The sequence below is a fragment of the Arachis stenosperma genome, chromosome 1, assembly GCF_014773155.1.
Source record: "Arachis stenosperma cultivar V10309 chromosome 1, arast.V10309.gnm1.PFL2, whole genome shotgun sequence".
In the NCBI taxonomy this organism is placed as follows: Eukaryota; Viridiplantae; Streptophyta; class Magnoliopsida; order Fabales; family Fabaceae; genus Arachis; species Arachis stenosperma.
Genome location: NC_080377.1, coordinates 5,924,075 through 5,996,163, shown reverse-complemented (window position 1 = coordinate 5,996,163; position 72,089 = coordinate 5,924,075). Strand labels below are relative to the sequence as shown.

The following is a 72,089-nucleotide window of genomic DNA, read 5'->3' as shown; positions in this document are numbered from 1 at the left end:
GCTGATACAAACACAAAATACAACCATACATAGTAATCATCAGATGGCACCATCGTTTTTGTGAAACTAAACACATTCAAAAGGTAGACAGACACACAGCAGCAAGAACAGGTTAATAGCTTCACACATTCTGTGATTCAAAGTTTCTCAAGAAAGCATGCATAAATTCATCCCTGGAAGGAGTTGGTGCAGCGGTTAAAGAATTTGATCTTGAGAACGAAGTGTGGATGAACTCAATGCAGTCTTCAACTGCAGCTGCCCTATAATAATCAACAGATGATGCCGCCGTCAGCTTCGATTTTCCTACAGACGTCGACAACCCTTTGTTCAGGGGTCGTCGTCTACTGACAGAACCACAGCACATAGCCCTTGTCAATCTTTCAGCAACACCCTTAAGAAACTCAATGGGAGAGAACTCCGAACACCAACAAATCCCAAAGATGCATCTCGGCTCGCGCCGAATTCTAGCCGGTTTAGTCCTCCTAGAGTTGTTCCTCAAGGACAAGCTTTTGTTCTCAAAGTAGTAGCCTGTGTGATTCATTGTGTTTCATATAACTTTAATTTTGGGTACTAATCATCAAGATTTTTATATATGTGAGGTGATTTTGAAAGGAATACAGGTAAGACCCAGAGAAGCACAGTTGTTGAAAAAGGTTTGAACTGTGAAAATGAGAGAAGGTCTTGAAGTGTGCTTGAGTGAGGAATGAAACAAGTTCATACATTTGTGTTTATCATGTGAGTATCTTTGGTTACTATAGAGCTTGTTTGTAAGGATACAAGGGCATGTGCCAAAAGGGTGGGTTAAGGAGGTTAGAAAAAGTGGCATTTTTTTTCAAGTAATGTGTGAAAAGTAAAAGCTAATATGAGTAGATACTGTTGCTTTTCTTGCTGGGTTTGCTTCCTGTTTCTGATGCACTGTCACTCATTGACTAAATGACTATGTTGGTAATTGTTCACAACACTTTCATAATCCAAGCATAGAAACACCTATGTGGGTCCCACAATTGGTAATAACACATTTTTGAGAAGTCGAGTGTATAATGTAAGATAGTTGTTAGTTTTATGGATAATTGGAATTCACCACTTTGATTTTTACACCATGTGCACTTCTGAAAAATTCGAAAACTGTGCAAATCAACTACCTAAACTTTCCCAAATCTGCAAATCAAGTATATTGATATGATAATCTTTTCCGTTCATTGTTAACAATAAAAAGACATTTTTAACAGAACATGGTGTATCAAAGTTGTACAATTTAGGAAATTTTAGAGGCAATTCACACAAAAAACAAAGTTCAACAAGGCATAATACATTTGTTTTAGTTAAAACACATGTTTATAAAAGTTTAAATGACTGATTTGCACATTTTCGAATTCCAAGGAATAAAATACAATGTAAAGTTCTTTAGAAGTAAATTCGCACACAGATCCAAGTCCCAGCCCAATCACATCCGCGATCCCATAATCCTAGTCCCAAATCTTTGGGAATCCAACCTCCGATCCTGACCCAATATTGCAATTTCATCCTCAAACTGCACCTTCAATTAATCAATTCCTTAATCCTAATACAATACCAAATCTTCAGGAGACCCCTAGAGTGACACCTTGATGGAGGCCTTTTGAGTCCTATAAACAGGTAGAGCTAAGACAGCAAGGGAATTAACCCTACCACCCTCAGGCAGCGTTTGAAAAAGAGACAAAGACCGAAAGGCTGAAACTGAGAGACAAAGACTGAAATAAATCTCAGTATTGTTTGGTGTAAAGTGGGAGACAGACTGAAATAAGAATGAAACTCTAATTTAATTTACACAAAAGGTAAAGTTGAAATTAATTAATTGAAATGAAAGTATTTTATGTATAAAATGTTATTAAAGTTTCAATCTCCGTTCCCAAAAATTTCAGTCCCCTTTGTCACCACTGTTTAGAGATACTAAAATACTGAAATTTGGGTGACAAAGACTAAAATTTTAGTATTAGTCTCTGAGCCAACAAACATGATACTGAGTCTTAGTCTCCCAGTCTCCGTCCCAATACCTCAAAATAAACGCTACTTGTAATACCACCATGAGATGTATGTAACCCTGCAGTCTATATTACCACACTCCAATACCCTTAGAAATCGATATGACCCCATTCCAATACTAAACTTTTATTTTTCACCTCTTAAATCTTGATGATGTCAAATGTACACCAACTTTGGATGCCCAAAAAATTCATTCTATTCTAAAATACATTAGCAGGAAGAGTAAAGGCTATATGCTATATTTTCTTATCTTAGCTCTATATTAACAAACTAATAACTTCAGATCTTTGTATTATATTTTCCAGTTTAAAAAGTTTTAAACCCTTAGAAATTAACATGGCCAACAAACTGAATCTGCTTACCAGGATTGGCTTAAGTCCAAACCATTGTATATAAGGCACACTCCCTGCAGAAGCATACAAAAAAAGAAAGAGAAAAATGCACGCTCCCTACGCAGGCATCACCCTGATCAGGTTCAAAGGGACTATCTCAGCCTGATCTGCTAGCATCCTAGCTTTAATAATAGCCAGTGCTCATGCAGATTCAGGCACCCCTGGTGCATCTTGGGTATTAATAAAGTTTCCCAGAAAGATAAAAAGATGATACCAAACAAAATACTAGTACACAATTTATTCCTGACAATTGGATAATTCACAACAAAAGTAAAGTTGAAGATAGGAGTTCTAAGATGTTATCAACAAACTGAACTTTGTATTATTCTCCTACAGCCAGCTTGAAAATGTTTCACACTATCCTTATAGATAAGGCCGGTTGTGTAGCCAATTCTACCATTGATCTGCTTCATTTACATAGTCCTGTAATATATGATAAAAGTAAAATAAGTACATCTTGAGAAAAATGAGGCACTGCACAAGCCACAAAGCAAATCGATGCATGAGGCTCCCACTTGATGAGGCCTCAAAATAGCTATATGTAATAATAAATTTATGTTTGGATACTTCAGCAGATAAGTTGATACTTCAGCAGATAAGTTGTTTTAAGATAATCTGTTGTATTTGGGATGTATGAAAAAAAGCTGCTTTTATATGATAACATTATTAAAAAGGGTATAAGATGATTAATATAAATATAAAATATTTTATAGTTAGGTCAATCTGGTTAAAAACTCAAATAGTGTGTATTGCACAGAAAGCCTTTTTCACATAATGCTCAAACATAAGCTTATTAATTGGAACTTAAGTGATGAAAATGTTCGGGGATAAATTCACCTCTCTTTGGAATTTAGGTATGTTGCTGGCAAGTAAATCTCTCCACCAGCTTCACCATGCTGCTCCCCACTGATAGTTTTCTTGGCAGCTAAAAATTCAGCACTCATAGCATCCATCCCACGCTTCAAAGCCTCCTCGGCATCGCCATAGCCATGTTGCTCAGCATACTTTCTGACATCCTCGGTTATCTTCATAGAGCAGAATTTGGGGCCACACATAGAGCAGAAATGGGCTACCTTTGCGCCTTCAGATGGCAATGTTTCATCATGGAAGGACATGGCCGTCATTGGATCCAAAGACAAAGCAAACTGATCCATCCATCGGAATTCAAATCTTGCCTTGCTCAGTGCATCATCCCATGCTTGAGCATGTGGATGACTCTTTGCTAAGTCAGCAGCATGAGCAGCTATCTTGTAAGATATAACTCCGGTCTTCACATCATCACGATTTGGTAGACCGAGATGTTCTTTTGGAGTTACATAGCAGAGAAGAGCTGTACCAAGTGCCCCAATATTGGCAGCACCAATAGCAGAGGTAATGTGATCATAACCAGGGGCAATATCAGTTGTTAGTGGACCAAGAGTATAGAAGGGTGCTTCATTACACCATTCTAGCTGCTTCTGCATGTTTTCAGGAATCTTGTGCATTGGAATATGTCCAGGTCCTTCATTCATCACCTGTAAAGTAATTCAATGCACTGGTTTCTTAAGATCATATGAAATAGATAAGGTCGCCATCTAGCCCAAATAATATTTAGAGTCAATACAAAATTGAAGCTAAGGAGTAAGTTACTTCAAAGGCTATTAATTTATCAGAACATTAGTACGTGCATATCAAGAAAGTTTTATGATTTTATCACCTGAACATCCTTTTCCCATGCTCTACGTGTCAGTTCTCCTTGCGTCAAGAGCTCAGCAAATTGAGCGGTGTCATTCGCATCATATATGGATCCAGGTCTTAGCCCATCACCAATGGATAGTGCTATATCATACTGATTGCAGATGTCAAGTATTTCGTCCCAGTGCTCATAAGCAAAATTCTCTTTGTGATAAGCAAGGCACCACTTTGCATGAATGGATCCTCCTCTGGAAACTATTCCTGTCATGCGTTTCGCTGTTAAGGGAATGTACCTAAGTAGAACACCAGCATGGATAGTGAAGTAATCAACACCCTGCTCGGCTTGTTCAATCAGTGTATCCCTGAAAACCTCCCAGCTAAGGTTTTCAGCAATGCCGTTAACTTTTTCAAGTGCTTGATAAATAGGTACGGTCCCAACTGGCACGGGGGAGTTGCGCAAGATCCACTCACGAGTTTCATGGATATGGCGACCTGTTGAGAGGTCCATGACTGTGTCGGCTCCCCACATAGTTGCCCACTGAACCTTGTAAACTTCCTCTTCGATAGAGCTAGCAACTGCAGAATTTCCAATGTTTGCATTTACCTTCACCAAGAAATTTCTTCCAACTATCATAGGCTCCAACTCCAAGTGCTTCTTGTTGGACGGGATGATAGCTCGTCCACGAGCAACTTCTGACCTCACAAACTCCGGGTCAAGCTTCTCACGAGTGGCACAATAAAGCATCTCCTCAGTAATGATCCCTTGCTTAGCATAGTACATTTGAGTGAATCTTGGTGTACCAAGTTTCTCTCTCCTATCAACCCACTGTGCGCGCAACTTGGGGAGTCCTAATTTATCCATGAAAGGAAATGAAGGAAATGAAGTAAATGAATGTATTTTCTAATGGCTTAGTGTAAGCGTATAGACAATCAAAAATTAGATTCTTCAATGACAATAATAAGTTAAATAAATATATACAAAAAAATGCTAATCTGGCTAGGTGTAATGTATAACCTCAGATTTCAAAAACACAGCATAACCAAGATACATATTAGTGCAGAATTTGCAATTCTTTGAAACTTAGCCTTAATTAGTCGATCACATATCGATAATAGTAACAAATTGGAGAATGCGAAGATAAGCGTAAACTGACGTTAAAACAATAATTTATAAAAGGACAAGTAAAAACATCTTGGAACGAGATTATATATCATATACATGACCTGTTAATGAAATTCAATCAAAATAAGTTTCAAAGAGGAAGATGTAGTTCAAGTAATCTCAGTTAAGCACCTATAAAAGCTAGCAGAAAAGAAGTGATCGAAGAAAAGACAGGACTAATTGTACTTATGATTTTCCTCAAAGCTGGTGATGACATCAATGATTATATCATAGAACATGTGCATGAAAGGAATTATAGTCCTTGTTATCCCAACATTATGCATAAAAAAAAAATGTGCTGGTTTCCATTGGCAAAGAAAAATGACAACATGCTTGATTGCCATACCAATACTTGGGCTTATATTTTGGGGACCACTTGTATCATAGTTATCAAAGTGTCCTTCATCCCCAGAGAGGTGAACTCGTCGAAATGGAACTCTGAGCACATGACTAGTTCCTTCATGAATGACTTCCCTGTAAACATTGGTAATAGAATGAGCTATCCAAGAATATGCTGTGTGCTTATTCAGATTATCAACAATGGGTTGGAAAGCCATATATTATCTGAAAGCGAATCACATTGGTTGCATAACTTTCTAAAGGAGAAAACAAGTCAGACCTGTACTCTTTCGTGCTCTTAGGAAAGCACTGTTCGAAGGAAGGAAGAGGCTGAAAATCGGGGGAAGCAGGGTCAACGGTGTGCTTCTTTTGTTTGGTTTTGTCCGAATTGGTTGTTTGAGAATCAAATGTTAATGTTGCTCTAGGTACCGAAGCCACGTAAGAAGGGACAAGTTCCTTCTTCCAAGCACTTGAAATGCATCCAGCTACATCAAACCCAGGCAAAAATGTAGTACTTGGGAACTTCGGTTGAGAAGCATTGTTGCCACTTTTGCAAACAACTGATGTCACATTGGCATGCAAGGATGCCATCTCACTGCAGAAATATAAAATTTCAATGTTTGAAAGGTTAATTTTCAGTTAAACAGCAAGCAGCATGCATGTATAATGTCAGAATATATCTGTATACTCATATATGGAGAGATTCCCTGTTAAAAGAATCAAATTATGTAAAATTTTGACATTCACAAATTGCTTATCTAATTAACTACATATTCATGAACTTCAGAACCTCCAAGTTAGCTATGTGAAACATGAATCTGAGCCCAAAAAATTTAATATCAAATGTCACAAAAGTTAAAACTTATCCAACTATTCAAAATTTTTATCCATCTGTTTAAAATTAAAATTATTTTTCCTTAAAATAAAAGCTTAAACAAACAGATATGAGTCAGGCACAGAAGTTTATTAGTTAACCAAATACCAAAATCTCATGTTTTCCAAAGAGGTTTACATAAAAATAAATAAACAATAACAAAAGTTCCATTCCGGAACAATTTCAAGCACATCGTGCTCAATGGAAACATTCTTTTGTACATGCAAAGATATTTATGACAACCACAGAAGCCATCATGAGAGATATCAAAAAATCTCATAACCAGAAAGAATCATTTAAAAAAAATAAAAGAAATTATTAAGGGTTCAGTAAATAATAAAGGACACACAGTATATTCTCTCAATTAAAAAAATCCTCTTCGAACATGACAAGCTTAGATTTTTACGATTCATTTTTAAATTTGGACCACAATGGGTCCTACAATGATGAAAATGGATTTTTTTATGTGAAGTGAGAAAAATCCATTCCCATACAACACACCATATTATCTGAGGTGATAATTTTACACGATCCAATCATGCACAAACCTTAAGCACAAAAGGTTCGTCTTTAATTCACCTTTTTTAAAACCTAACAACAATCAATTACAAAAATTAATCTATTTACAATCGAACTATGTCAAAAAAGAATGAAAATGTATTGCGCGGAGAGAGAGAGAGAGAGAACCTTGAAGGAAAAGCTGGGTGGATTGGGGAGGGTAGGGTTGAGTGTTATCTGGAACGGAATAGAGAAAAGTGAGAGTGAGTGAATGTGATGAAGGATAGAGGGTTTATATAGAGAGTGAAATAATAGATACTTTTAAGATACTGACGCAAACCACACCACAAAATTCCGCATTCATTGTAGCATATAGATATTTCGAGAAAAAAAATCGCTTCTTTAGACTTTACTCTTTACATTACATTTGCATCTTACCAAATGTGGGGACTAACTTAGGTTTACAAAAATGTATATTAAGATTCATAAATGTTAAATATAATTTCAGAAAAGCTCATAATCTATGTAAAAAATATATGGATGTTATTCAAGTAAGTTTCTCCACATGCGTATTTTTTCTGCTCATAATCGTTTGTTATACACGTTTCTCATATAACGTATATAACGTAAATCTTTTCTGCATGATAAACCTTTTTCAAGGTAAACATTTTTTTCTTTTTGCGTTTTCGTTCTTCTTCTTTTTCAACCTAATAAAATTCCTTGTTCTCTACATTATGGATCTAGATTAACTTCGACGTAATTAGCTTCGTCGTTCTTCTTCTTCGTTTTCTTCTTCGATCTGGACTTCTGAATTGAAACAATGAATGAATCAACTTCAAATCAGTTGAATGAGTGTGATTTCGATTATTCTTCCGAAACCCATCAATTTAACGAGGTTTGGATTATTGAATTTTGAATCGAATTCAATCGAATCCAATTGTTAATTTTTTTTTAATTAAATTGAATGAACGGAGGTGATCTGAATCTGAATTTAATTGAATTGATAATATCTAAATTGTAAATAGAGTTGTTTCGAATTTGGTTTTATATAATGGATTATCTTTCATTTACTGTGAGTAACCTTTCAGTTCGGTAAGTATTATAGAATTGTTCATCATGAGCATGTGTTTGATTCGGTATACAGAAAGGAGTCTGTAAATAAATTAGAGGAATATATTCTGTTTTGTTCACTGAGCTCTACATAATTGTTTGACCATAATAAAGCTTTCGGTTCACCATGCAGACCAGCTATATTGTAGATAAAAAATTTGTCCCAAAGGTGGGAATGATTTTCAAGACACTAGAAGAAGTTGGAAAGTTCTACAAACATTATTCCAAACTTGCCGGTTTTTCTACGAAAATAAGGAACACGACTCGGGACGGAGACAAGATTAAGAATCAACTAATCGTATGAACTAGAGAGAGGAGGTGGAAATCCAATATATCTCCAAGTTTGAAGACAAACCCTTTAGCTGGGTTAAATTGTCCGGCCAGGATTTACATACACATAATGAAAGATGTTGGTCTTTGGACAATTTTCAAAGTTGTTTTGAATCACTCACATCCTTGCTGTCCAAACCGGGCAGAGATGCTTAAACAACACAGAGAGCTTAACATGTTCGTGCGTTGCACTATTGAAACCTACGAGGAAGCCGAAATCAGACCGAGTAAAACTTACCAATCATTTGTGGCAGCAACTGGCAACCACCGTGAATTAAGTTTTATAGAAAAATACATGAGGAATTACATCACAAGTGAAGTACGAAATATTTCTGAACAAGACGATGCCAAAGAATTTGGGAAGTACCTACTAAGAATCAAAGAGAAGAACCAAAATTTCTTCTTTGAACTCAACCTCGAAGGCGATCATTGCATTAAACATGCATTTTGGGCCAACGCAAGAAGCAGGGCCGCATGTGAGTATTTCGGAGACGTGGTTTCATTCGACACTACCTACAACTCAAACAAGTATTCCGTTCAGTTGCAAATAGTTTTATGTTCGTTGAATGTACAACTTTTGGTTCACCACGGTCTGGGTGTGTATTTATGCAGGTACAATCTAGTTTTAGGTTTTTTTGTGGGTGTGAATCACCACGGTCAGTTGACCCTTCTCGGATGCGTGCTAATGAAAAATGAGGAAATTCAATCATTCAAAAGGCTATTCGAGTGTTGGCTCCGTTGCATGGGAGGGAAGGCACCAACAGGCATTCTTATCGACCAATGGCATCGATTCAAAGGGCCATTGAGGTCTGCATGCCAACAACAATTTACCGGTGGTGCATCTGGCACATCATGAAGAAGATCCCAAACAAACTAAACGGTTACAAGCGACACGACGAAATTAATCAAGATATGAACCATGTTGTTGGAACTCGTACACAAAAGACGAATTTGATAGAAACTAGAACGATTTCATCACAAAATACGGCCTCGAAGGCAACAAGTGGCTGTCAGGTAACCGAGATTTCAATTTGAATTATTTTCATGTCCATACCTTTTTTTTTCAAAACATGAACTGGTTTCGGTTCACCACACCTTATTGGTTCGATTTATTATGCAGAGCTGTATGAGGATCGGTATATATGGATTACAGTTTATTTGGATCACCATTTCTGAGCCAGAATGAGAAGTACACAAAGGAGCGAGAGCATGCATTCATTTTTCAACAAGTTCATTACACGCAATATCTCCTTGAGACAATTTGTGAAGCAATACGACAATTGCCTAGCAAGTAGAGAACAAGCAGAAAGAGAATTTGATGCTGCAGATTTTTACATTGTGATACCGTGCGCAACAAAATCAGCAATAGAGGCACAGTTTCAGCATGTGTATACCCATGAAAAATTTAGAGAAGTTCAAGCTCAATTCAGAGATAAAGTGAACTGTATCACAAGATCAATGCATTCCACTCTAGGTTTTACAACATACGAAGTCGTAGAGCAGGTTTCCTACTCCACATTCAACAAGTTTGTTGTCACCTACGATGCAATATCAAGAGCGGTAAAGTGCTAGTGCTTGCTGTTCGAGTCAAGGGGCATATTGTGCCGTCGTTCCCTAAGTGTACTAAGCTTTGAGCAAGTGGATAACGTGACACCGAAATACATACTGGAACACTAGAGCAAGAATATAAAGAGGAGGCACACACACATCAAGAGCAGTCAAGATGAGCCTCTATTGGAGCCGAGAAGTAAGAGATTCGACGCATTGGTGTTTCGATCGCACAATATATGCAAAGTTGCATCTGAGTCCGAGAAGTTGACTGGAATTTTGCATCGGACGTTTGACAAGGTCATGGCTGAGATGCAAGAATATCAAGAGAGAAGCAAAGGAAAAACTTTGTTATCCCACGAAGAAGCAACGTTGAGCGATGTGAACGACCTTCAAAGCCCGCCATGCGTCAAAACAATAGGCCGACCCAAAAACAGACTTGGATCAAACTTGGAAAAAGATCTCAAATTCCATGAAGAGAAAGAAAAAGACAGCTCCAAGTAAGGTAAATTTGACTTACTTTTAATTAGGTAAAAATTTAGTTGTGCATTTTGCTGATATACAATTAATTATGTCTTTTTGTAGTTGAACCTTTTAGACGCCAGATCATCGATTCAGTCAAGTTCTAGTCTTTACAATGCACCATATATGAATTATCCAAGAGAGGATTATACTAGTTTTAGTTTTTATTAATAGATATGTCTGTTCACCCATGAGCATATGTCGATTCGATTGGTGTATCAATTTCGGTTCACCAAGTTTATAGGTGCGTTAATTTCTTACTATTGTTAGTCTTTAATGAATATCACTATTTTGTGAAATTCTTTTTTCCAAAAGTCAACTTTTTTTTATTGTGCTATGTCATAAAGTTTAGGTGTTTCTGTAACTGAATATTGATAGAAATAGTTTTTTATAATTAGTTCTCGAATTTCTGTACAGTGTATTTTCTACCTTCGATTCGGCTGGTGTATTAATTTCGGTTCACTGTATTTTTTGGTGTTCTTAATGTATTGGTAAATACACTGTTTTCAATCACTGGTACAAAATAGCAACCAAACAGTTCCAACGGACAGGAAAAGAAGTAATCCATCTTGAATCATATATAAATATTAACATTTGATACATACATTGATATTAAGAATAGATATATACATTAACATTTACATTAATATTGACATATATACATTTGAAAGAAGCATTGTTTACTTTTTTAAACAAGTTAAACTAAATATTGTTAATTACAACCAATTAATCATAGTATGTCCTATTTACTATCTAAATCCCTAGATGAGAATTTACAATAAGGGCTTGAGAGGGCAGCAGATGGCTTTGGGAGTCCTATTGCTTCAGATTCCCGAATCACTTGGTTTTTAATTTTGTTCATTTCGTGCAACAGAATGTGTAGATCATATTTGTACCTGAAGCCATCAATCTCGTCCTACATTCCAATTGAAATGAATTAGTTACATAAGAAATGAACCAAACTGAAATAAGAAAAGAAAGAACTTTATTAATTTAGAAAGTACTTACTTGTGTCCAAACTTTATATTTATATCTCTTCCCGTTTTTGATCTTTTGTGGTTCAATTATTTCGAGCCATTTCATGACGTATATTCCACAATCATAGCTAAGCAAGAATTGAGTATAATACCATGAATAGTATACAAAATAAAATACATTAAATATAGCACTATAGAAATGAAAGATTCTTACTCTGTACGTTGACCGTTCAGTTGGATATACTCTGCTTCTTCTCCCAGTCAGTCCTCTATTAAGGGTTCCGCCCCAGCGTAAACCCTCATTTGGGATATTATTAATCCCTGAAAGGGACAGAAAAGGAGAATAAAGAGAAGCAACGTCAGTGAACCGAACTCGTTTAATGTACTAAATAATTTGAATAATTTACAACAAAATAACTTACAACAAATTTGTTCAGTTTCTTCCTCAAAGAAGGAATTTCTTCTTTCTTTTTATTGACAGGATCAAGCACATAAAATTTCTTATTCTTGACATCGGCAATCCACAACCACCAATGCGCTCCATTGCAAATTGGCAACAATAGCTGAAGTTTGGAAAAATGATAGAATATTTTAGTCGAAACAATAGCAAACGAGAGAATTATCGAAGAATTTTTAGAAATTACAACTTAGATATGGATGCGATGTAAGTTTTCTTTTGTCAAGAAATTGGCGGTGGTGGGCATACTGCTCAATATCGAACTGGTAGGCCTTGTTTGTCCTTTTATCAGTGTATTTCTCGCCATGGATTCCCACCGTAAAATTTTGCAAAACGAACATCAGTTAAATAAAAAAGGACATCGAACCGAACACAATTCTCTTTGTTTCAATTTTTATTCCTTTTTTCTTTAATTTTTCAGATTTAAAGGATTCTATTGTTGTTGTTGTTGTTGATGCTTCTGGTTGCTTCTGTTTATTCCTTTTATTCCATTGTTGTTGTTAATGTTTTGGTTGCTTCTGCTTCTGTTTCTGCCTGTTTCTGTTTTGCTTCTGGTTCTGGTTCTATTTTTGTTGTCACTTTGATTTCATTATTCATTGTTATTGTTGTTGTTGTTCTGCTGATTGTTGTTGTTTGATTATTGTTATTCTGCTTCTGGTTTTTGCTTTTGTCTACTTCTGTTTCTGCGTTTGCGCTTCTACTTTTGCTTCTGGTTAATGTTGAGGAAGAAGAGGGGAGGGAGGGGTATTTTCGTCCAAAGGACGATTTAATTTTAAAACTAAGGTAAACTTTTGGGACCATTTTATAGCAAAAAAAGAATGGATACAAAATAAATTTTCGACCTCTACATTAGAGAATAAAATTGTACTTAACTCTAATTTAAATTAGGCTAATTAGATTTACTACGGGACGTTGAGATGGGCATAAATCAAATTAGTCAAATTCGATTTATGCATGCAATAGGTAAATCGAATTAGAGTGATCAAATTTTTGCATAGTTAGAATTTTTTCAAATAATCAAAGTACCCTAATTCGATTTACCTTATAGAAACCTACATGTATAAATCGAATTAGGTTAGACACATTTATACCCTTATCTTATCCATTTTCCATTTTCTGTAACTTTTTTAAATAAATTAAATAATATATATTTATACATAAATATATAATCATTAATTTTTAATATAATTTTTATTTTTAATATATATTTTATATTATAATATATATTTTATATAAAATATTAATTTAATAACTAATTTTTTATTACATATAGTATAATTATTCGTGTATAAAAATTATATATTATTTTACACATATTTTAAATAATCTATATTTTAATATACAGTTTGTATTCGTGATAAATTTTTAATGTACATACAATATAGTTAGTAAAAAATGAGAATTATTCAAATAAAAAATAAATAAGATATTAATTACCTAATATTTATAATTTTTTTATATTTGCATGTTTAATTAATAATAAAAATTTATGTGTAATTATTTTTATAAAAAATTAATAATTAAAAATTATTAAATAATATATAATTTAATTTGTATAAAAATAATTGAACGTAAATTATTACTTTTAAAATAATTTTTTAATTTCATGATTTTCTAAAACACATTCCCTATTTTCTTCTTCACTACTTGTGTTTGGGGTGGTAAGATAGTCTAGAATATTCTATTTACATGCGCATGAAATGTCGGTATTTTTTATTTTACCTTGCCTTTAAATCATAATCAACTGGTAACCTGTATAAACTAGACTTGCTCTATGTGCAGGGTAAAAGACGTGTACTAGCAATCGACGAATGGTTGCGAGTAAAAGGATGTGAAGATGTGTATGCTGTTGGTGATTGTTGTTCAATGGTAAAAATTAAGGTAAAGTTGACTTTACGTGAAATTGGTATTTGAGAGTCGTTAAATAAAAATTTAGTTAAATCAATCAAATTATCTAACCGTTTTCAAATATCAATTTTATGTGAAATCGACTGTATCTGAATTTTCAGCTTGTATAATAGATCAACAAAAGATCACGGTATCGTTTCGATCCGAAGTGTATTCAATAACATACAATAGTTTGAGCCTTAGTTTATTAAAATTTGTAAAGAAGTCATGTTTTGTAGTTGATAAATAAATAATTTTATATATTTGTATTTATAATTTGTAAAAATTAAAAATTATTTTAATTTTAAAAATTGTTGATAAAATTAAAATTAATTTTTTTTAAATCATGTTTTGCTACTCAAATCTTAGTTTTTGAAAAAAATTACCACTAATAAAAATAATTATAAAACAAAAAAAAAATCGTTTTCAAATTTCAACTCCACTTGCACCCATTCCAAACCTCCAACGGCACCTATTTTCAACCTCAAACCTGTAACTAACTACCATTTTACAGATCAAGAACGACAATGAAAAAGCATATTCTGATGATAAATTTTGTTAGTAGCAGCTAGAAAAACTGAGGTTCAATAAAAATTAATCTAATAGTAGAAGTATTAAAAATATTTTTTTACAATTTATACAATTAAATAGGTCATTTTAAATATATTTAAAGCAGCAAATATAATAGTAGATCAGAAATTAAAAAATTAAATGTCGAAATTTTTATGATAGAAAAACTCCTAAAAGAGAGACAAAAAAACCTATGGAACTTAATCCACTAAAATTTTTCATTATCAAAATAATAGATTACAATCAGTCTTTCTATTAGTACTAGGATACAATCAACAAATTAAAATACTTTATTAAAATTGATAAATCAACATAAGCCCTCCATAAAATCAGGTATCTCAAATCAGACGAAAAAAAAAATAATACAAATAATAAATTATATTTTAATGTTCATCTCTATACAAAAAATAATATACTAAAATTTCATAAAAAATAAAACAAATTTACTAAATCAATAAAATCAAAATAACACCACCATTTTTCTCTTTTCTTCTTCCCTTCTCGTCCACAAACCCTCTCTCTCACTCTTGGTGTTCTTTTCTTTCCTTTTCAAATGAAAGATTCAAATCTCTCTCCCTCTTAATGTGGCTTAAAGGCCACTTTATTTTATTTATTTATTTATTTATTTATTTATTTATTTATTTATTTATCTTTTGTTTTAAGATTGTGTAAGTCTTACTTGAAATTTGGAATCCATCAACAATAACAACAGTTTGACGGCAAAAAGGTCCGTTAGCAGCCTTCTCCCCTTCTTTGCTACACCAGTATGTGTTTATATTTATTAAAAGAGAAAATAAAAAAATTTAATATAACTTGATATATTAATAAATATTTAAATTTTTTTATATTTATATTTTTTGTACTTTTAATTTTTTTAAATTATTTTATTAAATATAACTATTATTGTTTATATTTGTTGAAAATTATTTTTAATTTGATTCATTAAATATAAATATTATTGTTTTTAGTAAAAACTATTTTTCAAAAATCATTTTTAATAAATTATTTTTAAAATGTATGTAAAGATTTTAAGCTACTTTTAAAATATAAAAACTTTTCCAAACTGATATTATTCTTATTTTACTATCCTTAATGTATATATCGAAGACGGAAAAATGAAACGCTAATGAAAAGGAAGAAACAGAGGAATAATTTATTTCTTTAATTCATTTTATTTTTTGTGTATTTTTAATGAAGATTTAAAATAGATTATGAAATTTGATAAATTTAAATTTTTTTAAAATTGTTTAAAATTTTTAATGTAATAATTCAATTATATTTAAAATTTATGTGATCTTTTTAACGTTTTATATATTTTATTTTTATAGATCATAAATTATATTCAGATAGAAAAGATATCATTAAAAAAAAAAGGAAAGCATCACGTTCAAGGCTATGGGAGACCAATATGAAAAATATAAGATATTCATTGATATGTCTTTGGAGCGATAAATAAAATATGAACAGTTGTTAATATAAGATATTTGCATTATCAATTTATGAGTAGCGTTAGGAATCAACATATTTTATAATTTATAATTATTAATTAATTATGTTACGGCCTGGCCCAAAGGAAACTCGGCCCAACCCGACTCACTTACCACCCGACCTGAACGGTCGGAGGATGCGCCCATATCCGACTCGAACACGCGTCCGGGATAGCTGGCCACCACAGCTGTACAAGAAAACTTCGAAGAAGGCGGATTCTACTCTCGTGGGATCCACATCTCACATAGTATATAAGGGGAGGGTCTTACCCCTCCCCCAAGGTACGTCACATATTCCACCTAACCAATTTTTCACCTGCACACTAACTGACTAGAGCGTCGGAGTGTCTTTGTAGGTGACGCCCCCTCCTTCCTTCCACAACGAGAGCTCGGCTACCCAGCAGACCCGATCCCAGCACAACCGCGATTGAAGCGTTCCCACCTCCTCAAATATCCACCCGAACCGTCCGATAACCGTTCAACCGAACATTGGCGCCGTCTGTGGGGACGCCTAAATGGAAGTTGTGCCGGACTTTGGAGACTAAGGCCGAACAGCCGGCGCAGAGGGGGCAGCCTCTGTCGCCTCACCGGGAGGGCGACGAAGGTCCCCCCGACAACGAACCGAACCGCGCACAAGGACGCGAGAGACGCGACCCTTCGGAGGAACTGGCGGTGATAGCGCCAGAATAATGCAGGAGTTACGCCATAGGGTCAAGAACCTGGAACGACAACTAGCCGATCAGGAGCACGATCGACGAACCACCGATCCTAGCTACTCGCCATCCCCTAAAAGCCGAGAGAGGGATTCCCACCGGAGTCGCCCCCGGCACGCCTCCGCTTCCAGAACGGAAGCGGAAAGCACCCGAGAAGATTCGCCCATCCCGAGAAGACGGAACGACACAATCATCTACTCTCGAGGCAAGGAAACGCGCCACACGGGACGAGATCGTGAAGACGGAGAAGGGAGGCCTGTGAGGACACGGCGACCCGTGATAATGGGCACCACCCCGTTCCATCGGTCCATCCTTGAGGTCCGGTTGCCGAAGCACTTCGACAAACCAACGGACATGAGGTACGATGGAACCCAAGACCCTCTGGAACACCTCACGGCCTTCGAGGCTAGAATGAATCTGGAAGGAGTAGGAGACGAGGTGAGGTGCCGGGCCTTCCCGGTCACCCTGGCTGGACCTGCGATCCGATGGTTTAACAGCCTCCCGCAGGGATCCATCTATGGGTTTTCGGACATCAGCCGTGCCTTCTTAGCTCAATTCACAACACGAATAGCAAAGGCAAAGCACCCGATCAACCTGCTCGGGATAACCCAAAGGCCCGGGAAGTCGACCAGAAAATACCTGGACCGCTTCAATGACGAATGCTTGGAAATTGACGGCCTAACCGACTCGGTGGCCAGCCTCTGCCTGACGAATGGCCTCCTCAACGAGGACTTCCGAAAATACCTCACCACGAAACCGGTTTGGACGATGCACGAGATCCAAACGGTAGCTAAGGAGTACATAAATGACGAGGAGGTCAGCCAGGTCGTGGCTGCCAATAAGCGAGACTCCGGCTACAATCAACCTAGGCAACAAGGTAATGGGGAGAGACAGAAAGAACAAACCAAAGAGGGAGGGCCGAGCAAGGCACCCAGACTGTTTCCCCGGATCGGGAAATTCACCAACTACACTCCACTCACTCTCCCCATCATGGAAGTTTACCAGCAAATAGCCGAGAAATGAATCCTGTCGAAGCCCCGGCCACTCAAGGACCGTACGGGGGGAAACAAGAGCCTCTACTGTGACTACCACAAGGGCTATGGGCACCAAACACAGGACTGCTTTGACCTGAAGGATGCACTAGAGCAAGCGATAAGGGACGGTAAACTAACAGAATTCTCCCATCTTATAAGGGAGCCGAGGAGGCGACATCGCGACCAAGACGAGGAAGTCAAGACCCGGTCGGCAAAGCGACGACAAGAGCCAGAAGATAAAGACCACGGTCTCACCGTAATAAACCTAGTAACCGCCAAAAACACCGCACCAAGGTCGAGGTCGGCGCACAAGAAAGACGCCAAGGTCCTGGCGGTCTCCTCCTCGCCGATGCGAAGCTCTAAGAAGCACCTATCTATCTCTTTCGGACCGGAAGATTAGTGGTTCGACGAGGCCCCTGAAAATCCACCCATGGTCATCACGGCCAGAGTGGCAACCGGCCTCGTCAAACGAATCCTTGTCGACACGGGGGCAGACTCGAACATTATGTTCCACAACGTGTTCGACGCACTGGGGTTAAGGGACGCCGACCTATCGACTCACCAGCACGGGGTCATCGGATTAGGCGACCACTTCATCAAGCCAGATGGATTGATATCCCTGCCGATTTCCGTAGGGCAGGCCCAAGGCCGAAGATCGGCAATGGTTGAGTTCGTGGTTCTCCGAGATTCCACGGCCTACAACATCATCTTGGGGAGGAAGATGATTAACGATGTTGAAGCCATAATCAACACAAAGCTACTGGTCATGAAATTTGTTTTCGACGATGGATCTATAGGGTCCATTAGGGGAGACCTAGAGACGGCTGTCGCTTGCGACAACGCCAGCCTCTCCCTAAGGAAGAAATCTAAAGAGGCGTCGGGGGTGTTCCTAGCTGACCTGGACGCCAGGGTAGACGACAAGCCCAGACCAGAACCGGAGGGGGACCTGGAAAAGTTCAGGGTCGGTGACACGGAGGGAAAGTTCACGTTTGTCAATAGAAACCTTCCACATGAATTGAAGGAGCCTCTGGTGGAAATGATCAGGGCCAATGGGGATTTATTCACCTGGACACCGGCCGACATGCCGGGCATAAACCCCGAAGTCATGTCACACCACCTGGCCGTCAAATCGGAAGCACGTCCGGTAGCCCAGCGGAGAAGAAAGATGTCGCGGGAGAGGGCGGAGAGGTGGCCAGACAGACGGCCAGCCTCCTAGAAGCAGGTTTCATACGGGAACTAGACTACTCGACCTGGCTCTCGAATGTAGTTCTGGTAAAAAAGCACAGCAGCAAGTGGAGAATGTGCATAGACTACTCCGACCTCAACAAGGCATGCCCTAAAGATTGTTTCCCCCTCCCTAACATAGACGCACTCGTCGACGCGGCGGCGGGCTACCGGTATCTGAGCTTCATGGATGCCTATTTCGGCTACAATCAGATTTCAATGCACCGACCCGACGAGGACAAGACATCATTTATAACGCCTGGGGGAACCTTCTGTTACAAGGTGATGCCCTTCGGCTTAAAAAACGCAGGGGCAACATACCAAAGACTGATGAACAAAATATTTCGTGACCTCATAGGCAAGACAGTGGAAGTCTATGTAGACGACATCCTCGCGAAAACTACGCGACTCGACGACCTCCTGAATGACCTGGCAAATGTATTCGCGTCTCTCCGACAATACGGTATGAGGCTCAATTCCCTCAAATGTGCCTTCGCCATGGAAGCTGAAAAGTTCCTAGTATTCATGATAACCCAAAGAGGGGTGGAAGCTAACTTTGAGAAATGCCAAGCGATACTCCAGATGAAGAGTCCAGGTTGTATCAAGGACGTCCAGAGATTGACAGGACGACTCACCTCGTTATCCTGTTTTCTCGGAGCTTCGGCAACAAAAGCCCTACCCTTCTTTAACCTCATGAGGAAAGGGATAGCATTTGAATGGACGCCCGCATGCGAGGAAGCTTTTAGACACTTCAAGGAAATCCTGGCGACACCCCCTGTGCTCGGAAAGCCAAAGGGCGGGGAGCCGTTATACCTATACCTCGCCATAACAGGAGAAGCCCTGGCTGCGGTTTTGGTACGAGAAGAAGGAAGGGCTCAACAGCCCGTCTATTTCGTGAGCAGAGCCCCACAAGGGACAGAACTAAGGTACAGCAAACTGGAAAAGCTAGCTCTGGCACTCTTGACCTCTTCGCGGAGGTTGAAACAATACTTCCAAGGTCACCAGATTGTCGTAAGGACGGATCAAGGAATCCGACAAGTGCTCCAAAAACCCGATCTGGCGGGAAGGATGATGACTTGGTCCATTGAACTTTTCCAATATGACATACGGTACGAACCCCGGCAAGCAATCAAGGCACAAGCGATGGCTGACTTCTTGGTAGAAGTGACGGGGGATCCAACCGAAGAAACGGACACACGGTGGAAGCTCCATGTGGACGGAGCCTCCAACCAGACGTCCGGGGGCGCCGGGATCATCCTGGAAAGCCTAGCCGGGGTCGTATACAAGCAGTCAATCAAGTTCGAATTTTCTATCTCGAACAACCAAGCAGAATACGAGGCCCTCATAGGGGGCTTGGCCCTAGCAACGAAAGTTGGAGCGACAAGGTTGGAAATATGCAGCGATTCACAAGTGGTCACCTCCCAGGTAAACAGAAGCTACCAAGCCAAAGACTCACTATTACAAAAGTACTTAGAGAAAGTCAAGGATTTGAGCCAGAAGTTTGAGGAGGTCACGATCCACCACGTTCCAAGATAAAGGAACACACGGGAATATATCCTATCAAAGCTGGCTAGCACGAAACCGGGAGAAGGTAACCGGTCTCTCATCCAAGGTATGGTAAGGGAGCCGGCGGTCACTCTGCACCTGTCAAGGCTAAGCCCCTCATGGTTGGACCCCATCACCAGCTTCTTAGAAAACGGCAAACTCCTCGATGACGAAAAAGATGTTAAGACACTGAGAAGGGAAGCAGCCAGGTACGCGATCATCCAGGGGTAGCTGTTCAGAAAAGGACTCAACCAGCCCCTATTGAAATGCCTACACCCCGACCAAACGGACTACGTCCTCAGGGAAGTCCATGAAGGGTGTTGCGGCCATCACATAGAGGGCAAAGCCCTAGCAAGAAAATTAATCCGAGCTGGATACTATTGGCCATCAATGATGTCAGACTCTAAAGAATTCGTTAGAAAGTGCGTCAAGTGTCAACAGAACGCCAATTTTCACAAGGCACCGGCCTCCGAACTAAGCTTGTTGACGTCTTCCCGGCCATTCTCTCAATGGGAAGTTGACCTCTTGGGACCCTTCCCGGTCGGTCCTGGACAAGTCAAGTACCTCATAGTTGCCATTGACTACTACACCAAATGGATAGAGGCCGAACCGCTGGCCAGCATATCCTCATCCAATTGCAGGAAGTTCATGTGGAGGCAAGTGATAACACGGTTTGGCATCCCGGAGATCGTTATCTCAGACAACGGGACGCAATTTACCAACAAGAAGTTCACGGAGTTCCTCACCGGCCTGAGCATAAGACAAAAGTTCTCCTCAATTGAGCATCCCCAAACAAACGGACAGGTCGAATCCGCAAACAAGATCATCCTGTTGGGACTTAAGAAGCGGCTGGATGATAAAAAAGGTGCTTGGGCCGACGAGCTCGCCTCGGTCCTCTAGTCCTACCGTACAACCGAACAGTCATCTACCGGAGAAACTCCCTTTCGACTAACATATGGGCTAGATGCGGTAATACCCGTGGAGATCGGGGAGCCGAGCCCAGGACTACTTTTGAAGGGAGTAGAGGAAGCTATGGAGAAGGACCTAATAGACGAAGTCAGAGAGATGGCCCACCTGACGGAAACAGCGCTGAAGCAAAGAATGGCCCTGCGCTATAACACCAAAGTACTCAGAAGAGAGTTTGAACCAAACGACCTCGTCTTAAGTCGTAATGACATCGGCCTACCGACCCCGGGAGAGGGCAAACTGACGACAAACTGGGAAGGTCCCTACAGAGTTAAAGAGGTGATCGGCAAAGGCGCTTTCAAGTTGGAAAGGCTCAATGGTAAAGAGATCCCAAGAACGTGGAACGCGAGCAACTTGAGAAGGTTCTACTCCTAGCGCACGTGACGGTTTACCGACCAAACGAGCTAAGTAGTCAATCCGTGAAATTGTACTTTCCGCTATGGCTTATAGACCTTCTGTGCAATTACCGACTAACATATACTTGTCAAAAGTTTTGTTTCTTTTGTCTTGTTTACTTTTCATGGACAACCCATTGCGCAAATGAGTTCCACGCAACGCGACAATGATACGCGGCCCCGGGACTGATCACCCCGAGAGCCCATCAACTACCACAATGGAAAACGGCTACACTAAAAAGCCACGACCTGGCTCAGCCAGAACATCATCAATACGGTTGAGCGAACAGAAACAACAAACCAATAACGGTGAATATAAATGACAACACAACCACACGAATAAGAAAGTATTAACTACGATAAAACGGGCAAACGACCCAAGAAACCATCTGTTCACAAGAGCTAAAACAAAACGGCTCACAAAAAAGTTTTATACAGAACATAAGAAATCATTTCCTAAGCACGTCAACAATCTTGCCATCTTTGATCACCTTGAAGACACCAATTGCCGATGTGTCGAAATCGGGAGCAACAATTTTGACCTGAGCCTTAAGGGCCTCCTCGGTCGCCAAGATCGCGCCCTTCCCCTGCTTAACGACTTCTTTATACTTTGTATTCAACTCTGCAAGCTCAGTTTCGATAGCTTCCTTCTCTTTCTCTAACGCGGCCACCCGCCCTTGAGCCACGCCAACCTGACTCTCTAAAGTCATCTCCCGCTCGACAAGCCGGGAAACCGTGGCGTCCGACTCTTCTAATTTTTTCTCAGCAGTAGAGGCTTTCTTCTCGGCGGCGGATGCTTTCTTCTCGGCAGCGTCGAGCTTCTCATTAGATTGGGTCATTTGCTCCCGAAGAGTTTCGACTTCGCGCTTAAATTCATTATTGGCCTTCCCAGCAGACTCCAACCTCTTGCGGAGAGATTCCATCCCGGACAACTCAAACTCGGCCTTCCGAGCTATCACTGCGTTGCGCAGGAGGGTACGATACATCCACCTCGCTTGCCCGGCAAGGGATGACTCGTGGAAGTGCTCTTCAGTACCGGGAATCAACTGAGAATCTATAAAATTTCTGACGTCAAAATTTTTCTCCATCACAGTAAGAACCCCCTCGGGACTACTGGACGTCCTCCTCCTTTTGAGGCTGGGCACTTCCTCCACCTCATCATCGGCCGCTGGGTTGGACGTCGAACCCCCAGTACCAACCGCTTCGCGGAAGGGGGAAACGCGCACCTCCTTGTCGCTGCGAGCCAAGGCACCTTTAGCCGAGGTACCAATCTCGTCGGCCACAGCCCCTTGCTCGGAAGTGGCCTTGCTCTTGTCCTCCGGGGGAGCAGTCGACTTCTCATTGGCCGCCTCATCATCACTTGCACATAAAAAGGTCTGGAACAAGTTAGGGAGACCCGTTATCTTGGCAGACATTCCCACTGTAACAAGAAAAGAAAATTGTTTAGTCGCGATGAAATATTGAAAAAAGCAAGAAGCTAAAGGCAAAGCAAGTTAAAACTTCTCACAAATATAGTTCCGGCCGACTTTCCGGTCACCCATAAGGAGGTGAGGATTCACATGATTCCTCCCGAAGACTGCCAGTAACACATCGGCAATCTTCCTATCCACCGCAGACATAACCTTGTAGGACATTTTAATAAAGGCATTGGACCCCGCCCCGAAGCTCCAATAGGTCGGGATGAGGCGTGCCCCCTCTAACGACAGCCAAAAAGGATGACGACCTTTGACGGGGCGAACCTTGAAATACTTATCTTTGAACCCATGGTAGGAGTCCTCAAACAAGCCAAAAATCCTCCGACCTTGGGCAGACCGGAAGGACATGAACCCCTTCTTATGTTTCCTCTCCTTTGAAGGGTTTGTAAGGTTGAAAAAGAAAAGAAAAACGTCCATAGACACCGGCAGCTCGAGATATTCACAAACCATCTCGAAACAGTGGATTGAAGCCCAACTGTTCGGACGCAGCTGCGACGGTGCCACAGATATCCGGCCCAGAAGCGCCATTTGGAAGGCGGAGAAAGGAATACGAACCCCCACTTGCGTAAACATGGATTTATAGAACCAAATTCAGTCGGCAACTCGGGGAGCATGGAAGTTGATCTCATATAAACGCTCGTGGGGAGCCGGGATGTAGACATCATAGTTAGCCTCCTCGTCGGTACCGCCGCATAAATACTCGTTTTGGCGGAACTCGGTGAGCTCATCCTCGCCCATTTGATTGGGGGAGTCCCTCAGATCGGAAACCACCCAAGCGTAGGGGTCGTACGCCGCGGGAGAAGGGGAAGCCCGGGAGGCGATGCGAGCCATACCTACACGGGGGGACCATCCAGTCAGTCTAAGAGGTCGGGTACTCGGAGTGAATGTAGAAGCTCTATTCTGCAACTAAGACTAAACACGGCTAAAAAAGATAAGACCCAAACAAAGACTACCATGGAATGGCAACCCCCCTAACACACCTACTTAGGGCCTAAGATCAACCATCATGCAAAGCTAAACAAACGGCATGCACAAAAAGGAAGTAATGGCAGAAGCAAAAGAACAACGAAAGAGGACCAAAAAAATGCACAATTACCTGCACTGATAGCAAAGATCCGAAAGGAAGACAACAACGACGTCCTGGAACTGCTGAGGGAGAAGAAGATGGGGATAGCAGAATAGGAAACGGAAGGATAAATGATGAATGAACACCAAAGGCATCGCAGAACAGTTTTAAAACCACCACCAAAAGGAGCGCGAAAGCCGAGGGGCATATTAGTCTTTGCACGAAGGGTTTTAAACCCATTTATGAACATTTAATGCTCCACACGAAGAACGAGGCAACAAATGATCGCCCTAGCAACAAACAGGCACGCGCGTAAGAGGTACGTCCCCTCCACGGACGGCCAACTTGGTGACAACGCATGAAGTCAGAAATAACACGCCACCAACAGCCTACGCGACTATTGCTGACGCGTTGGGGGCACTGTTACGGCCTGACCCAAAGAAAACTCGGGCCGACCCGACCCACTTACCACCCGACCTGAACGGTCGGATGATGCGCCCATATCCTACCTGAACACGCATCCTGGACAGCTGGCCGCCACAGCTGTACAAGAAAACTTCGAAGAAGGCGGGTTCTGCCCTCGTGGGACCCACATCTGACATAGTATATAAGGGGAGGGTCCTACCCCTCCCCCAATGTACGTCACATATTCCACCTAACCAATTCCTCACCTGCACACTAACTGACTAGAGCGTCGGAGTGTCTTTGCAGGTGACGTCCCCTCCTTCCTTCCACAACGAAAGCTCGGCTACCCGACGGACCCGATCCCAGCACAACCGCGATTGAAGCGTTCCCACCTCTTCAAATATCCACCCGAACCGTCCGATAACCGTTCAACCGAACAAATTATTATTAATATTTTTAATAATATAAAATTATATCTAATAGTATGAGATTACATATTTTTTTAATAGTTAAATATTGACTAAATTTTAATAAAAATACTAGTTCTTAAAACTTTCTTTTGTACTATTGTCATTCCTTTTGATAAGTAAATGAAAATAAAAAATTAGTTTTTATACCATACAAAAAAGTATATGAGAAAATGATACAAATATAATTTCATGATGTTAAATTGCATTCGAAATATTCTTTTTTGTTGTAAATAAAAAATAAAAGTAAAATTGAACCCACGTTTTGGTTTATTCTAACCAAACCACAAACAAACAAAAACTCCTTATAGTGGCGTCACTAAAATGAAAGGAAATAATACATAGTAAATAATTAATGCTCCCAAATAATAGGATCCTATGAACTTTTCAACCAAACAAGTTTCCTTAAAAAAACACAAATTAACTAAATTGTTGGATTTCAATGGCTAACCATTCATTAGGGAACATCAAGCATTTGTTTATTGTTGACCACCATTTGGGGGGTCTAATTGGCATTCTCTCTGCATCTCTCTCCTTCAATTTTCTAGATGATTTCTGTGTGAGCCTAATGCAAAATCATAATCAATAATTCAATTTTATTAGCCATCATTGTTCTACAAAATTGTTCTTCAATTAGAACCCCATTTTACATTGTAGCTTCTCATGAAAAAGCCAATTACTTATTAGTAATTGTTCTTGGATTCTCCTTCCTTGGTGTAGAAAAAAGCCACATCTCTTTTTTTTTAAGTGGGGTTTGTAATTTTTTTTCACCCACCACTATGATCATTAGAATTACTTTTTATTATCCAGGATAATCAACAACATGCCCACAATTTGAGTTTTTCATAGTTTGATTTTTGTGACAAGTATTTTAGTTTAATTTGTTTCTTTTCACTAACATTTAAATCAAATTAAAAATGGGTTCAAAGGTAAAGGAAATGCCACTCAAACTTTTCCAAAAGGTTGGTTATTCAAGTAAGTCTAGTTACACATTTGCAAAGAAACATCCTTTTCTTTCAGGTGCTACCTTGATCTTCTTTATCCTATACATGTTCCTTTCTTACATTTATAATTTCTTGGCTTACTTGTCACCTTTTATTGCATGTGCTATAATCTTTTTACAAATCTTTTGGAGTTCCGAGCAAACTCAATTCAAATATGTCAAGAAAGATGAGGAAAATTCACAACCAAAAAAGATAGAATCAAAACCAAAGATACCATTAGGTAGTAGACCTAGAAGGGAGCTTCTTTATAAGTATCCCTCACAAAATGCTACAAGTAGAAGGAGAAATTTTAGAGGGAAAAGATTGGATGTGTATGGAGGCTTAGAAGAAAAGGCCAAGGACTTAAACGCCGCGTTTTATAACGAATTCACCTCGAAAAACAAGCCTCCTAGGAAGCAAGCATCGAGATTCGAACCGTCCATGCGCGAATTAGTGGAAGGTAGTTCAGAGATAGAAGCAGAGAAGATTGAAGAGGACGAAGACGACGAAGAGATGCAAGAGGAAAACAAGAAAGCTATAGAATGGACGGAAGATGATCAAAGGAACTTCATGGATCTTGGAAAGTCAGATTTGGAGAGAAACAAAAGGTTAGAGAATCTTATAGCTAAAAGAAAACGTAGAAAAAATTTTAGATTCCACCCTGACACAAAGAAGAATGGTTTGGATGAAAAGAAATCAGCAATGCCGCCAAGAAATCTTATTTCACCAGTGGTTGTTTCAAGAGAGAATTATTTTGACCAAAATGTCCCTGGTTCCGCACCTTCAGTTATGCCAAGAAGCCCATATGACATTCCCTATGATCCTTATGAGGAGAAAATGGATCTGAGTGGAGGGAGTTTCTCTCAAGATTTTGTTATTAGAGCAGAGGAGATGCCTTCTAGTAGGCATGGAAGCTTTAGTAGCCCTCAAATACCTCAAGAAGAACATGAAGCTATGGATCCCAACCATGTCTATGGTAGTGGCAGTAATTCACACCCAAAATTTAGACAACTTCCAGGTGACAAACATATACTACTCTCTTTCTCTTTATCTTTGCTTTGCTGTTCATTTTTTGTTTCTTGTTTTCATTTTCAATACCTTATAGAAAGGAGTGAATGAGTTATAACTCAAATGACATAATCTCTTCATACTCATCTAAAAGATCGTAGATTCGAGTTTTTCTATTTTTGGTAAAAAAAAAATATCTTATAAAAAAGAAGAAAGAATAAACACTCAAAATAATAAAACATAGATTAAATTATTCTACTAATTCTTATAATTTCATTAAATTTATAATTGAGTTTTTATACTAATTTTAAATTTATAATTTTAATTCTATTTTTTAGTTTTTTTTGGTACTCATGTATATTAAGAGAGATTCTCCTTAGAACTAAAACATATGGGATATTTTAATAGTAAAACATGAAATGAAATTCTAAATTTTTAGAGAATTTTGTTATGAGGAATGTTAGGGCAAGCAGAATTTGTGATGTATAGTCATCAATTAGTCATCATCAATATTTTTAATGGTGTGAGATGACATCTAACAGTCTAGGATTACTCATTTTTCTTTTGATAGTTAAGTATTGGCCAAATTTTAATAAAAGTGTTGGCCCCTAGACTTTTTCTTTTATTCTAAAACTAAGGGCATATTTGATTTTTGTTTTTATTTTTTGTTTATATTTTTAGTATTTTCTATTTTTAAAATTTTATGAAGGAAAAAAAAAGTAAAAATAAAAAACATGATCTCATTATTTTCACTTTTATATTTTTTTATAAAATTTATAAAATAAAAAATACTGAAAGTGAAAATAGAAAACAAAAATACAAACTAAAGATATCCTAAGATTTTCGAACAAGTTTATGTAATAATTTTTTTTCTACCACGAAATAAATAAGAAATTCTGATTAAAAGAAGTTAATTAAGAGTTTGAGCAAGCAATATTTTAAAAAAAAATTATACCATCTTTAGCATGTTATTGAATATATACATTTCTTATATTAAAAAAAAATAAAGTTTTTACTTTAGATATGTCCCTTCTCATGAATCCATCTTAATACTAAAGTCTATCTAACTAGTGAAATTTTTTTGAGGGAGTGTTTGTGTTTGAAAAATAAAAACATTACAGATATTTTTAAAAACATGTACAAAGATATTTTTCAAAGTGAGTATATATTTTTTTAAATTAAAAATTAATATAATTTTATATATTAATCAATATCTTTATGATATTTATGTCTATTAATAACATCATATTAAAATATTAAAAATAATTTTATGAAACACAACTTTTATAATTTATATTTGTTAAAAGTCGTTTTTTTAGCATACCCAACTAAAAGTAGAAGGACTTCACATTTTTCTTAATGAACAAAAGATTTATTATTTTAAGTCAATACTAAACCAACAAATTAAATATATTTTTATACGTCATATATTAAGAAGATATAACAATAATGTTATATCGTCATTATAATTTATTATTTTTATTAATAATTAACTGCCAATAGTTAAGTATGGATAAAACATAAAAGTATAAAATTAAATTGTTAGATTAAAAATATTAAATTATTAAAAATATTACTAATACAACTAAAATCGTTTATTTTAAACTTTTTTTTTAAAATATAATATTGGTTAAACTTTAAATTTTAAATTTTAATTAATTGTGATTCAAAATATTAACTAAATTAATAAAAAATATGTAAAGACTCAGATATATTTACTTTTATACGAAATTGATAATTAAAAATTATTAGATTATAATTAAAAAATTTTAGTGACCAATAACTTTTAATATTTTTGACAAGTAAAAATATTAAATTATCTTTAATAAATAAATAAATCTTAAAAAATATAAATACAAACTATATTAATTCATATATACAAATTTTAATAAATATAAATATAAATTATATATTTTTATTTATAAATTTTTTATAAATATAAATATAAATTATTATTAATTAAATACTAATAAAAATAATAATATTTACTAATCATGTATTAGCTAAAAAATATTGGCATTAAAATTTCTCTACTTGCATGTGACAACACTCGCAGATAAAGGAAGTCACGATTGGTTAGTTGACCAGTTAATGTGCACTGCTGCTGAAGCTGCAAAAAATAGTGGTATCATCGATGATCAAACACCAAATCCATTGAAAACCCAACAAGACGAAACAACGCAAGAAGCTGATGCAAAAATCCAAAGCAATAATAACATCACAGCAGCCATGAAAGATGAGAAAGCAGAAGAAAATTGTAATAATTATGATCAAACAAAATCCATAGCATCAGATCAATCAAGAAAGCATCTCCCCAGATACAGCAGTAATAAGCCTCCCGGTAGGCTCCTCTATTTCTCCCTCCCAAATAACTCCGCCGCAACCGCAACCGCAACCGCAACCGCCGCCTCAGAAAATGAATACGAGAACTTTCCATCTCCGCTTAGTAAGAGACATGAAGCGATCTTTTTCGGTGATCGGCGGAATATTCTGAATAACTGTCATACACCGACGTATTCCATAGCGTCAGATCTACAAGTGGAGGTTTCCGAGGTCGGTTCGCTGGCGTCAACGGTTGATGAGAACGGTGAGAGTGGTGGTGATGAGTCATCATCGGCGGAGGAGTCATCCGATGAGAGAGAGTCGTCGGTGTTATACGACGGGGACATTGACAGAGATGTTAGTTCTGGAAGTGAAGAGCTGTGGGGAGCGTCGTTCCATGGTAATAAACAGCAGTCACAACAAGGTGGAGTGAATGATAATGGAGATGAAAAGGAAGATGTGATGATGATGGTGGCTTCAACATCCACTGCTGTTGGAGGAAGTGACGCACCTCGACCAGCTTCTTCTTCTTCTTCTTCAAGTTCTTCTTCCTCATCAGGATCCTCGTCAAAGCAATTGACACGTGGCAGGTCAATGGAGGATTTGTCTTACAATGACACACAAGCACAAGTGTCTCCGGTAAGAATCGATCAATTTCCTCCTATTATATTCTTCTTCCAATTTTATTTTTACAGGGTAGTGCTCAGGAGCCAATTGTCTAAGCATATCCATACTATTTAAAATAATCATCCGGATAGATTTTGGAGTTCACTAAAGATCGAATTCTTAACCTTTCGGATCTAAAACTCTAATACCATGTCATGAATCCACTCATCTCAAAAGCGTAATCTGATAAGATAATATAACATTAATAGTCATATCTCTAATATTTCTTAAACTTTGATTGTGCACATTATAATACTTAGGTCATTGGCTCCCTATACTTTCTCATAAAAATATTCTCCCAATAGAAAAAAATTTAAACAATGCTATCATAACTTCTTTTTTTTATTAGAATATTCAAATTCCATTTTTCTTGAAAAAACTTTTTATTTTGCATCCAGCAGGAGGAGGAATGGAGCAATAATGACTTGGGAGGGAATAATAATTTAATAAATGGAGTGATCAATAATTTGAATAACTTAATACGAGCCAATGAGCAATCATCACAAAGCAATGAAGATCATAGCATGTTATTATCAGTTGCGAGGCAAGAATCAATAGATGAAAACTTAATCTTCTCAATTGCATCATCACCAAGGTCTGTGTTACCTGAGAAGACCATGTCAGATGATGTTTCATCACCATCAGCTTTTGATCAACATGATGAGGTGCATGCAAATAATAATGCTCATCACCAATTATCAACCATGCAAGATTTGGGACAAGAAACTTCAAACGTTGATGAACTTCCATTTAACACCACCACCATCCCACAAGCCAATCTACCTTTGAGGGAGGATTCAACTCATGAATCACATGATTTTCAATTGCAAGTATGAATCTTTGGGGCTAAATGTTTATTTTTGTTTTTAACTTCAACTTTTTTTTTACATCTATATTACAAACTTAATTAGTCAATCACATATGACTTTTCTTAGCATAGATAATATATATATATGCCAATGTACAAACATCTTATGTTAATGCAATGTTTAATTTGGAGAAATGTCTTATTCAAAAAATGTAATATAGATAATTATATTAGTGATTTTACGATTTTAATCTGACTTTGGAGATAAGTTAACTCTTGCTTTAAGTAGAGTACATCTAGAAGTTGAATACAATAAAAATTAAGATAAATACATTAATATTTGAATTGGTCTTTCGAATAATTACACTTCACTTTAATTTGGTTCTCATCAAAATATCATTTTTTTTTAATTTAATATCTGTGACTTATGTTAGTCCTAATCCTGTTTTCATCACATAATTATTAAGGATTTGTTAAAATTAGAATTAGTATTTTAAGTATTTCCACTACTAGAAAACTAGTTATTACAGACGGATATTTCTGACGGATTTTATCCCACTGAAATACAGACGGAATTTCAGAGGAATTTTTTTGTCGGAAAACAAAAAAAAATAGATTAACATAAATTACATACGGAAAAGAGAATCCGTCTATAATTCCGTCGAAAAAATTAATTTTTTTCCGTGCGAATAGTTACAGACGGATTTTCCGTCTGTAATTAAGTAGACAAAACGCGCGTTTTATTAAATTATTACAGACGAAAAATCCGTCTGTAATTTAAATGAAATCCGTCGAAAATGTTAAAAACCCTAGTTGAAGATTAACTCCATTCACTCGCCATTCACACCTAGTTACTCTCCATTCACTCCATTCACTCGCCATTCACTTCGCCCTGCACTCCGCCGCCCACAGCCACCGCAGTCTCTGCCGCCACTGCAGCCACGCAGCCCCCGCATCAGCCCTCGCAGTTCCCCTCAACCCCCCATAGCCTCGCAGCCCCTCAGCGGCGCAGCCACCGCAGCCTCTACACAGACACAGCCTCCACCGCCACCGTAGAAGATCCGTCGCCGTCGGATTCCGAGCTTCTTTTCGTTCCAGATCAGCGCTTTCTTTATCAGATTCCCTTCGCGCAGCTGGTAGATCGCAAACCCTAACTTTTCTATTCGTTTGTATTTTGTATTTTTATTCAGCTGACGCTTCTTTTGCCTCCATCACCACCCGCCGATCCTCCGACGCTTCTAGAACCTTCGAGAACCTTCCAGTCCCTTTCTGCAACACCGTCGACCACTACCCGTACGCCTACTTCCTCTACACCCCTTCCCTCATCCTTCCCTCCGCCGCATCCCGCCTCCTCCGCCAACCCTGGGGATCCGCTGCTCCTCCCGCCTCCGCGCCGAGTCGGATCCCCGCGGAATCGGTGAGTTTGGTCGACGAGTTAGGTTAGAGTGTGTTGTCTGGTTGCAACTGCGAGGCTTGTGGCGGTGTGGGTTCCGACTGCCCTTGTTTGGGCTTGGGTGTGCTGGATGACGTCGGCAGTGAGTGCGGGCCGGGATGTGGGTGCGGACCAGAGTGCAGAAACCGGTTGATTCAGAATGGGGTTGCTGTTCGGGTGAAGATTGTGAGGGATGCAAGGAAAGGGTGGTGTTTGCATTCTGACCAGTGGATTCGAAAAGAGGAGTTCTTGTTTGAGTATGCAGGTATCTGCTAAATCATTTCTTTGTGTTTTCTTCTTTTAAGTTTAGTTTTTAACTCATATAGCTTCAAACATGTGATAAAATTCGATTTGATATTGTTAAATAATTCTATCATGCCTTATACAATGTACAAAACAGGGCCTAGTGATGAAATAATGTATGACTGGTTGATAGGAGAAGTATTTTTATAGATATGAAAATTGTTAGTTTGTTTGATTGAGTTGGCTGTAGGTTATAGATCAATAGATACTAGATAGTCCTAGAAGCACTGGTTTCTCTGCTTTTTGGTCTTTGCTACCCATATTAGAGGTGCACTCAATTGCTGGAAATTTTCTCCTTATTGTCACTATTATTCAGACAGTATTTTCTATCATCCAAGTAGTACTAGCTTAATGCATGTGCTGTGTAGCTTGGATGATGATTATATATTCAATGCTCAATATATCATGTTTGTTATGAACACATGTATAGCCCTTATATTATATATATAAGGCTACTCTGCAGTTGTATCAACATTTGAATTTTATATTTTTCTTATTGTTACTTTCTTTACATTATTTACACGTTTATTCTGAAATTAGTATTCAAATTAAACATCATGTTCTATCTTAAAGAAAACAAAAGAAGCTATTAAGTAAATAAATAATGGCGAGCCTAGTTAAACATCAAAGTAACTTTAATTTGGCAAACATATGATATGCTTCAGCAAATTGAGTATACGAACTCATTTTGTTAGTATTAAAATTTAGGTTTTAGTTATTAAATCTCAACCCACACTACTCTTGTAATGCCAAAAAGAAAAGGTGTTTGTAACTAATGTGTCAATCACTGATCATGGTATATCTTGAGGCTGAGCCTTGAATAAATATGTTTCTTATTTCATAATCTCAGTGGTACTTGCCTTAGAGCATCCAAGAAAAAAACGATATACTTGTCTTATATTTGCAAGCTAAGATCATTATACTTGTCTTTATTTTTTTCCCAATCTCAGCTATGAGTATCCAATCTTGGTGGAATAGCTCATTTCACATATCTTTCTAGAAATCTTCTATTATTATCCTGTAACTTATCAATCTCTAGATGTTCAAGAGAAGCACAGATAGTGCAAATTTATAGTGCAACTGAGTTGAAGGAAGCAGGAGTAAAGTTTGAGGTAAAGAAAGCTAGTCAATGCTTACTAGACTTGCAACTTTCTGGTCATTGGCCAAATTTATAGACTAGGCGTGATTATTGCAACACTCCATGGAAGACGGTAGCTTCTATTGCTGGAATTTTTCTGCTTGTTCAGATAGTATTTTCTATTCTCCAAGGAGTACACTAGTACTAGATTAATGTTTGATATCTTTGTAATTGGAAGAATTGAAGTGTTTATTATGAACATGTGGCCACTTTATTATGTAATTATTGAGTTTGCAAACTGCAGATAAGTCCTGAATTGATGTTGAGTCTGGTATTGCTAAATTATTTTGGATTCAGCATCAATGCCCTTATGCTGATAAGCCTTTTACTTCTTTTGCAGTTTTGGTTTCTAGACAGTTTGTGGATATGACTCGCATGAGAATTGAAGGTCTTCTAGCAGCATTTCCCAAGTTGATAGGAACTGGAAAACAGCACACGTATGTTGAGACTGAGAATGTGCGTTATGTTTACCAGCCAATGGAGGCACTGTACCTGCTTCTTATAACAAACAAGCAGAGCAACATACTGGAAGATTTGGATAAAGAATTTTGTCGAAACTTGTATCCTTCTTCTGAACCTATATGTTTGGTAGATATTAAGTATGTTCTTAAATTTCAATTGGTTAGTCTTCTGGATATGTGCAATGTCAGTTTTGTCCTTGAACTTATACAGCTTGTTCGCCTAAATCAGTTATTTCATTGACTTTTTCTATGCCTTGTATTCTAAGTTTCCTCTCTTTCTGTTGTTTTCCCTTTTAGTTCTAACTTTTAATGGTAAAATATTTTGGTACATGACTTTGCATTCTTACTTCGGAGGTTGCATTTAGTAACATTAATCTTTATAGTAAGGTTCAGAATGGTTAACATTTGACCAAATGGTTTTTGGGATGGGAGGATATTTTAGCTTTGATCTCTGATTTGGAACCATTGATGAAATTTCTATCAAAATTTAGCTTACAATTAGTTTATTCCTTAATCCTTAACATTTTAGGTACCTGAATATTCTGACTACTTTGAAGAAAGTATTTGCAAATGTGCATTTGACCTGATTTTAATCTCTCTTGGACACAAGGAAAATGTGACTGTTGCACAAGTTAAGCAATACTGTGAGATGGAGAGTCATGAAGAGAAGCTGCACAGACAGATGAGGGAGGACAAGATTAGAGAAGCAAATGATGAAATGAAAAGGAAAGCTAATGAGATTGATAAAAATAAGGTATGACTGGATGTGATTTTCTTTTTAATTTTTGTTTATTTTAAATTCTAATAGTGTGCATCATTTAATCAAAAGGCAATTCATGTAATATACAGATTATAAAGAACAGAGGTGATAATTATAAAGGAGTTTTTGGCCCATTACAGTCAATGGGCTCGGGAATATTTGAGAATAGCTTTAATGATACAAGCATCTCCAGCAGTGGAACTGGTTCCAGATTGAGTTCTGATGTTGATTCCTTTTCTACCAAGTCTAAAGGTCAGCTTTCATAGTTTTCACGAATGCTTCTAGAATGCTTTAAAATATATTTAGGAGGCAATACTTGGACTGAACTTTTGGAGTTAAATTGGGGATGAATTCCACTTAGACCAAGAGTGCGCTCAGTGAATTGACTAATGTTGGCTGTAATGAGCTATGGTTCTGTTACACCTGTACAAATATTTAATTATGCGCTGCCACACTATAGAAGTAGTATGTGATTGATAATAATAGTGTAAAACTCTTATACATTTTTGCCACCATTGCCTCATTCATATAATACATCAAGAGAGAGAGAGAGAGAGAGAGAGAGAGAGAGAGAGAGACTATATATTCAACAAAAACTATTTTCTGCAATTCAGATTTTCACTAGCAACACTTTCAGGTTTCTCTCTCTCTCTCTCTCTCAAAAACTATTTATTGCTATTTGGCAGCGTCCATGATCTTTAAAAAGTAACTGCAGTGGTAACAACTCCTTTTTGGTTCTTTTTTCTAATAATTGTCTTATTTGTTGTCTGAGTGTAGATCGGATATAGTAAGGTAGACATCTTCTGTTCAGAAAGTGGGAAGCAGCGAATAATTTTGATGGACCAAGAATCTCAAGAAGCAAGTATATTGCCATCATCACTAAGAAGCTCAAGAAAGAATGAAGCTATCCATAAATTAGGATGTTGAATCTTGATGAGTCCACTAGTAGTTATTTGTCATCTAATGTATTTAGATTGTATTATTGCATGGAAATAATTGCTTCTTATTATAAAGAAAACGTTTTGTAATCACTGGTGTGTTTTTCTATTTTCATACCATCAATAAAAATTTGTATTTATTAAATTTATATTTATTTTGTATGAAAATAAGTTTATTTTGTAATTAGAAAAATAAAAAAAATTTCTATTTTACCTTACTGACGGATTTACAGACGGATTTTCTGTCTGTAATTAGAATGTAAGATGATTTTCCAAAGTTCAAATTACAGACGGAAAATCTGTCGGAAAATCCGTCTGTAATTACAGACGAAAAATCCGTCTGAAAATTCGTCTGTAATTACAGACGGAAAATCCGTCGGAAAATCCATCTGTAATTATAGACGGAAAATCCGTCGGAAAATCCGTCTGTAATTACAGACGAAAAATCTGTCGGAAAATCCGTCAGAAAGTTCGTCGCCTTTGGAAAATGGATAGAAAATTTACAGAGAAAAAATCCGTCGGTAACTGGTAAAAATCCGTCTGTAATTTTCCGACGGAAAAAAAATCCGTCGGTAAATAATTTTCGACGGGGCTTTTACAGAGGGGCAAAATCCGTCGGTAATTTCGTCGGTAACCAAAAATCCGTCTGTAATAAAGACTAAACCCGTCTGTAAATCTGTCTGTATTAATCCATTTTCTAGTTGTGTTCGTACGAGGCAAATTAAAAAAAAATTTAAATATAACTTTAGATAGTCATTAATAAAAAGTCTAGCAAGATATAGTCATTAATTTATCTCAGCATGCTATAAATAGTATTAAAATTTAATTTTGATATATTGTTAGTGTAAAATAATTTTACACATGCATTCAATTATATAATATCATATCAGTAAAAATAATTACCTTTCACTTTAATCTTATAAATGATCATTCAAAAGAACGAATTGTGATTGTATTGTATAAAACTTTTTACACTGTGCATCAAAATTAAACTCATAGTATTATGATAAAAACAATATCACATATTAACGTGAGTCATAAATACTAAATTAAAAAATCAAATTGAATACAATAATAACAAAACCTTGTCCACTAAGTGGCATCGACTAAATGAATCAAATGACGCCATTATTGAACTCTATAATGTATTATGTCTACAGAGACCGTTTACATGTAGATCTCGTTTAACCACCTCATGGATGGTCTTTCTAGATCTTCCTCTGCCTTTCATCTATTGTCCATCTTCCATCTCATCCACCCTTCTGACTGGGTGCTCTGTCGGTCTTCTTCTCACATGTCCAAACCACCTGAGACGTAATTTTACCATCTTTTTTACAATAGGTGTTACTCCAACTCTCTCTTATATCTTCGTTCCTTATTCTAACCAATCGTGTATGATCACTCATCCATCTTAACATCTTCATCTCTGCCACACTTAACTTATGTTTTTGCTTCCCTTTAGCCGCAGCCGGTCTGATAACAGTGCGATAAAATTTACCTTTAAGTTTTAAAGGTACTATAAAACTAGACGCACTCCACCGTTTTGACCAACCTGCTTGAATCTTATAATTTACATCATGTTCAATCTCTCCATTATCTTGTATGATGTAACAAAGATATTTAAAACTTCTAACTTTTTGTAAGATATTTTCTGCAATCTTCACCTCTATATTTGGGGTTTTTCTTCGGTGAGCGAACTTACATTCCATATATTCTGTCTTGCTACGGCTTATGCGCAGACCATATACTTTTAGAGCTTCTCTCCATAAATCCAACTTCTTATTTATGTCTTCCTTTGACTCTTCCATAAGAACGATATCATCGGTAAAAAGTATGCACCATGGCACAGGGTCTTGAATATGCTCTGTGAGTACTTCCAAAACTAATGTGAAAAGGCATGGACTTAAGGATGATCCTGGTGTAATCTTATACCAATAGAAAATTTATTTGTCACACCACCTTGAGTCTTCACACTAGTTGTGGTCCTATCATACATGTCTTTAATTGCACGAATATATGCGATCCTTACTCTCTTTCTTTCCAAAACGTTCTATAAGACCTCACTTGCACCTTATTATACGCTTTTTCCAAATCAATAAACACCATATGTAGATCCATTTTATTACTATGATACCTCTCCATCATCCTTCTTAATAGATATGTAGCTTCAGTAGTAGATCTGTCTGGCATAAAACCAAATTGATTTTTTGTTACTTGTGTCACTTGTCTCAACCTTCGTTCTATCACCATTTCCAATAACTTCATGATATGACTCATGAGTTTGATCCTTTTATATTTTTCGCAACTATGTATATCCCCTTATTCTTGTAGATAGGTGTTAAGGTACTCTTTCTCCACTCATCTGGCATCATCTTTAACTTTAAAATCTCATTAAAAAGCTTGGTTAATCACCTGATGCCTTTTTCTCCAAGGCCCTTCTAAATTTCAATCAGAATATTATCAGGTCCTACTGTCCTGCTATTTTTCATCTGCTTTAGAGCCTCTTTTACCTCGAAGTCTTGAATCATTCGATACTAGTCGAAGTTTTGATCTTCTTTCCTCGTGCATATAACCGACCAAGGCTCGGAAGAGTCTTCTATCCTTCACTAAATAACTTGTAGAAGTAGCTCTTCCACCTTTCATTGATCTTCTTATCTTGAGGCAAAACCTCTCCGTCTTTATCCTTTACGTGCGCTTAACTTGATTCAAATCTCTCGTTTTTCTTTCACGACTCTTTGCAATTCTATAAATATCTTTTCTCCTTACTTCGTGCCTAAAGACTGGTAGAGACTCTCATATGCTCTTGTTCTTATTTCACTTATCGCCACTTTTGTCTCTTTCTTAACTGCCTTATACTTTTTCCAATTATCTGCATTGCGACACAAAGACACTCTTTAAAGCACTCCCTTTTTATCTTTATCTTTTCTTGTACACTCTCATTCCATCACCAAAACTCCTTGTCTCTTGGTCCTATCTCTCTAGATTTACCAAAACTTTTTGTTGCTGTTCTTCTAATAACTTCTGCTATCTCCCTCTACATCTCCTCTGCGTTTCTATCCCCTTCCCACTTTGCCTCTTTTTCTACCCATCTTAGTATGCTTTTTGTTCCTTAACTTTCATCCACCACCACCTCGTATTTAGATTTTTCATATGATGTATTTTTCTCAATTTTTATTCAATGCGAAAATCCATAACGAACATCCTATGTTATGTTGTTAAATTCTCTCCTAGAATAATTTTTCAATTAATGCAACATTTTTTGTCGACTCACCTCAACAAGAAGTTGATTTGAGAGTTTGTCATGCCACTCCTATAGGTTATAAGATGCTTGTCTCTCTTTTTAAAATATGTATTGTGACGAGAAGGTCAAAGATTGAGAAAAAGTTCAAAATAGTTTTACCCTCTGTATTGGCCACTCCGAGACCATGGCCTCTGTGAATACTTCCATACCTAGTCACTTCTTTTTCAACATGGCCATTTAAATCTCCTCCTAAGAAAATCTTATCTCTCAAAGGTATGTCTTGGACCAAACTCTCTAGATCCTCCCAAAACCTTATTTTGTGTTGCTCGTCCAAACCCACTTGCAGTACATAGGCGCTAATCACATGAAAAGTACTTCCTTCTACCATAAATTTGATAGAGATAATCCGATCACTCACTACGTCCTTCTTCTACTGCTTATCCATGATAATACCTACCCCATTCCTATTATTTACCTTGCCTGTATACCAAAGTTTGAATCCGGAAGTATCCAAGTCACTAGCTTTCGCGCTGACCCATTTTCTTTCTTGTAGGCACATGATACTAATCTTCCTTCTTGTCATGGTATATCCACCACCTCCATAGATTTTCTGTTAGAGTGCCTATGTTCAATGTCTCAAATCTCAACCTTCTGTCGCTCCGACTTTTACTTTTATCTTTTTCTTTGTGAACTAGCTTATTTACTCTCGTTCAGCCATTTACAAAAACACATGAACCCTTACTTATTTAACACTATACCCGGACACCAATGCAGCAGCTCTTACTCATTTGACACTGTACGCAAGTCATACAGCACGTTACTTTCGAACAACGACCTAGTTTTAGAGCGATAATGTCTTTGATCTATGTCTTTGTATCATCTTTTAAAATATGACTAAAATATTTTAATATATCTTAAAATGTATAATTTTTTTAATTCTGTTAGTAAAACTAACTAGGAATAAAGTCAATTTTCAACTCATTATAATTAAAAATTAAATTTATTACAAAAAAATTATTACTCTAATTTTTTAAATTTTAAAATTACAAATAAAAGAAGTTGACTTATATATTATTGTAGTTAGTCTATTAGACTTTTTTTTATATATATAAAAATAATATATATTTATTGGATTTATTTTTTCTCATTACATTCATCTTTATATCTAACAATGAAAGGTATACATGTGTTGACGTTTAGTAGCATCATTATAGTTCCATACCATATATGTTCTAACTACTAGTACTAATAATAATTAACAATTAACTTATATATGTAGAGAACTAACTTGATAATTAGTTACCTTCTAGTCTTCTACTTACACTTAGCAGCTAGAACTAAGTAATTGTCAACTTGCCATATTAGCCAATGAGTCCCTCAAGTTGTCAAGGAACTTTGTACGTAGACCCAAAAAATGATTTTCACAATGATTTCTTTAAAAAAAATAAAAAGTGGATATTTATAAAACTATAAGAAAATTTTTAAAATTGTAAAGCTTACAATTATTTTGAAAGTAAATTCAGTAACTACGTAGATAATTTTGTTATTTTGTGAAAATAAGTGAAATAAGTAATTTTTATCTTTTTTTCATTTTAAGAACTAAAATAACTCACATTAAATCATAAGAACTAATTTGAATTTATATATATACATTAGCAATATATCATATGACCATTATTTATAGGATTAAAATTCAAGCTTGCATTCCTAATCTATATGAAAAACTTAGTTCAAAATAATTCAACATCTTTTAGATTAATTAAGTATGCATTTGATTTGTGTTAATACTTTTAATATTTTATATTTTTTAATTTCTTTTAAAAAATAAGAAAATAAAAATAAAAAATAAAATATTTTTACAAAATTTTAAAAATATAAATTATTAAAAATAAAAATATAAAATACAAATACAAATCAAACAATAATAATAATTATCCAAACTAATAGTTATTTTGGATGACAATTCATACATAATAGTTACTTTTAATGATATAACGTTTTGTAATTAAATATATGTGTGAAACTACTTTACATTAAGTTATTAATCGTCTATCAAAACTAAATTCACTTCTATATTCTCAAAATTTTAAAATGCTTAATAAAAATATTTTTATATGAAACTAAGAATTTAATTTTGGTACACTATTAATATAAAGTAGTTTTATACGTATATCTAATTACGTACTGTCATATCAGCAAAAATAATTACCTTTTATATTAAGCATGTAATTGATCATCTAAAAGAACATATGTGATTACATGACTGTATAAAACGTTTTTAAAACTCATCAATCTAATTATGTGCTTGTTATTTTTTATTTTTTAGCGTGTTTGATAAATTTTTAATAGTAAAAATAAAATATTAAAAAATCAAAAAAATATTTTTTTAAAATAATTATAATTTATATATTTTTTACATAATAAATATATAAAAAATATTTTTATATTATTATGTTTAAATATAATTGATAAATAAAAAAATTATATAAAATATTCAAATACAAAATTTTTTTATTTTTTTATAAAATTTTTTAAAAAATATATTTAAAAAAAAATTTAGATACTCAGTTCAAACAAGCTCCTTGTGTCTGCTTTATAGTATGTTCTTGTCCGATAGTCCGAGTAGTTTTATCAAATATTTAAAACTTTTCAAAGCATTTTTGTGGCGATGGAATAAATGATTGGAGGACACAATTTTTTGCACTATAATTAAGGAAGTGCAGAGTGCAGATGTTTGCAGAAAACGGTAACAACTATGAACGTTATCCGCAACAACCACCTACCTACCCTCTTTTTGTCTTTTCTTTTCTGTTAACCCAACTTCTATTCGATTCTTTCAGCTCTAACTAACTCAAATTGAATTGATATTCATCCAATCAAGAAACAAAAGCCATGGAGGATGATTGTTTGTACAAAAATCCAAAGGCTCCCATTGAAGCGCGCGTCAAGGACCTTCTTTCCCGGATGACTCTGCAGGAGAAGATTGGTCAGATGACTCAGATCGAGCGTAGTTTTGCTACCCCTTTTGCCCTCTCACATTTCTCCATTGGTACTTACCCCTTCCTCTATTGACTTTGACTGTGTCACTTACAAGTGTGTGCTTTCATGTTTTGGGTGGAATATGTAACTAATCCCCTAAATTATGAATCGTTGTTTATTTGTACTCTATAGACATGATACATAACAGAATTGCGCAATGTTATCGTTTGATCCATGTAATCGACCATATCTGGCTGATGTTGCTTCTTTGTCTTTGTGTACTTTATGGCTCAAACTTTTCTAGTGAAGACGATAATTGAGAACTGTAGGATGGTTTGACATAGATGACTAAATTGCTTGACATATCATGTGTCGATATTTTAACTATCATCTTCAGTATACATTTGTGACTTTGTATTCGTTGTTGAATTGATGAAGTAGCAATGAACTTGTTGGAAGTTGAAATGATTTTGACTTGAATTACCCAATTGAATGTGTGTCTTAAAAGTTAGAACCTTGACCTCTACGTGTATGTAAGTTTTAGCCCTCCTTTTTTTTTTCTTTCATAAGCTTTGAAGTTGGAAATTGAAAGAAAGTTTCAGGGACCCCAATTAAAAACGCTTCATAAATAATGAGAATTTTGATGTCTGTGTGTATATTTATCGGTCCATTTGTGCAAGCTTTGAACTTTTTGAACAAGTTTGAGGGACCTCAATTGAGAAGGTTTCTTGTATAAAAAGATAAGAAGGAAATTTGATGTGTGTATCTTTGTGCTTACATCTTCTGCTAGCTCTGGGCTAGTTGGGAGTTGAAACGATTTCAGTGTACCCCAAATTGAGAGCTTGTCTTAGAAATGGGAACTTTGATGTCCCCGTGTGTGCTTGTGGTGTTTTGGACTTTATCCTTTGTTGGCATTTGACTACATGTTCATTTATAGGCAGCATACTTAATTCTGGAGGCAGCATACCTTTTGAAAATGCTCGTTCATCGGATTGGGCTGATATGATTGATGGCTTTCAAAAATCAGCTCTCAAGTCAAGGCTTGGAATACCAATCATCTACGGGCTTGATGCAGTTCATGGTAATAATAATGTTTACGGTGCAACCATATTTCCTCACAATGTTGGCCTCGGAGCTACTAGGTTTGTATGCACTTTTCCTGTCCTTTAGAACTCAATTAGCATATGAATTTAATACTTTTACATTGGGCAGCGGTTAAAGAGTAAAGCATATGGCATGAAGTAATTATGTGGTTTTATTGTTTGACTATTTTTGAGAAAACAATGCATAATTATGAGAAAAGAACAATTGATCAGGGGTTTCATTTGACAGGACTGCATGTTAGTCTGTCATTTTAAATATGTTTAGTCAACAGTAGCCGACACTAATAATCGTATTTCTTATACTGGAGAGATGGGAAGTGCTAAAAGATATTGTTTTGAAAGCTTCTTGATATGTTGATATTGTGGATTAAAATGCTGTTCAACAATGTTCATTCCTACAAATATAAATGTGATATTGAGTTGATAAAGTGATACAAAGTTCAATAGTACTAATTTGTAATCAAATACTCAGAGTTACACATTCATTTAGATCCCTACAATTTGGAAGAGTGTGATTAGGCCCCTCCATTGTACAAAGTTTTTTTTAACAACCAGGTTCCCTTGGTTTAAAAATTTTGTTGTCAAAACCCTATAAACCGCTTTTAGGAGTTTTACAATATAGGGATCTTAGCTGGAGGAAACATTACATTAGATGTAGAATCCCCCTGAAATCAATTTCGGATTTTAACTGGTGGAATTCTTGTAGAGATGCTGATATAGCTGAAAGAATTGGAGCCGCTACAGCACTCGAAGTTAGAGCAAGTGGAGCTCACTATACCTTTGCTCCTTGTGTGGCAGTAAGGCACTGCATTCAACTAGCCATTCTATGCATAGATGTATTATGCTTTTGCAAATTTGCATTGCTACGATGCACTGATTTACATGTTTCAAACAGCAGATAAAAGAAGTAAAATATATTAACTCTTGCATCTTTCTTTTATTTTTATTTTCATTAAAAGGCACTTGGTTAAATATACAGGTCTGCAAAGATCCTAGATGGGGAAGATGCTATGAGAGTTATGGTGAAGACACCGAAATAGTCAGAAAGATGACTTCCATCGTTTCGGGTTTGCAGGGCAAGCCACCTGAAGGACATGAACATGGATACCCTTTTGTAGCTGGAAGGTACCACCATACTACTGTACTAGGAAAAACTACAAAAGTTTCAAGCTAATGATATTTTGTAACAGATTATCCAATTTGTATATTTTTTTTAATTTGTTCAATTCTCTCATGTCATGAACTGACCATTACTTTTTATGTCAAATTGTTCATGTTATGTACAATTTATTCTTCAGGAACAACGTTGTTGCATGTGCCAAGCATTTTGTCGGAGATGGCGGTACTTCTAAAGGTGAAAACGAGGGAAATACTATATTATCATATGAAGAATTAGAGAGAATTCACATGGCACCTTACTTAGACTGCATTTCCCAGGGAGTTTCAACGGTTATGGCATCTTATTCTAGCTGGAATGGGCGCAAACTCCATGCTGACCGTTTTCTTTTGACTAAAATCTTGAAAGAAAGGCTAGGTTTTAAGGTAAAACAACTCACAATATTCTCATTATAACTACAAATGTTACACATCTGCAGTTATTTGGTAAATGTAGAAATCGTTTCTCATTTTTCTTATTCAAAACACAGGGACCCTTATTGTTATCTTATTTCCATTACTAGATTATAGATAAGAAAATCATTTAAAAGCTCCCACCTAACAATCAAGCTTTGTTGAAATTTCATCAACTAAGTGGTTAGGAATTTAATCCATGCTTAGATTGAAGTTGCACATGTGGACTCATTGGGATATAAAATCGTTCGCGGGCCTCTCCAAGGAGAGTTGGTTTTTGACATGGTATCAAGGTTTCTTTGACCAATTGATCAAATAATTCGATTCTTGCCTCCCACATTTTCTAGATATAGGTTGAATTTTTAGACCAATTGATCTTAAGAAATGGGTTAGCACATAATCTATCATTCAAATTCAAAGGTCTTTGATGTGAAGAGGCATGTTAATAAAACCATTTATATGTCTTACACTGAGAATTTGAAAGTTGGTCCTTTATAACAAAACCTGTATATATGTCTAAGTTGCCAGGAGTTCAATCCTTGCAATCCTTATACTTCTCATGAAAGATAAACTGTTGTTCACACTTCAATGCCCAATTGATCTTGCATAAAGGGGTATAAAATGGTTTTATGAGCCTCCATATATCAGTACAATTTTTTTTGCCTTTTATTTTGTTTCTTCGTTTGATTATAGCACTTTTATTTTAACTATACTGCTGCTGTTATATAGGGCTTTTTGATTTCTGACTGGGAGGGACTTGATCGTCTTTGCCATCCTCACGGATCAAATTATCCCTACTGCATTAAATCTGCTGTCAATGCTGGAATTGACATGGTATAGATCTTCAACAAGTGGAATTTTTTACTAGAACTTTTTTAATTTGTTCATTTATTTAAGATTACATACAGGTAATGGTGGGTTTACAATTTGAACCATTCATTGAAGATTTGACCTCTCTTGTTAAATCGGGGGAAGTACCAATAAGCAGAATTGATGATGCTGTTGAGCGAATTTTGAGAGTGAAGTTCGCCGCTGGTCTTTTTGAATTTCCTTTTAGTGACAGATCTTTGCTAGATACGGTTGGATGCAAGGTAAGAAAATAATCTCTTTGACCCTTTCTAAGTTGATTTTTATTTCATGATTCAAATATCAACATCATTGTAGGTAATTGTGTAAACTATTGCTACTTAACTATGTCTATATTTAAATAAAGTCAAGTGAGCAATAGTTAGAAAATTAGTTCTAACTCTGTTTACCCTCATTGTTTAGCAACATAGAGATCTAGCACGCGAAGCAGTTCGAAAGTCCTTGGTTCTGTTGAAAAATGGAAAAGATATTAGCAAACCCTTTCTTCCATTGGATAGGAAAGCAAAGAGAATCCTTGTTGCTGGGACTCATGCCGATGATCTTGGATTTCAGTGTGGAGGTTGGACCAAAACTTGGTATGGATGTAGTGGGAGGATTACCATTGGTAAGCCATTGATTTCGTTGCTTTTCCAACATATTTTGTTTCCTCTGAAAATCTGAGAACCTTTGTTGCCTTCTCAACAATACTGAAGTACTACTTTGCTCATTGCTTCATTAACTAATAAATCTAGAAATTCATTTACTCCATCTATTCCCAAGTTTCAATATTAGTTTTCTAGTAGGGATTGTCCTATACTCATACTTATGATAGCAGTTAAGATTGATTTATACATATGATTACGTTCTTATGTTACAAATGTCTTATACGCCGACCGTTTTAGGGACGACAATCTTGGATGCTGTAAAGGCAACAGTGGGAGCTGAAACTGAAGTTATTTACGAGAAGGTCCCATCGAAAGACACCATAAACAGTAGTGAGTTCTCATTTGCAATTGTAGCTGTTGGTGAACCTCCTTATGCAGAGTCCTTGGGTGACAATTCTGAGCTTAAAATCCCCTTCAATGGACCTGACATTATAAGCTTAGTTGCTGAACAAATCCCAACATTGGTTATTCTGATATCCGGGAGACCCTTACTCTTAGAGCCACAGTTGTTGGAAAAGATAGATGCACTTGTTGCTGCTTGGTTGCCTGGTTCCGAAGCACTGGGAATCGCGGACGTTATCTTTGGCGATCATGACTTCAAGGGTCAATTACCAGTGACTTGGATTCGAAGTGTCGAACAGCTCGATCAACCAACCAATAGAGTTAGTTCACAAGAACCCTTGTTTCCTCTTGGTTTCGGCCTGACATATAAATAGGAGAATTTACATAATTGCTTAAGTACACCAAAGATATAGCAGGGACTCTGTAATAGTGAATGGTATTGGTGCTCCATAGGGAATATTAATTAGTTAATCCATATTATCAATGTATTATAATTGGTCCCCTTGGTTCAATACTTCAGTTCAGATGGGGAGAAATTATTATAGAGCTTATAAGGTCTTTAAACAGATCATAATAAATTGAGATATTAATAATATAAGATGGTTGTCATTCATATGCTATGGCCTCTTCATTGTGAAGCAGTTTGAAAGCCCTTTGTTCTTGTTTTGTTGGTAGAAAGTGCAAATGATCCTTTGAAGATTTTTCTTCCACCAAGAATTCCCCTTACTCATCCGGATGATCTTAGTTTTCAATATTAATTTGCTGTTGCATTTCCAGTTTGAAAGATGAAGAATATGTTTTTATTATCAGGTATGAGTTTTTCTTAATTCTTCTTAAAAGCTAGAACGAGTTTCAAGTATTTTAAGAATATTGGTATTTCAATGATTTTAGCAATTAATTTTAATTATATGTAAATTTTATGATTGAAATCAACAACTAAAATCATTGAAATATTAGTATTTTTGGAATACTTGAAAATTTTCTACAAGTTAAAACATTGGAATTCACAAGAGCACATATACATTTGGTTGATGTATTGTTCTGACTTATTTTCAGCCCTTTGTTCTGACATATTAGGGTTATGTATTATTAGCTTACCGTTATATAATAAGGTTAAGGTATGTTGCATTTTATTTATTTTTATTTATTTTTATTTTAAAGTAGATCCACATGCTAAGTCTTCTATAATTGGAACTCTGACAGAGTAGCAATATGTGAATATTCTTATATACATGGCATTATTCCTTTTTCCACTTGTGTAGTGTCTAAGGTAGATGCTGACAAAATGTCTATAGTGGCTACTCTGATAGCTAGATGACCCTTGTTCTTAGGGCTATGGCCTATGGCTGATGGAGAAAATAATGCTCTTGTTTCTGGTTGGGATCTTGATTACAATGCCAACTATTGGTGACTTGATTCAAAAAGTTGAACAGTTTGATCAACCAGTTGAAGTTAAAATTGATGACAAATTACAATGACTTTCTTTTTAAGGTATGGTAAATGTTCAAATTTACTGTGTTTCCCTCTTTTTGTTCAGGTGACCTTGAGTGTGTGTTTGGATTGTTGTTTATTAAATTAGAATTTGAATGAAAGTGATTTTATAGAATTAATTTTGAGTAAAAGTAAGTTTGTATCAACATGAAAAAAGAATATTTAGTGTTATGTTTAGAGGAATATTTTGGGTAGAATTGATTTAGTGTTATGTTTAGAGAAATATTTAGTCTTATGTTCTATATAAGATACAAGAGGTAATAAATGTTAGGATTTATTTTTGAAATGGATTCATTTGGGTGTAATGCACTAAAATGAAATTTGGGATGATTTACTTTAGTATGGTATCTTCTGCTTTTGATAGGGTTTGAGAAAATTCAACACTAGCATGTATCTATTTTGAATCAAAAAATGTTTTTTTTATTCAGAGTTTCTATTTTGAAATATTATATCAAATTTAGATTTATATCTAAATTTTTTAGTTACTAAATATACTATTACTTAAATTAAAAAAAATGAATGCATTCTTCTCAAAAATAGAGAATAGGGATTTAGAATTTAGTATTTAAAAAAAAAATAATACTACTAATTGAGTTACATAAAGGAATGATTAGGAGAAAAAGAATGTCCTTTACACACAAGACTTTGTTCAACCTTGGGTCCCATGTCATATGCAAATGAACACATTAAAATATTTCACATGGGAAATTTCAATTCATACTCAACTTGGTAGATCTCATAATCTTATTGAGAAGACACCATCTTTTACCCTTCTATTTGTCCACAATCACTAGACTCCTAATCATGAACTCTGTTCCTCAATGCTCAATATTCTGGTTTATTCCCATTATGGGGATACATGATATCTTTTTAAGATACAAATTGCATTAACCAATGAAATTGAGATTTGATGCACCAGCTTTCCGTCCTCTTCAAGTTCCTTATCAATGTGTAACATAAGTCCTAATAATAAAATAACACCATGCCTTAGATTCTAGGACAATTGAAAGCATAGTGAGAATCCTACCCACTTCTCTCATAGCCACTTTAGAAAAAAGGACTTTGTGATCAAAATGCTAGTTGCAAGGACTTTGAGCTTTGTTGACCCCCCATGAAAAGGACATGAGCTTTGTTACCAAATTTTTAAATTTTAATCTTTTTTTTTTTTGGTAGGACTAAACTTTTATTAAGGGAAAAAAGCTTGTCTTAATTTAGTGTAAGGACATGCTTTTGGGTTCATCAAACTCCTTTTGGCACTTTGGTTTGAACTTCAATTCGTTCTAATCTGACTGAGATCGAAACGTTTGAAAAAAACTATGTATTCAGAAAAAAAAATGAAAATGAAAACTTAAAATCATCTAAGTTATAATTTTTGTATTTTTAAGGTAGAAAGACATTTAGGTAGTGTTTGTTTTGAGGTACTGAGACAGAGATTGGAAGATTGAGACTCAGTATCATGTTTGTTGGTTCAGAGATTGGTACTAAAATTTCTGTCTTTGTCTCCAAAATTTCAGTACCTTCAAAAAATAGAGACACAGGAGACTGAAATTTTTAGAGACAGAGACTGAAACTTTAATAATATTTTATACTTAAAATACTCTCATTTCAATTAATTAATTTCAATTTTACCCTTTGTTCAAATTAAATTAGAGTTTTATTCTTGTTTTAATTTCTGTCTCCCATTTTACACCAAACAAAATACTGAGATTTATTTCAGTCTCTATCTCTCAGTTTCAGTCTTTCTGTCTCTGTTTTTCCACCACATACTACCTAAAACATGTTTTGATGAAGAGTTTTAAATTAATTTATGAAAGAAAAAAAAAGAAACTAAAGAGGCATCTCTACTATCCGAATATATCTTTCTTTTCTGTTTTAGGACAAGAACTAAACACATAAGGCTAATATGATTCACAATATCTTAGGTAGCATGTAATTATGCTTGTAACTGTTTGATTCTCCACTAAAATACTTATTCTATATTATTTAATTAGATGCTTAATCCTCCATCATACACCAAAAAGAAAATTGTATTGTAGTTACTACAAACAATGTGGTTAGAAATGGTGCTAAGTGTTGATGGAAATGAGGAATAAAGTGTCCGAGCTACTTTTTAATTCCACTTGCAAAGAAAAAATAAATAAATAAATAAAAGGTGACACTTTCAAATTGAAAAGGATGGTGGTTGGTCTTGTCACATAGTACATGAAAAAAGAAAAATTGAAAACCGACTTGGAGGCCCATGTGGCAGATACTGCCATGCAATGTGTTTGTTTTTATTTGAATTAGGGTTTGCATTTACAAGATATTTTTTTAGCCAAGTTGCAAAGGGATAAAAACAAAGGGCCATCTTAAAAATTGAACAAATTATTTTTGGAATTTCATTGAAATAATTGACAATAAAGTTAGCACAAAAAAAAAAGTGAAAGTACTCTATTACTTTCATAAAAGGTTTACAATTTTTCTTTTTCTTTTTCTTTTTCTTTTTCTTTCCAAAGATTAATTGTGGCAATTTTTGTTGTTGGTTAATGCGTCATGCACCTTGTGTATCATAAACATCGTTCAACAGGAAAATAAATAAAAGTGAAACTGTAGTAGAAAGTAACACATTGGTTTCGATAAATTTAAAATAGAGTAACTTATAAAAAAAAGACATCCTTGAATTATTAAACTACCGAACAAAGTATTTTTAAAATTTATTAATGATAAAATACTTTCATAATTTTTTAAATATGATAAAAATAACAAAAAAAATCCAATTTTTATAAATAGCAAATGAGTTTTATATTTGACAAATTACTTGTGTATTTAATTTTTTTTAAGAATATTTGGATAATTATTTAAAAAAATATATGCAAAAAGTCAAACCAAAATTCAATATCTAGATTTTTGTTAATTTTTTTAAAGTATTTTTGAATATTTAAAAAAAAGATTTGTAAAAAAATATATTTAGCGTATAATTATTAAATTTTAAACATAAAAATATTTTATTTTTATAAGTATGTTTATAAAAAATCATATCAAAATTCAAGTCCTTTATGAGAGTTATATATTTGATAATTAAGTAATTTTATTGTATTTTAAAATATTTAAAAAAAATTGTCGAGTTAACAAATTTAAATGATACTTTTATCAAACAATTTAATAATTTAGAGACATTTTTAATAGTTTACTCCTCAAAATTTCCAACTTCATGTTGTTGCATAATTTTACTATGAAGTCCACTAAGCTGAACCGTCCAATATTCAATCATTCATTACTTTTATGAACGAATGGCATTGTTCATACTTTGTCCTTAAGTGAGTAAAATAAATAGAAATAATCTAATCATATATACAATCATAATTTAATTTGTTCATAGAAAGAAGGAAAGCTAATATTAAGTGATGATTTATGCATCTCTAATCAAATGCACATAATAATATGTGCACTTTATATACCAATCAATTTCCCCACCTTCTTCAAATCTGCAAATTGACCACTTGAACTCATTTTAATAATCAATTGTTAAAAATAATAATATAAACTTATCAAACCGTCAAAGTAGTGTATTCCAGAGAGATATAATACATTTATTTTCTCTAAAACAAAAATAATTTTATTGTTTTCGTTGTTTTTTTTCTTAACAAAAATTTTAAAATAGAAAATATTAAAAAATAAAAATTAAAACATAAATGAATCAAATCTTTAAAAATTTAGAGTGTGTTTGGTTTGTGTTTCATTTTTAATATTTTCTGTTTTTTGAATTTAAAAAAAAAGTAAAAATAAAAAATAAAATTTTATTATTTTTATTGTTTTTATTTTTTTTACAAAATTCAAAAATAAAAATAAAAAATATAAATACAAACCAAACACACCCTTAGAATCTTCTGTATATTTTTAAAAGTTAAAAACTAAAATATACCTTAAAATTTGGGAGTTAAATCTATCCTAAACTCTAACTTATATTTTAACTTTTGTTGGTTTCTACATATGTCGTAATCGATTCTGAATCAATTAATATTTAAAAAAACAAATGCTAGAGTCAAAATGGTGTAACACGTTTACTAACTTATTGATCTTTAACTTTAAGTGATAATTTATAAAAATAAAATAAAACTGCTCTTAATTTATAGATTCTCCCAAGGGAAAAGGGTAGTAAGAGTGTTGCAACCGTGTCCAATGTGGAATATGAGAAAGAGAGCACACTCACTGATTTTTAGATCCTTACCACTTTTTCAAGTTTAATCATAAAGAATAAGTGGTAATTGACCATGACATTAGTACTAATATATTAATAAGAATCAAGTTATTAATTATAGTCTAAATTTAATCAGAACTGTATTAGCAACTTCATTAATTATTTAATTTGATATTTTCAATTATGATGAGGTCCACAAAGCACTCTCTGTGGAAGGAAGGAAGAGAGGAAGATACTCATTCTCTCTTTCAAAGAAAAGCAAAATGATATGTGGTTCTCACCCAAAAAAGAGAATCTCAATTTCTCCTTTCGGTCTTGTATATAATAAATTCAAGTAAAATTTTTCTATTGAATTTTTCATAAAAATATTGGCGTATAAAATTCATATGAAAAATAGAGTGTGTTTGTTTTGTATTTTTATTTTCGATATTTTTTGTATTTAAAATTTTATAAATAAAATAAAAAAATTAAATTTTAGTATTATTATTATTTTTATAAAATTCAAAAAATAAAAAACGCTAAAATTAAAATAAAAAATACAAACTAAATGTACCCTAAATTTTTTCAATTTTTAAATGTTACACTTGCATATATATATATATGAATCAATGATAACGAATGTGTTCCTCTCATTTCATTACTACTAATAAGGAATACACTAACATAAAGTGGTTAATTTAATTTAGAAAAGGATAAAGACATATGTATCAAGAAGTTAGACAACCAAATTGTGATCAGTCATTTGTTCTTAAGTAAAATATTATAATAAAAAATAAGCATTACATTAAATGTAATTTATTTGAAAAAAACTAATTTTTTGTGTGACAATTTGAAACTACTAAATTATACATTATTTAAAGTCAAAAAGGTAATTTAAAACTAATGGCAAGTTAATAGGCTGAAGAGTTATTTTTTTAGTGAAGTAAGGCTTAGGTTGTCTCCACAAGTGGGTTCAAAAACTTTGGCCAATCAAAATAAGGGTAGTGAAACATTTAAAATTGTGTTTTAATACATAGAGGCTCCGTACATATAGAATCACATAATAATAATAAAAAGACTATGATGCTTTATTTGGGCTTAGATTTCAGTGTCTATTGTACACTATCACTACTCTACAAGGTGATCAAAACCTCTTGGGAATTCCACATGAAACACATTATAACCTATGAATTTTAATTAGATAATGATTAGTATTCTAAGAGTATTATTTAAAAACACCATAGTTAAAAAATTACAAAATTCTCTAAACCAATGTATTTATTAAAACTCTCTTTAACTAAATCCTTAAAAATTAGCTAATTAATTTGTTAATTACCTAATGAATCCTACTTGTACATCTTATCTTTGGAGAACAATTGCTAAGGTATCATAGTACAATTTTATTAAGCGTACACTAAAAATTAACCATCAAATCAGCCATTCATATATAATATATATTAAAATATAAAATATACATTAAAAATAAATTAAGCTACATATATATTTATATAAAAATATACTTAAAACTTATGCCTAAGAAGTGTCTTAAAACAAAAAACATTTTCCCTATTTTCATCTCTCTCTTTTTAAATAAAATTCAAATCCATGACAAGAATTATGCAGTAATCTAATGTAAATATATTCACATAAAACTAGGAAGGAAAATCGCACAATCACTATATTTTACTCTCTCTCTCTCTCTCTCTCTCTCTCTATATATATATATATAACTGAAGAAAAGATAGTACTAGTTCTAGGCATAAATAATTTGAATACAAGCAGGCATATATGATAGTAATGTGTTGTAAGGGACAACTACATTTGGAAAGCAATGTTTTGTGTCTGAAGTGCTAAGTAAGAAGACTCATTAAGAGCACTTTTATGCATATTCTGACCCTGCATCTTAAAACCATAGGAGGAATTAACACCATAATGATGAGACATAAAAGCTTCATCATCATTGTTGAATCTCATAGTAGATACTCCTCCTCCTGAATTTGACTTAGTATCATCATTATCATTATTAATATTATTGTTCCATTGGAATTTCCCTATAGGATTTGAATTTGAGAACACCATGGAATGATGGTGTTGTGGTGAAGTGGATCTCTTGCTGCTATCTTCTGAGGAAGGATTAGCAAGTGTTCTGTTGTTGTCTGTGAGGTTAACTGTTGTTATGTCATGGATGCTTGCCCTCCTCTTGTCTTTGCCGCCGGAGAGCTGTCGGATGAAGTACTTCTGAGCATGGCTCGCCACCTGAGTTGGCGTCCGAGTGATCACGAAGTTGCGCGAAATGTTCCTCCAATCTCCTTTGCCATACTTCTTTAGACCAAGTAGGAACAATCTGCACAAACACAACTTTTCATGTTCAGGTCTCAATCCAACAACCAAAAACAGAACATGAATTTGATTAATGCTAACTACAACATTCAAAAGCTTATAAAACCTCAACACCAATAACAAGAATTACTCACTCAATCACTTTCATCTGTTACTGTCACTCTTTAGTACATTATGAAATAAACCTATCCCAATGCTAGCACTAAGCTATAATTCTAAATCTTAACAAATACATATAATTCATATCAAGGAGATTATAGACTATAAAATACAACCACCAATGCTTACTTTCCTTACTAGATTTAATTCTTATGTTTTGTTACCATTTACAAGTGTATCCAATTATGAAACTTTCTATCATTAAAATTAAACTTAAAAGGTAAAAAAGAAGGTAAGAAGTGATAAGCTTACTTATGCTCTTCTTCAGTCCAAGGCACACCTTTCTTCCTCTCTTGTTCTGGTGTTTTTGAAGATCTCTTTGCAGCAACACCAATTCCTTTAAACCCATCATACCCAGAACAACTATTGTTGACCCAATCCAATGTAAAAGGTGAAGTAGTTGTTGTTGTGCTGGTACTGTAACCTGGAATTGGTACCAACCCATTTTCAATATCACTAACATCTGCTAACAATTCATGGTACTGCTTCATCACATCAAGAACAGTTTTCCCTGGAATCATCTCAGCTACCCTGTGCCACCTATCTGGTGTATCCTTATCATGCAAAGCAAGAGCATTCTCAAACAATTTGTTCTCTTCATGGGTCCATTTTGTGCTGCTCCTATTATTGTTGTTGTTGATGATGTTGTTATCTCCAAGAAACCAATGAGTTGTGTTGTTATGATGAACATAAGGTGAAGAAGGAGAGAGTACTTCTACTTCCCACTTCATCACACCCAACTAATTAATTGCACAATTTATGTCTATAATTTCAAAGATTTCAATGAAAAGATTCAAACTTTATAGAGAAACAAACATGGGTTTTGAACTTTTGAAGCAGAGGTGGAGGTTTTACCACAACACTACTAAGGATAAATCCCACAAAGAACCTTTTTTTAATTAAAAAAATAAAATTAAAATTCAAAGGAATCAGAATACCCCTTTTTATGTGTAGGACAAGTGCTCTACAGGAATCTAGAAAAAAAAAGACACACTTTGTTTTAAAATTAAACAAAAAGGAAATTTGAAGAGAATAATACTCCTAAATTGAGATTGATGAAGGAAAGTATTATTTCCTAATTGGTACAAAAGGATTAACCTAGAACCACTACTGAGATCTAATTCCCATGAAAAATTGAAAGATAACAACTTTCATAGATGGAAAGTTCTTACAATTACTTATTGCAGCTTCTAACTTATGCTCAACCCAATTTAGAAAGAAGAAAATGAAAGAAGGAAAATAGGAGAATGCAAAATACAATGAATGGTGCAAACCCAAACTAGGAAAGTAGCAGAAAGACTACAGAATTTAAAAGGGTCTTTAATAAGTTTGAAAACAATAAAACTTTTTTTGTGGGGGAGAGACAAAATTGGATTTTTTTTTTTTAAGTTCCCTTTTCCTTGATTCTGAGGAACAGAAAACAAAGGGGGTTGAATTATATGGAAGCTGAAAGCAAGGACACTACCAAGCTTCAAGGAATGAATAAAAAATACAAACTTTGGTTATATAACAATAACAGCAACAATGATAATAATAATGGTCTTTCACAAAAGGGGGAAAGCACAAGAAAGAAAGTGGATGAAGCTGGTGAGCTTTGATTGGGTGCAATATGTTTATGGATCCTGCAACTATATAATATAAAAAATTATAAATTAAAAAAGAAAAAAAAAGGAAAAGTTCCCTCTTTTAGTCTTTTTATAATAATAGGAACCCCTTGCTACTGTGCACTTTTTTCAAAAAATATGTAAATAAATAGGAAGACATATATATTTCTTTTATAAGATGCTCTGTTATTTGTTCACATATGCTTGTCAATTTTATTTTATTCATTACTATTTAATTATTATAAATTATTAATCTTAAATAAACCTTTTCTTCTTTTAAAATGTGAATTTTTATTTTGGTTGAAAAAAAATTGGTTACTTTAATATTTAAATCAATATAGTGGAATTTAATGAAACAAATAACAATCAAGCTCACCTGTTTTGCACTAGTCAATGAAACTCAGTTATATGGAAAAGTCTAGAGAACCAGCAGTTTTATTGAATTTTGACCAGCATGTAACCAGCAGAGAAAGGTGAGCTATTGGATGAAATCTCACACCAATCTCACACTATCAAATCATCATTGATGGCTAGTTGATGTCTAACAATCACAAAAATTGCTGGCCCCTAACATTGCTCCAGATATATGTATCATAATAATTGCTTTATTTAAAAAATAAATAAATTATTTCTTGCTTTATCATCACTCCGTGTGTGTTTTTTTCCTTCAAAAATTTACAGATAAGAATTGATTCATAAATGGTGTCTAAAAAATAATAAATAAAGGAGAAAAAAAAGGGAAAATACTCAAAATAGTCTTGAATACTTCCCCTTTTCTTTATTATTATTACCAATTTATTATTAACATGTTGAATACTTCATTATCAATATTGATGTATATGTACCAACATCCAGGAATACATGAAGTTTTTTAGTATTATTATACTATTCTTCTACCCTTAAATAAGTAGCAATATTTATGTAAAAAGTTGACTTAAAAAATAAAAAATATTGTTTTTATAGAATCCTTATACAAACTAAGCTAGGAGGTCAAAAAACTCATGTAATATAATAATCTATAGACCATTGTACATATCCTTTTGGGGAATTGAATTTGGCCATAAGAACAAAGAGAATATGATGAATCACATGCTGTAGAAAGAAGGGGGTGACAATCTTTACTTGGATGAAGTTATTTTAGACCATGATGACTGATATTTGGAATTACAATAAGAATCAAGATTAATTTTTGTTTCATTGAACTATTGAAGAGAAAAATGGTACTCTTAACTCTAAGTTTTGATTTGATAAAACTTTTTAGAGAGAAGTTTGTGTTTTATATTTGACAAATTAAAAAACTTACGTATTTGTTTTTGTAATTTTAAAAATTAATGATATTTTTAAAAGTATTTAAGGAAATAATTTTTATAACATATATTAATTAGAATTAGTTTATACTTATTAAAATTTAAAAAATATATCTTCTTATATATTAATAATTATTTAAATTTATTTTTATATTTATATTTATTATAATCTTTTTAGATTTTAAAAATTATTTTATTAAATACAATTATATTTTTGTTTACGCTTATTGATAATCATCTTTAGTCTTATTTACTAAATATAAATAATATAATTTTTAAAAAGTTTTTTAAATAACATTAAAAATTTTATTTTTAAAAAGTAAAAATTTTATCAAAATTGAATCTTAGTCTCGTGATATATATATATATATATATATATATATATATATATATATATATATATATATTACATAAAAAATCAACTCTAAATTAATTATTATATATTTTAATATATATTTTATATACATGATTGATTTAGTAGTTTGTTTTTTATATAAAAAGCATGATCGATAATTTTTTTTATAAGAGGTGGGATAAAAAAAAAGGACAAAAAATTAATCTTTCTATTGGAATTTCTCTAAGTTTTAATTTCCTATTAGAATATATTCAAAGTAATTGTTTCCAAATATAGAGATCTATCATATAGTTGATATGATTGTTACAGATAATCTAATTGCTTTGGGTCAAAAATTGAATTTTAGGGTAATAGTTAGAAGTTAGAAGCAGCAAATCCAGTTCAGTGATAAATGGAGAGCATTAATAATAACAATTATATATTATAGGTTTTGAACTAGCAAGTAACATTGTAATAATAAGTCAATGAGTTATAGCTCAAATGGCATAATCTTCTCATATTTAATTAAGAGGTTGTAGATTTGAGTCTCCTATATTTAATAAAAAAAAACATTGTAACAATAGGACAAGTTTTTATGTGTGAAACTGTGAATGAATTATTTATATTTATGTTTTTGAATTGTAATAAAATTTTATTATTATTTAAAACAAATAATAAAACTCTTCAACCAAAGCAAAATAATTAAATAAATCTAATTAAATATTGTGTGCATATTTTTTCTTTTTCTTCTTTTTATTTATATTTGTACTGTTTTGTTTTTTTTTATTTTTCTTTTTTATTTTTGTGGTCATTGTTATCACCACCATCATTACCTCCTCCTTCTCCTCCTTTTTTCTTTTCGCATTTGATTTCTTTTTTTTTCTTTTCTTCCTCCATCATTATTATTATTATCGTCGTCATTGTCGTCTTCTTTTTGTACGTAAATGCTATTGTTTATTTTCTTTTAATTTTTTGTATTTGTTCTACTTAATTTCGTTGCGTTATCTGAAAATTTTTCACTTATTCTCTTTTCTATTAAAATTTATATGTAAATCTACAACTCAAGTTTTTATGAAAAAAATTCTTAATTCTATTATATTATTTAATTAAAAATTTTGGTAAAGTAAAGACATTTCGGTGTTATTTTTTAGATTTTTATGTATTATTTTATATAGAAGATAAACATTTAATTCATTGAATGTGTAATATATTTTAGAAAGATTCAAAATAATTCTTTTTTTTTTCTCTTTTCAAAAGGAATAAAATAAAAAAAAAGAGAAAAAAAAGTTAAACAAAGAAAAAGAAATAACTGCAATAACATATGAGGAAGGAAAGGAGGAGAAAAAGAAATAAAAATAAAACGTAGTAACACTAGCACTAATAGAAAGAGGAGGCAGAAACAATGTGTAAAAAAATAAAGAAAAAAGTGTATAATTTTACATATACGTTGTGTGAGTGGATTTTTTTAGATTTAGGCTAATTTGATCGGATTTAATTTTTAAAAAAATTTAGATGTGTAGCAAAATTATTAAATAAATGAGGATAGTAAAAATCAAATAAAATGATAAATTTAAAATTTGTATTTTGATAATATATTAAAATTATTTTTTCTAAACATTTAAACTATTAAATACAAATACATAATTATTATGTACTTAATACAATAAATTTTTCAGTTTCATTCTCTTGGAACAAATAAATGGCAACATTCTCCCCAACAGTTAGTAGGGCCCAACATTATTGATTCATCTCTTATACAAAGTTTTGAAGATGAAAGAGACATACTTTTTATTAACAAATTGAAAACCTGATTTGTATGTTATTTTAATTTGTTACTCCCAACATTAATTTAGGAGTAACACGTACTAATACTAAATTTCAAACAAGAAAAGAAAAGTTAAGCATTTTTGTGGGTGGATCAAACCTTAGCTAAAATTGATGGTCATGAGTGACACTATCCTTTCAGGTAGAATATTTTTTATGATCATCATTACTTGTCCAAAAAAATAAATAAAATAAAATAAATAGTATTCTTAGTGAGCAACACTCAATACTCGTCAAAAAGAGGTGTTGAAAGACATTCTTGATGGCAACTAATAATTAAAAAAATATTTTTTTGAGATTACTTATTTGTTGACATTATTTTTGATAATAAATATCTTACAATGATATATTTTTGACAATGATCTTTAAAAATACTCTACTTAGATATTTTTATATATTGGCTCTCAATATTGCTCAATTTTTTATAGTAATAATAGATAAATTCTCAAACTAACTATTTGACATAGTGAAATAAAAAATATATTTACAGATAAAATACATGTTGTTCTGTATGTTATTTAAAATTATGTTGTATTTGGGTCTGGACATGAGGTTCATAGTGAAATATATTTACTTATAATTTTTTTAATTATAAGTCGTATTTTATTTTTTAAAAAAAAATTAAAAAATATAAATAAAATTTTTTAAAATAAAATATGACTTATAATTTAAAAAATTCGTGTTAAATATGGCATATTTCGATATACTTGTGTATTTCTGGAGACGATGATAATAGTTGTCATTGTTAAATATGGCTTATTTTTTTAATTTATAATTAAAAAAATTCTTGAAGAAGCCATGCTTGTTTTCTGTGTATTTCTGTGTACTCCTATATACTGTTTGTAGATCTATATACTATTTGAAGATGATGATAATGGATTAAAAATGTGAGATTGAAAAAAATTAAAGGAAGTTTACCGGAGGTTAGGCGAACTCTATAATTTTTATAAAGTTCGCCGGGGGTGGTGCAGTGAACATGCTCTTAAAAAAAACGTATTTGGGGAATTAAAGTTCAAAAATGGTTTTTGGGAAAATATAAAAAAAATTATTTTTGAAAAAAATCCCCTAAAACTGGGTTGTATTTGGGCCTGTGTGGGAGGTCCAGACTCTGAGTGAGGCTGCGCCCGACTAATCTCGCGCCGAGGTACCGCCGTCCGAGTTTCTCGTGAGGAGGTGGGGTGTCAGTGTATTTGGATCTTAAGTATACCTGAGGGGTGTCAGTGTATTTACAGGTGATGAACCAATAACTACCGTTAGAGTGGCTCTACTATTGGTGGTGGATAACCGTCCCCTTTAAGTAGAGGTTGTTGAGATCTCTCTTCTAGAAGTAGGTGAGAGATAATACGCATTAGTTATAACTTCTTTAGAGGGGAAGTAATCATTTTGTAGCATTTAGTCCGACTTCTGAAGAGGTCGATTATTGTTACATGAACTAATTAGTCATGTATAATAGTAATTAGTTAGGAAGTGTTGATGTGGACAAATTTTATTAATAAGTGATAAGCAAATTAATTTGTTAAGATACCAATTAGATAGTTAGTTGTGCAACTTAGTTTAAAAGCTATTATATATAGCTGAACATGTAATGTTGGAGGTAATTTTTGCAATCAGAATGAGAAAGTGCAAGAGTGATGGAGTTGTCACAATTACACATACCCTGCTCTACATCAAACTTCGTGAGGTTCTTCCCTTCCATTTTTCTTGAACTCACCAACTTTAACATGGTGCGGTGAGTGTGGAAGGAAAATCACAGTGAATGGTTGAGGAACTTCGAAAGAAGCTCATAAAACAAACTCTTGATCCTCTTCTTCTTATGAATTCATTTTTCCTTCAAGATTCTTTGATTTTTCTTCTCCTTCTTATTTTTTGTTCTTTTTCATCTAAATTCTTGTCCTCTTCCTTCGAACTCAATCGATAGAGACTGATGAGATTTGTGTTGTCGTGTACCGATTCAGCATAGACAAACATTTTCGATCAGCGAGATCAAGGGAAGAAGTTCTTTGAATCTGCATCAACAAGATTCATTGATTTTAATCCCAAATTAGGGTTTGCGATCAAGAAGCGATGGAACCTCAAAAAAATTCGTCGTTCTCTTCAGTAGATATACAGGCATTAGTTGCATTAGTGAATCAAATCAATTCGATGAATCATTCAAATGCAAACAAAGGTCAAACAAATCCAGCTTTGGACCCGGTAGTTCTTATTTTTTACATTCTGGAAAAAATCCAGGATCAGCCATAGTTACAGTTACCTTGGTAGGAAATAATTTTTAAAAATGGGAAAGAGATATGTGGAGAGTGTTGAAATCCAAGAACAACATAAAATTTGTCGATGGCTCAATCCAACGGCCACCAAAGGATGATGTGTTGTTTGAAGTATGAGACCGTTGTAATACACACATTGTTTCTTGGATTAATCAATCTTTAAGCCCTGAAATTGCTCAAAACGTCATGTGGATAAACTCAGTTGAAGAATTGTGGAAAGAATTAAGATACAAATACAGTAATGGTGATGTGTATCGGATAGTAGAATTGGAGGAAGAATTGTTTGCAACTAAGCAAGGAGATGCATCAGTGACTACCTACTACACTAAGCTCAAGTCGATTTGAGAGGAGTTGGAGAATTTGCGGCCAATTCCAAGCTGCTCAAGGTGACCTGAGAAGTGCGATTGTGAATTGAGCATAATGAGAGGTTACAAAGAAGAATCAGGGACTGTGAGGTTCTTAAGAGGTCTAAATGAGCAGTTTTTAACTGCAAGGTCTCAGATTATGTTATCGAAGCCATTACTCAAGGTGGATGCAGTTTTTGCGTCTCTTTTACAACAAGAGAGACAGCAAACATGAATGAAGAAATGGAGGAGAAGGCGCTGCTAATCAATTCCAGAAATGATGTTGGTAATGGAAGCATAAGGGGACGAGGATTCAAACAATGTAGATATTGTGGCAAGAATGGCCACTTGGCAGACACATGCTACAAAAAGTACGGCTTTCCCCCTCATTTCAAGAACAATGGAGCTATGATCAACAATATGGTTGCTGAAGAGAACAATGATGAAGTAAGTAACCAATCTCAAAGGAAAGAATTTGCTAAATCTGAGCCATATTTCACCTTAGAGCAAAGAGAGGCATTATTAGCTCTCCTGAACCAATAGGATGCACACCCAACGCATAGCATAAATCAAATTGTTACCACAGCACTTTCATCAAATCAAGGTATCTCTTACATAATGTCAATTTCAGTTTTCAGTCCAAAATCCTGGGTCATCGATTCAGGAGCAACCAATCATATTTCATATATTAAAAATTCATTTAAAAAATTACATCTGATTCAACCTATGTTAGTCAGCATGCCTGATGGCACAAACACACTGGTCAATACTGCAGACATAGTTGTGTTCTCTGATCAATTTTATTTGCTAAATGTCTTTTATATTCCAAGCTTTAAATTCAATTTGATATCAGTATCAAAACTAACAGCAAATTTAAAATGCAAACTAATTTTTTATGAAAATAAGTGTGAAATCCAGGACAAGACTACCAAGAGAACAATTGGTGTAGCTGAAAAAAGGAGAAGACTCTATGCTTTTGAGGACCTAACACTTGTTCAAACTACATCACAAGCTACATCCACATCTTTAGCATCTATATTGTCTGTACAACACACACAAATAGAGCATTCTGCACTGTGGCATCTTAGATTAGGACATCTTCCAAATGATAGGATTGTTGTTATGAAAAAAGAATACAAAAACTTGAATTTTTCAATATGTAATAAGCCTTGTGATTCTTGCCATTATGCAAAGCAAAAGGGGTTGCCGTTTATGTCAAGAATCCCTAAGAACATGAATATCTTTGACATTGTACACATTGATATTTGGGGTTCTATCAATACCATTTCTATTTCGAGTTTTAGATATTTTTTTACTATTGTTGATAACAAAAGTCGATTCACTTGGTTATACTTTATGAAATTGAAGCTAGTGAATTTCAAGAATTTTGTCAAAATGATTGAAACTCAATTTAGAGTGACAATTAAAAAAATTCGAACTGAAAATGAACATGAATTTAAATTGAATAAATTCTATGCATCCAAAGGCATCATACACCAAATCACTTGTGTAGAAACTCTCCAACAAAATGGCATTGTAGAAAGGAAACATCAACATATTTTAGAAGTTGCTAAAACCATGATATTTCATTCTAACATGCCAAAGAAACTTTGGAATTTTGCAATAAGGCATTCGCTTCATGTCATCAATAGAATTTTCAGTGTCTTATTGAAAAATCATTCTCCTTATGAGATTTTAAAAGGAAAACCACCTGACATATCTTACCTTAAGGTGTTTAGATGTCTAGGATTTGTTTCAACAAAATTAGCACATAGATCGAAATTAGAACAAAGGACAGTCAAATATGTACATTTGGGTGTTAAAAAAGGTGTTAAAAAATATGTTTTATATGATATAACAAGTGAAAATATATTAATCTCAAGAGATGTATCCTTTTATGAAAATATATTTTCATTTTCATTGGAAAGTTCAAAAACAAATGACACTGTCACAAATTCTGTACCATTCACATTACACAATTCTGCATTTGATGATCCATTCCCTGAATCTCATAGTAGCATTAATCCTCATACATCAGTATCACCTAATCAATTAGTTCCAATGCATCATCATGAACTTGACATATTTGAATGCTTACCTGCATCCATAAAGTCGAATAATTCACCATTCATAAGTGTTGCATCTGAGACACCTCAGGTTATTAAGAAATCTACCAGAGATAAAAAGCGTCCTGCATATTTAGAGGATTATCATTGCATGCCTACTATATCAGTGAATTTATACAACAATTGTTTCTTAAATTCAGGTCTTAACTCACATGATTCTCATCAGTTTTTCTTTGAAAATTTTGAAAATATGCTACATGAGCAAACAACAAATTTCTTTGATCAATCCACAATTATCTTTTTTGAGTCAATATCACCTTTTTTCCTTCCTTCCCTTGATGCTTCTACCATTTTATCTATCACACACACTTCTCAACGTAAACACAAAGAGCCAAAATGCTATGCTGAGGCTATCTGTGATCCTAATTGGCTGGAGGCTATTAATTCTGAATTGACTGCTCTAAGAGAAAATAGAACTTAGACTCTTACCAAACTTCCTAATGAGAAAAAAGCTGTGGGATGCAAATGGGTCTTTAGGCTAAAACTGAAGCCTGATGGTTCGGTTGATCGTCACAAGACCAGGCTGGTTGCTCAGGAATTTACCCAAACTTCTGGGGTAGATTATTTCGAGACATATAGTCCTGTGGTTAAGATGAACACTTTTTGAATTCTCATGTCTATTGCTGCAATGAGGAGCTGGTTCGTCCATCAATTGGAACAAACCAGCAGACAATGAAACACCAAGTTGTGCACCACTCTGCTCAGTGCTGGATATTCTTAATCAAGACATGATTATAGTCTCTTTATCAAGTCATCTAATGGCAGATTCATCGCCATTTTAGTCTATGTAGATGATTTAATACTGGCTTGAGATGATTTGAATGAAATCACCTTCCTCAAACAGCATCTGCATGACCTCTTCAAAATCAAGGACATTAGGGAGTTACAATTTTTTTGGGTTTAAAGGTAGTTCGAAGCAAGAGGGGGATTGCAATTTGTCAAAGGAAATATTGCATCGACCTCCTCAAAGATTACGGGTTAATGGAAGGCAAGGCAGTGTCAACTCCAATGGATTATACCATTAAACTGATAAAGAGTACCGAAACTCCTCTAAGCTCAGTAGTAGAGTATAGAAGACTAGTTGAAAGATTGTTATATCTAACCAATACAAGACCAGATATAGGGTATGTAGTTGGAAGACTAAGCCAATTTTTGGACTGTGCTACTGATAAGCACTTTGAAGCAGCCCTAAGAGTACTCAGATATCTCAAGAATGAGTAAGCATTGGGATTGATATTCTCATCTCAAACAGATTTAAAGCCTATTGGTTTCTTGAACAGCGACTGGGGTACATGCTCTGACACTAGAAGATCTATATCAGGCTATTGTTTCTTCATAGGAACATCTATTGTATCATGAAAAAGTAAGAAACAAAATACAGTGGTAGTGTCATCGTGTGAAGCAGAATACAGAGCCCTTGCCATGGCTACTAGGGAAGCACAATAGATTACTTACATTCTGGAAGACTTACAAGTAAAGTTGGACAAACCGATTGCAGTGTACTGTGACAGCCAATCAGCACTGCACATTGTGGCCAATCCAGTGTTTCATGAGAGAACTAAGCACATAGATATAGATTATCATGTAGTGAGGGATAAATGGCAAGAACGAGTAATCAAGTTACTGCCAATCACCACAACTAATCAAATAACTGATGTGCTAACTAAGGCATTGGCTCTTACCATGTTTCAGAAACGTTGCAGCAAATTCAGAATGGCGAATGTCACCGATTCTGGTTTGAGAGGGGGTGTTACCTGAACTAATTAGTCATGTATAATAGTAATTAGTTAGGAAGTGCTGATGTGGACAAATTCTATTAATAAGTGATAAGCAAATCAATTTGTTAAGATACCATTAGATAGTTAGTTGTGCAACTTAGTTTAGAAGCTATTATATATAGCTAAAAATGTAATGTTGAAGGTAATTTTTGCAATCAAAATAAGAAAGTGCAAGAATGATGGAGTTGTGACAGTTACACATACTCTCCTCTGCATTAAGCTTCATGAGGTTTTTCCCTTTCATTTTTCTTAAACTCACCGACTTTAACAATTATCCAATAGCTGTTTTCTAGACTTTCTCTAATTTGAACTTGGCTTATATTTTAGGCCAAAATATGAACGCATGTATTTTGCAAAATTTAGAATAATTATGTAGTTTGGAGTAGCAATTTTGTTAAAAAAATTGTAGTAATCTATGTTTGCTAAACTAAATTAAAGGTAATTTTTAATAAACACAAACAACGATAACTCATATTTAATAAATTATTTTTAATTTTAAAATTATCATAATAGATATAAATAATAAAAATTAATTGTGAATTAAAATTTGATATTAATAGTTTAATTAAGAATAAATTTAAATATTAATTAATATATAAATTTATATTATTATCTTTTTAAATTTCAAAAAACACAAACCAATTTTAAAAAATATCTCTTTAGATATTTTAAAAAGTATCACTAATTTTTTAAAATTACAAATGCAAATGCATAGTTCTTTTATTTCCAACATACAAAGTAATATATTTGTGTTTTATAAAATTACCAACGCCTCTCCAACAAATTTTACCAATCGAGAGCTTAATATATATGCTTCATAAACAAACGTAACAATTATTCATATGTATCGATATGAGATAATATTAATACTATATACGATTATATTTATGAAATTTAATTATTTAATATAAGTTTGTAAGTTGATAGTACATTACTTCTTTTTTTTTTTTATTTCATTGCTTCCAAGTTCCAACCACTCACCGTGGAGGAGCACCGCCGTGCGTGGCCACCACGCTTCGCTCTCATTCTTACAACTTAAGACAGACGCTCCTTTCTCACGCACTGCAAGTACTAATAATTTTTCTTTTCATAATGAATTTAATTAATCAGAAAGTACTTTAAAACCGTTAATTAAGAGTGTAAAAGTAAAAGTTTATATTTTATAATGTATTTATTATTTGAAAGATATAAGAAATTCTTTATTATAAAAAATTATTATTTGTGTTATTAGTAATAAGTGTCAAAGATTTTGTTAAACAGTGTCAAAAAAAATATTGGTTAAAATAATGAAATTCAAAGTTTATTTTTCAATATATTCAATTCATAAAAAATTATATTTAATTTACTTTTTATTAAAACTTTCTTTAGGTGAAAAAAACACTTGTTGTATATTATTTATTAAGGCTTGTTTTTTGGGTGACTTTCTATTTTTAAGTAATTTTTTAAAAAATATTTTAAAAAATAAAAATAATTTTATGTTTAAATATTTTATATAAATTTTTTTTATTTAACAATTATATTTTAGTACAAAAGTATAAAAATATTATTTATTTATTTATTATGTTAAAAATAATATCTTTTAAAAAATATTTTTATTTTTATTATTAAAAGTTTACTAAACACAATAAAAAATAATTTTTTTAATTAATTAATAACTCCCAATCTTAGATGCTTAAATAAATAGAGTCTATATATATACTATATTGTATGTGTAGTGATTTGCTTTTGTTACTTGGCATTATTATTTACCCTTTGAAAGATGAATACTTGATTTTACGTAGTTTGGTTTATTGCAGAAAGTGTCCATTGTCGGCAGATAGATAACAAAAATATAAGTCAAGTCTTTAAAACAATAAATACAAAACCTTACTAATTTTCTGTTTGGGTAGTACTTTTTTCAATTTTCCTTCGAATTGATATTTTAAAATAATCTTCTATTTTTTATTTTAAAATGACATGAATTGTCTTTTTCATCAATAGCATTTCTTATTTATTTGTTATAATTAATAGTCGTTAATTATATATTTATTTTAAATCATTTTTTCATTCATCATGAAATTTTAACCGTGAACACAATTTATTTAATTAATTTTTTATGATTATTATATTATGTGTATACTAAAATTAGTCACGAAAATCAGTCACCAATATAAAATATATTTAAATATAATTACACATTGAAAATAAATTAAATCACACATATATATATTTATAATCAAATATATTAGTAACTAATTTTAATGACTAATTTTAGTGTACGAAGAATATTTTTAAATTTTTTAATATATATTTTTCATATAATTATTTTAAACCAATTAACCATTTAGAGTACTTGTTTAAAATATCAGTATATATTATAAGAACGTGGAGTCCTAATTTATTTTGAAAACAACAAAAATAAAAAATTTAAAACTTTTATATTTAAAAATTAAAAAGATAATTAGGAGAATAAATTAAGATTCTTAATCATTTTCATATTATAAAAGTCTGACATCGGAAACCTATTACTGTCTTAAAAACACAAAATAATCTAAATAAAAGTGTATAAATTCAAGATTAAACTGATGAGCCTTTTTAATCACAAAATGCAGCTATGTTACCTCTAATAGCTAATTTACACATGTTAATTATGTCTTCAACATACTATTAATGAAGATGTTGTTTTTATTTGTTATTTTGTTTTTTTCTAAGAAGAAAAAGTCACATGTATGCAACATGAGTTTTTTAATAATAAGAAGTAGGTTCTTGGAATGGGGTTGTTCCTCGAATTATGTGAGTATGTGGATGTGTCCCTATTCAATGGCTTCATTAGTGTGCCACTATGCTTAGCCACTGCACATCCATCTCCCAATTCTCTTCTTTTTTTTCTTCTCTCTCATTTTTATATTTTATATCACTCATCAACTCTCCATGCAACTTGCTCTACCACATCAAGCTTCTTTGACCACCCTAATTAGTTTATGTATCTACCTTGAGTCTTTAATGAAGAGTCAATGAATATATATATATATTTGGATCATTGATGAATTTTGTATAAATAATTAAAATTAATGTAATTTTCATGTGAATAATATTATATCGATAACAACTAGAAAAGAAAAATAATATAGACACATATATATTTACTCTTCCTACCACATTTCTTTTTTCTTAATTAGATTATTTTTTCAGTTTTTGATGCAGAATTTTTATTAACGAATCCATATGTACTGTAGATACATTAATATATATAGAGCATACTAATTAATGATGAAAAGAGGTCAAACACTCACATGGATTTTGTTAAAAAAATTGCTGGAGGGACAATTAAAAATTAATTTAGAATAGTTTAAAGTTTTTTTATATTATTTAATTACTGTTAAAATAATTGAATATTTTTAAATGTAATAAATATGTAATTATAAATATTATATATACAAAATTATAGATATTATATTAAATAGGTTTAATTATTATGTTGATCTCTATAATTTTATTAAATTTGTAATTAGATTTCTATATTTTTTTTCTTTCAATTAGGTCTTTAGATTGTTTTTATTTTATAATTAGGTGTCCTTCTTAGTGTAAAAAAATATTAGAATTAATTAAATATTTTTTATAAATTAAAAATATTCATAATTAAAAATTTAACTAGATCTTTGACCACATGTATTTTGAAAAAAATATCCTTTTAATGTTTTTTTACATGAAAATGATTTAATTACAAAAGTAAAAACAGTGTAAGAATTTAATTGAAAAAAAAACATAAAGACCTAATTAAAAATTTAGTAAAACTATAAAGAATAATAGAATAATTAAACCTATTAAATAAGATAATTTTCAATTATTATTTCCTTAATATTAAGGTTTTGTTAATAAGTAGTATTTTAATGTTGGCCAATTCTTTGGTGCCTGTAATTTTGGTGCCGAAATTATTGAAGTTATTTTTATGGTAAGTTTTAAATATTAAAAATTTATTTACTTTTATACTTTTTAATTTAAATATTAAATTTTACCTCATTTTAGTAAATTAGGCAAATATATATAGACACCATAACATAGTATGCACTTTTAACGATTTTGTTTCTGACAACTTTTAATTGATTAAAAGATTTCATGTGTTATGTTTAATAAATTTTGTGTCAAAATTAAGAAATTTTCTATGTTACAGTTAAAAAATTTTGATATTATTTTTTTAGATGTATGCTATGGTGCCTATATACACTTGTCTAACTTACTAAAAGGAAAAAAAATAATATTTAATTAAAAAATATATAAGTAAATAATTTTTTAATATTTAAAATTTACTACAAAAAGCAACTTCGACAATTTAGACACCAAAGTTAAAGGCATGGGAGAATTGGCCATTTTTTTAATAAATTCTTTACAATTTAAAATTATTGTTTCTGTCTTCTTTATTATCTTCTTTTTCTTCTTCCTCTTCTATTCTTGTTTTACCCTTTTAACAAAAAATTTGCATTGTATGACAGTTAAAAAAATTTAGTGTCAAAATTAAAAAATATCTTGTGTCATGATTAAAAAATTTTAGTGTTATTTTTTAATAAATTTTGAACAATTCAAAATTCTCCCTCCCTCTCCTCTTCTTCGAGCTTCATTACCATCGTCATCTTATTTATCTCCTCCTTCTTGTTTTACCTTCTTATAATTATTCTTATTTCACCCTAAATCAAAATAAAAAATATAAAAAATCAAATAAAAAAAGAAATAAAAAATATTGCAATAACACCATAAAAAAGAGGAGAAGACATAAAATAAAAACACAACAACAATAGTAATAAAAGAATGGCGATAGGGAAAAATGCGTAAAAAAAAAGAATAAAAAGAATAAATACGTGATTCACGTGCACATCGTATAAAAAAAGAATAAAAAGAATAAATACGTGATTCACGTGCACATCGTATGAATAATTTTTGATGGATTTAAGTCAATTTAATTAAATTTAGTTAATAAAAATATTTGAATTATAACAGAATCGTTTCTAAAATAGTTAAATTTATGAATTTTTTTTTTCAAAATTTCGTTTAAATATAGGTAAACTTATGAATATTTGCATCATCAATTGATTGCAATTATTACAAGTATTGTTTTACATTTTGTCCGATTATTTGAGTTCTTACGTTAAGTATGGCTCACCCAACAATAGTAATTTCTTATTATTATGACCTGGCTAAGAACGAAATTTTATATAAGGGAATTATTATTATTATTATTTTTGGGTTTAGGGAATTAAACTGCTACCAACACGCACTAACTAAAATAATTAAACAACTGACTAATTAAACTGATAGCGCCACAATCATTATAATGAGCACGAGTCTAATTAATCTAATACACTAAGTAACTTAAGATTAATTAATTATCATAAGCTTCTTAGTTATTGTCAAGTACTTCTGTACGAGTAATTATTCTCACGTGTTATCTACATGCTAATATTCTAGATTTCTGTTCTTAAGAGAGATGCAAGATTAGTTAATTACTAATTAATTTTATATTGAGAAGAGTATTCTTTATTTTATTTATTTTTTGACCATGATTTTTTTTTAACATTTTCTCATTGTTTTGTACTCATCAGATCAGAGTGCATGCATTAACTTCTTGGGGGAACAAAATAAAATGAACAAAAAATTATTTATCCTTTAAATTTTTAATATTCCCTTA

The 72,089-nt window shown here is 33.5% G+C and overlaps 4 protein-coding genes across 8 annotated transcripts in view; 2 read left to right on the top strand and 2 right to left on the bottom strand.

Annotated features, from left to right (window-relative positions):
* The window catches only part of LOC130965989 (phosphomethylpyrimidine synthase, chloroplastic), a 7,382-nt gene extending 45 nt beyond the window's left edge, over positions 1–7,337 (bottom strand). Inside the window, exons 1-8 of one of the 4 annotated variants that reach the window (XR_009081242.1) lie at positions 7,151–7,337; positions 5,870–6,184; positions 5,597–5,724; positions 4,111–4,937; positions 3,252–3,928; positions 2,731–2,837; positions 2,385–2,575; positions 1–528 (exon numbers count right to left, since the gene is read on the bottom strand). The exon at positions 1–528 is cut by the window's left edge and continues 45 nt beyond it. Coding sequence is in view for 2 of the 4 variants with exons in the window: in XM_057890738.1 (XP_057746721.1) it covers positions 2,828–2,837; positions 3,252–3,928; positions 4,111–4,937; positions 5,597–5,724; positions 5,870–6,180 (1,953 nt within the window). In the remaining 2 variants the exon portion in view is untranslated. Of the gene's footprint in view, positions 2,838–3,247; positions 3,929–4,110; positions 4,938–5,596; positions 5,725–5,869; positions 6,185–7,150 lie in introns of those variants that run through there. The other 3 variants (XR_009081241.1, XM_057890738.1, XM_057890751.1) reach the window with 3 other exon arrangements.
* Positions 7,338–26,056: 18,719 nt separating this feature from the next.
* Positions 26,057–31,078, top strand: LOC130942090 (uncharacterized). Of its 2 annotated transcripts, none has more exons than XM_057870787.1 (3): positions 26,057–27,140; positions 29,187–30,091; positions 30,520–31,078. In XM_057870787.1, the coding sequence occupies exons 1-3, from the start codon at positions 26,057–26,059 to the stop codon at positions 30,952–30,954; spliced, it is 2,424 nt and encodes an 807-aa protein (XP_057726770.1). In that variant the 3' UTR covers positions 30,955–31,078. The 2 variants fall into 2 exon arrangements, with proteins under 2 accessions (XP_057726770.1, XP_057726763.1); XM_057870780.1 differs by having other exon boundaries at positions 30,517–31,078.
* A 10,711-nt stretch (positions 31,079–41,789) lies between these two features.
* LOC130968918 (uncharacterized) lies at positions 41,790–47,316 on the top strand. The gene is made up of 10 exons (XM_057894425.1): positions 41,790–41,945; positions 42,040–42,248; positions 43,116–43,320; positions 43,988–44,078; positions 44,261–44,406; positions 44,580–44,823; positions 45,580–45,684; positions 45,759–45,941; positions 46,120–46,321; positions 46,599–47,316. The coding sequence occupies exons 2-10, from the start codon at positions 42,092–42,094 to the stop codon at positions 47,075–47,077; spliced, it is 1,812 nt and encodes a 603-aa protein (XP_057750408.1). The 5' UTR covers positions 41,790–41,945; positions 42,040–42,091; the 3' UTR covers positions 47,078–47,316.
* Positions 47,317–54,114: 6,798 nt separating this feature from the next.
* LOC130944022 (transcription factor DIVARICATA-like) lies at positions 54,115–56,440 on the bottom strand. Its single transcript, XM_057872143.1, has 2 exons — positions 55,102–56,440; positions 54,115–54,694 (listed from the first exon to the last, which is right to left on the bottom strand). Exons 1-2 carry the CDS (start codon positions 55,578–55,580, stop codon positions 54,166–54,168), a joined length of 1,008 nt encoding a protein of 335 aa, XP_057728126.1. The 5' UTR covers positions 55,581–56,440; the 3' UTR covers positions 54,115–54,165.
* Positions 56,441–72,089: the final 15,649 nt, after the last annotated feature.

What these genes read in the sequence shown, in the direction of transcription:
- LOC130942090 (XM_057870780.1), top strand. Translation starts at nt 26,057, where the DNA reads ATGGGTTCAAAGGTAAAGGAAATGCCACTCAAACTTTTCCAAAAGGTT. An exon ending in AAAATTTAGACAACTTCCAG is followed by an intron (nt 27,141 to 29,186) that starts GTGACAAACATA and finishes CAACACTCGCAG; the next exon opens with ATAAAGGAAGTCACGATTGG. An exon ending in CACAAGCACAAGTGTCTCCG is followed by an intron (nt 30,092 to 30,516) that starts GTAAGAATCGAT and finishes TTTTGCATCCAG; the next exon opens with CAGGAGGAGGAATGGAGCAA.
- LOC130968918 (XM_057894425.1), top strand. Translation starts at nt 42,092, where the DNA reads ATGGAGGATGATTGTTTGTACAAAAATCCAAAGGCTCCCATTGAAGCG. An exon ending in CCTCTCACATTTCTCCATTG is followed by an intron (nt 42,249 to 43,115) that starts GTACTTACCCCT and finishes GTTCATTTATAG; the next exon opens with GCAGCATACTTAATTCTGGA. An exon ending in TACCCTTTTGTAGCTGGAAG is followed by an intron (nt 44,407 to 44,579) that starts GTACCACCATAC and finishes TTTATTCTTCAG; the next exon opens with GAACAACGTTGTTGCATGTG.
- LOC130944022 (XM_057872143.1), bottom strand. Translation starts at nt 55,580, where the DNA reads ATGAAGTGGGAAGTAGAAGTACTCTCTCCTTCTTCACCTTATGTTCAT. An exon ending in TGGACTGAAGAAGAGCATAA is followed by an intron (nt 54,695 to 55,101) that starts GTAAGCTTATCA and finishes GTGTTTGTGCAG; the next exon opens with ATTGTTCCTACTTGGTCTAA.